A 72,089-nucleotide genomic window follows, 5' to 3' on the forward strand; every position below is an offset into this window, starting at 1 on the left:
ATCCACTTCTGACAGTGCAGCACTCCCTCAGTACTGCACTGGAGTGTCAGCCTAGATTATGTGTTCAAGTCTCTAGAGTGGGGTTTGAGAACACAACCTTCTGACTCAGAGGTGAGAGTGCTAGCAATGAGTCAAGGCTGACACTTCAAGATTTTTAAAAAATTTATTCACAGGATTTGGGTGTTGCTGACTAGGCCGGGACTTGTTGCCCATCCTTAAATCCCCTGAAGAAGGTAGTGGTGAGCTGCCTTCTCGAACCGCTGCAGTCTGTGTGGTGAATGGACTTCCACAGTGCTGTTAGGGATGAAGATCCAGAATTTTGACCGAGCGACAGTGACAAGATGGCGATAGATCTCCAAGTCAGGATGGCGTGTGACTTGGAGGGGGTGGTGTTCCCGTACCCCCGCTGCTGTTTTCCTTCTAAGTGGTAGTGATTGTGGGTTTGGTGAGTCGACAGTTAAAATGTGACCAGGATCTGGGTGATGTTACTTGATCCTGATTTGCCTGTGTCAGTTTGTACCTGTTGGGTGGCTGGTTTAGCTGCCTGTCAGAAACCTGAGTTAAAACTGTGGATGGCAGGACTTGGGCAGTTACCCAAGGTACTTCAACTGCCAAGCAAATTTACACTGGCAGAGTGGATGGGGTTAAAATCCTCCTGAAGCATCTGTCTAGATTATGTGGCCACATCCTGAAATGGGCTTGAATTTACGACCTCAAAGGCAAGAGTGCAATTACTGAGCAAGGCTGACACTTAAAGAGGACATTTATTAGAGGCACTCGAACATCGATAAATGGATCATTGATAAGAAGAGTTACATCGCTTGTTTAGTCTAATTAACTGTAAGAAAGACTTGCATTGATATAGCACCTTTCACAAGCACTGGATGTCTCAAAGCACTTTACAGCCAATTAAGTTTGTTTGAAGGGTAGTCACTGTTGTAATGTAGGAGACGCAGCAGCCAATTTATGCACAGCAAGCTCCCACACACAGCAATGTGATAGTGACCAGATAATCTGTTTTTGTGATTTTGATTGAGCGATAAATATTGGGCCAGGACACCGGGGAGAAACTCTATGGCTCTCCTTTGAAATGGAGCCATGGGATCTTTTATGTCCACCTAAGAGGGCAGATGGGGCCTCGGTTTTACATTTCATTCAAAAGATGGATTAATTGTAATTAATTCCAATGATTATTACATTTTTCACTCTCCTAAAGGAGCTTTGCCTCTGTCTTAAATGTTAATGCATTAAACAAACTCAGTAAATGCAGCACTTCCAAAGCTAGTTTTTTTTTCGGAAAGCTATATCGGTGTGGCATCGCCCCCTGGTGAGTGCCCAAGTGAGGATGACTATCATTCAAAATGCAAGGGATAAAGACTTTGCCTAGGCCATGCTCTAAGATCTTTACGTATTATATCGGTTCATGAGAATTTTCAGCTACAGCGACACACTTGGAATTAAAAATGAAACTGTGGAAGCTGAGACTTCATTCCTCCTTTCTCTTGAGATGGTGAGAATGTGCAATTCTGCCTGGAGGCAGTACGTGTTAATGGCACAGTCATTCTCTCCGGTCTGCGTGACATTTCTTAGCATGCGATGGCTTGCTGATGAAAAATGTAACATTTCACATGGGGAGGTGAGGGGAAACGGCAGATGACAGTATTCTAATTGGCTTTGTATCAGCCATGATTTCAAAAGCGACTCCCCAGATGGGGAGATGAGCTGTTATTCGCACTTTCTAACCACTCGGGTGATCATATTGATTATTGTCCTGCTAACAAAGAGTTTGGGATGTCCTTTAAGATATTTGTTATTTGTGGATGATCTCTTCTTGATCAGAACTTGTATAGAAGCTTGGTTAGACCACACTTGGAGCACTATGAACAGTTCTGGGCTCCATATTACAAAAATGATATAGAGGCATTGGAGAAAGGGCAAAAATGATTAACTAGAAAGATATCAGAACGGAGAGGTTATATGGAACAGGAAAGGCTGAATAAACTGGATCTCTTTTCTCTAGAAAAGAGGGGTGACCTGATAGAGGTCTTTAAGACTATGAAAGGGTTTGATGGGGTAAGCATAGAGAAGATGTTTCCACTGCAGGTGAGGCCAGAGCTCTGGGCCATAAACACTAATGAATGCAATAGGGAATTCAGAAGAAATGTCTTTACCTGTAGAGTGGTTCAATTGTGAAACTTGCTACCACAAGGAGTAGTTGAGGCGAATAGTATTGATGCATCTGTGCAGTAAATACTTCGAAAACTTTGACTAATAATCTCTCCAGGTTCTGGTAGATTTGCTGAAGGGTTTCTCCCTACTTTCAGTTCACTTAGTTCAGCTGTAGGGTTAAGACCTTTATGCCAAGTTAGAGTTCCAGGAACATGAGGCACTTCAGTTAGGTGGATTCAACATCAATAAAGCAGTTTAAGTGAGGTGGTCATTTATCTCATTGTTCTTTATGGGAGCTTGCTGCGCATAAATTGCCTACTACTTTTCCTTCATTACAGCAGTGACTACACTACAAAAGCATTTCATTAGCTGTAAGGTGCTTTGCGATGTCCTAAGATAATGAAAGGTGCTGGTTAAATGTGAGTTCTTTCTATTAGAAATCTACATGCAAATCCTCTAACAACGTTTTGATTATAAATTCCTATATCTACACTTAAAGAAGGAAAGATATTGCATTTCTATAGCACCTTCCACGAGCTCAGGAATTTCAAAGCTTTTTCCAGCCAATTGAGTATTTTTTGAAGTTTAGTCACTATTGTAATGTAAAAAAAGAGACAGAAATTTGCACAAACGTCACAAAAACTGAAAAGTGAGAATAGATAATCTGTTTTAATGATGTTGGTTAAGGGATAAATATTAATAGTTTCTTGAGTTTTGCTGAAAAAAATAGATGCTGTCAAAGCCTTTTGTCTTGCACTCATCAGGATAGATGCAAGAATGCCAAATTTCAAAGGGAGCAACAATTTATACTGCATGAGGAAAGGGTGCTGATTGATTGGCAAGTTGCCTCTGATTGGTTGAGGTGTTGCCATGGAGATAATTAGTTGGGCTCGCAATGTGACTCACTTACATTTGCTAGAAGCTACATATATTCATATGCAGGGACCTGTCCTCTGCAGGCAAAAGGAACATGTCCAGGTGTTGTGCTTTTTTTGAATTAAACAAAGCATGGGTGTCAAGAAAATATGCTGTGCTGAATGAGGATTTTAATTCATTGGTTGGAAACCTACAATAAATTTGTAAAAAGGAAAGCTGGAATCCTACATTTAACTGGCAGCTAAGATAGCCACCACAATTTGCATTGAAATACCTCACATTCCAGGATATCGAAGTGGAGAAGCTTGTCCAAAAAGCTCCCATCCAGAACAATGGCTCGAACAGTTGAGTAAATGATCTTGGATCACCCTTGTTAGCAGGACATTCAAAGCCATCTTGGAGCATTCCCTTGTGGAGATATAGCTCCAGGGGGTAAACATTGAAACAATACAACCTGAGAGAGATTTGGGTTTCTTAGACTTTGGACCTCATTTAAAAAAAGAGTACTGAGAGAACCATGTGACAGTCTCCCCAGTCTGTGTGAACTTGGAGTTTTTTGTTGTACAGAGCAGACAAGCTTTGAGAGCTAACCAGTGCAAGACCCCGTGCAGCTGTGTGTGTGTCTCTCTCTCCCTCTTTCTCTCCAGGTAACATCGCAAGGTTCCAACCTGTCTGCGACTGTTGAACATCCGAGTGTACCATTGCTACAGACAGAGACACCGGGGGAGAAAGCCACCTACATCACTGTCTCCAAGAAAACCCTGAACCAAGTGGACCAGCTGCAAGTGCATTTCTACCAACCAGAGACTGCAGAACCATGAATTCAGCCGTAAGACAACTAAATTACCAGACCCCACAGACTGTATATTATTTTTATTTGTTCTGGACACTAATCGAACCAAACTATTCTTTATCACTCTGTAAACTATTGTGTGTGATTCTCGTGTGTGTGTATGTATGTGAAAGTTGGAGCATAATTTTATTATTTTACTTTGATCGGGTTTAGATTTTAAGTAAAATGAAACTAAGTCCTTTCTTGTTTAAACACAAGAAAACCTGTCCAATTGGTTCTTTTATGATCAAAGCACCTAAAGGGTTAAACAGTCACTGCATTGGTAAGCACATTCACTGTTTAAAAAGGAATAAACCCTGTTGTGGTCAAATAAGGAGAGGGACAAGAGGGGAGCCTTTTGACCCCTTATCACCTGATCGTAACAGTTCCCTTATGCATTCTCCATGGCAATGCCTGGACCAATCAGAGTCAACTTGGCAACCGATCAGCACCAATTTCTCATGCAGTATAAATTGTTGCTCTCTTTGAAATTTGGCATTCTTGTGTCTGTCCTGATGAGTGCAAGACAAAAAACTTCAACAGCATGTCTTTTTTTCAGCACTACTCAGGATAAATATTAACCAGTTCACCAGGCTCTTCTTTGAAATAGTGTTGTGGGATATTTTATGTCAACCTGAGAGAGCAAGTGGGGCCTCGGTTTAACGTCTCATCCAAAAGTTGGATCCCATTGCTGTTTGTGGGACCTTGCTGTGCTCAAATTTCCTTCCAGGTTTTCCTTGGTTACAACTGTGACTACATTTCGAAAGCAATCCATTGGCTTTAAACGTTTGGGATCTCCTGAGATCACAAAAGGCAAGGCTTTCCATTAAAACTAAAATTGTCTATGTAAACTTTTCATCCTGTAGTGGCACCCTCCCACCTGTGATGAGGCTGCAGTGGCTCAGTTTGGCATCTTCCAATCTCTCAGACCAGCCTGCACCTACAGAAAAACTGCTCCACTGAAAGCAATGCTCACTTCTCTGCTTTCCAAATTGTCATAGGTTTTTCTGTTCAACTATAAATGTATACATGTTAAAAATTTTAAAACTGCCCAGATGTTCTGTCAACTTCTTCCATTATGAATTCCTACATCCACATTAATAACGGAAACTGCCTATTCAAATTGTCAGGTTGTAATTACACCCACCAACCTTCCCGCCCGTGGAGGTGCTGCAACGCCACCACTAGCGGGAGTGTATAATTACATCTTTTACGTCATCACTTTTGATTCTGAATGTGGGCAAAGGAATATATAATGGTAAGCATAAATAAGGGGTGAACGTAAAACCTTAATTTGGGAACTAATGTCTGTGTGCCTTTGTTCAGCTACCCTCTGACCACAACTCACTTATGATAACACCATGTTCCCAGTATATACCCCAGTGGTACAACAAGAACTTGCATTTATATAGTGTCTTTAACATAGTAAGACGTCCCAAATTCCTTTGCGGCAGCCTTATCAAACACAATTTGCACAGAGCCACGTTAGGAGATATTAGGACAGGTGACCAAAAGCTTGGTCAAAGAGGTAGGTTTAAAGGAGCATCTTAAAGGAGGAAAGAAAAGCAGAGAAGGAGAGAGGTTTAGGGAGGGAATTCCAGATCTTAGGCCCTCAGCAGCTGAGGCAGGACTGGCAGTGGTGGAGCAATGAAAATTAGGATGAGTGGAGGGGCGCAGAGACTTCAGAGAGTGGCAGGGCTGGAGGATGTTACAGAGATAGGCATAAAGGAACACCATGGGTGGATTTGAAAATAAGGTTAAAAATCCTACAAGGGTATGTTTCGGCCTTTCAGCAGGAGAATGGGAACACCGCCATGTCTAAGTTCCCCTCCAAGTCACACACCAACCTGAATTGCAAATATATCATCGTCACTGGGCCAAAATCCTGGAACTCCCTACCTAACAGCACTGTGGGGATTTCTTTACCACACGGATTGCTGTGATTCAAGAAGGCAGCTCATGACCACCTTCTCAACGGCAATTAGCGATGGGCAATAAATGCTGTCCTTACCAACACCACCCACATCCTGTGAATGAATGACAAAAATCCTAAACTATCTGATGGTCTATGCAGCTAATGAAGCTCTAAGATGTCTGGAATTATGTGCTGAGTCTGCATTTGCTAAATAAATAATTCACTACCTCTCACTGAAACTGCTGCAAAGAAAGTGAAAGCATAACCTGCCTGTGAGCATAGATAGAGGTACATAATGTTACCCATACCTCAGTGATAGCACTCTTGCGCTGACTTACAAGGCTATGGGTTTGAGTCCCACTTCAGAGACATGAATAGAGCAACAAAGCTCGGCCGACACTCCAGAGAGGGAGGTGTTATCTTTTGGATGAGAACTTAAACTGAGGCCCACCTGCCTTCTCAGGTGGATATAAAATATTCCCTGGCACTATTCTGAAGTAGAGCTGCGGAGCTCTCCCCAGTGCACTTGTCAATATTTATTCCTCGCCCAACATGACTAAAACAGATTATCCGGTTATTGTCACATTATTGTTTGTGGTACCTCTGACAGTGCAGCACTCCCTCAGTACTGCACTGGAGTGTCAGCTTAGACCTTGCGCTCAATGAAACGACAGGCTAAAGTTTGGGGTTAATTTTATTCAGTTCTGATGAAGAGCTCAGACCCCAAATGTTAGTAAAAGCAAAATACTGCAGATGCTGGAAATACTCAGCAGGTCTGGCAGCATCTGTGGAGAGAGAAGCAGAGTTAACGTTTCAGGTCAGTGACCCTTCATCAGAAATGTTAACCTGTCTTGTCTCTGTTCAGGTACAGGCTAGCTCCACCACGACTACATTCGGTACAGTTTCCAGCACAGCTACACGGTGGCACTACTGCACGTTTCCACCCGAGGGCCACAACATTTCATGAATGAAAACTCACGCCGCCCAAATGATGAATGGCTCCCTTGTAGGCCAATCAGAGTGGAGACTGGGCGGACTGCCGAGGCCTGATTGGAGGAGGGTGCACTGACGTCAACGCGCCACAAGCCGGCACCTCCGGCGGAAGGAGACTGGCGCGGCCGCCATTTTTCTTTCTCTCATCGTGTGTGTGAGAGAGACGCCGGCGGGTGGCAGTTTGGCAGCTGGAGTGGGATGGCGGGCAGACACCAGGCGAAACGATTCAGGTTCGACAGGGTGAGTGGCCGCGAGTGTTTAAATGCCCGCCCGGTGTTTCTCCAGTCACGGGCCGGGATGACTGAGCGACTAACGGTCGCTCCCCCTCCCCCCATGCCCGAGGTAGCAGGGGGCTGAACAAAGGGGCTTTCAGGCCGAGGCCGCGGTGGGTGGTCACTTCATAGTGCGGAATGCAGCTGGGGGTGGGCTGGGCATCTGTGTACATAGCAGTGGAGAGCACAGGGGCCCAGTCCCGCTGCTCCTGGCAATTCATCCCCTTAAACCCCATCTGCTCAGCAATCCCTTTGATATTGAGTTAGAGAATCACAGAATTACTACAACACAGAAGATGGTCATTCGGCCCGTCGTGTCTGCGTTGGCTCTTCTGTGAGCAATTTACCTAGTGTCACTCCCACCCCACCCCCCCTTTCTCACCATGACCCTGCCCATTCTTCCTTTTCAGCTAACAATCCAATTCCCCCTTGAATGTCTGAATTGAGTCTACCTCCACCACACACTCAGGCAGTGTATTCCAGATCCTACCCACTCGCTGTGTGAAAAAGTTTTTCTTCATGTTGCCAATTTAAATCTGTGCCCTCTTGTTCTCGATCCTTCCACCAATGGGAATTTTTTTTCCCTATCCACTCTGTCTAGATCCTTCATGATTTAGAACACCTATCAAATCTCCCCTCAGCCTTCTCAAACAAGGAAAACAGTCCCAACTTCTCCAATCTACTTCTCATCCCTGGAACCATTCTCATAAATCTTTTCTGCACTCATTCCAGTGATTTCACGTCTTTCCTAAAGCGTGGTCCCCAGCATTGGGTGCAATACTCCAGTTGAGGCTGAACCAGTGTTTTATGCAAGTTTAACATAAATTCCTTGCTTTTGTCCTCTATGTTCCTATTAATAAAGCCTAGGATGCTGTATGCTCCATTAACTGCTTTCTTAACCTGGCCTGTGGCCATCTTCAATGATTTATGCACACATACCCCAGGCCCCTCTGCTCCTGCACCCCCTTTAGAGTTGTGCCCATTGTTTTACATTGCCTCTTTGTGTTCTTCATACCAAAATGAATCACTTTGCACTTCTCTGCATTAAATTTCATCTGTCACTTGTCTGTCCATTCCGCCAAACTGTCTGTCCTTTTGATGTTCTATGCTATCTTCCTCACCGTTCACAGTGCTTCCAAGTTTCATATCATCTGCAAGTTTTGAAATTGTGCCTTGCACACCCAAATTCTATGTGATTGATATTTATCAGGAAGAGTGGCACAGTGGCGTAGCAGTTAGCACCGCAGCCTCACAGCTCCGGCGACCCGGGTTCAGTTCTGGGTACTGCCTGTGTAGAGTTTGCAAGTTCTCCCTGTGACCGCGTGGGTTTCCGCCGGGTGCTCCGGTTTCCTCCAACAGCCAAAGACTTGCAGGTTGATAGGTAAATTGACCATTGCAAATTGCCCCTAGTGTAGGTAGGTGGTAGGAGAATGGTGGGGATGTGGTAGGGAATATGGGGTTAATGTAGGATTAGTATAAATGGGTGGTTGTTGGTCAGCACAGATTCGGTGGGCCGAAGGGCCTATTTCAGTGCTGTATCTCTAAATAAAAAATAAATTTAAAAAAAAAAGAGCAAGGGCCCTAGCACCGACCCTTGGGGAACTCCACTACAAACCTTCCAGTCTGAAAGACTTACATTAACCACAACTCTTTGTTACCTGTCACTCAGCCAATTTCGTAGCCATGTTGCCACTGTCCCTTTTATTCCATGGGCTCTAATTTTATTCACAAGTCTGTTGTGTAGCACTGTATCAAATGCCTTTTGGAAGTCCATGTACTGGAGGCCTGCTACCCGACAACGTGTTGGGTTTGGGTCGGGTCAGGCCCATCTTCAGAGTACGACGTTCGGGCTCGAGTCGGGTTGGGCCGGACAAGCACAGTTGTCTGCCGGTAAGTATTAAAAAATAAAAAAACTTACCTGAGCTGGGAGTCCAGAACGAAACTGAGTCTGCGCAGTGCGCGATGACGTCACTGTGACGTCATCACGCATGTGCTGTGGCTTTGTGGAGCTTCCCATTCGGAAGGTAAGCAAAGGGATGGTGGGGTCGGGCTCGGCAAAATCGGAGGGACTCGGCCGGGTCGGGCTCGGATCTATTGTGGATCGGTTGGGTTCTGTTTTCCCGACCTGAGCAGATGTTTACCATGTACACCACATCAACAGCATTACCTTCACTGACCCTCTCTGTTGTCTCACGAAAAAACTCCACGTTAGTTAAACATGATTTGCCCTTAACAAATCCGTGCTGGCTTTCCTTAATTAACCCGCATTTGTCCAAGTGAGTGTTAATTTTGTCCCGAGTTATCGTTTCTAGAAGCTTCCCCACCACCGAGGTTAAACTGATTTGCGTTGCTGGGCTTATCTTTACACCCATTTTTGAACAAGGGTGTATTAACATTTGCAATTCTGCAGTCCTCTGGCACCACCCCTGAGTCAAAGGAAGACTGAAAAATTATGGCTAGTACCTCTGCAATTTTCACTCTCTCTTCCCTCAGTGTCCTTGGATGCATCGCATCCGGTCCTGGTGCCTTATCAGCTTTTACAGACAGTCTATCCAATGCCTCCTTCTCAATTTTAAATCCTTCAAGTGTCAGAATTACCTCCTCTTTCACCTTGACCTGCGCAGCATCTTAGTAAAGAATGATGCAAATTATTCAGTTAATACCTCAGCTATTCCCCCTGCCTCCATGTGTAAATCCCCTTTTTGGTCCCTAACTGGGCCCTCTCTTCCTTTTACCACCTTTTTACTGCTTATATGTTTGAGACTTTTGGATTCCCTTTTATGTTAACTGCCAGTCTCTTTTCATACTGTCTCTTTGCTTCTATTTGTTTTATCACTTCCCCTCTGAGTCTTCTGTATTCAACCTGGTTCTTAGTTGTATTATCCACCTGACATCTGTCATAAGCATACCTTTTCTCCTTCATCTTAATCTCTATCTCTTTTGTCTTCCAGAGAGCTCCAGATTTGTTTGCCCTACCTTTCCCCTTTGTGGGGAATATACCTTGACTGTGCCTGAACGATCTCTTTAAAGGCAGCCTATTGTTCAGTTACAGTTTTGCCTGCCAACCTTTGATTCCATTTTATCTGGGTCAGATCCATGCTTGGCCCATTGAAGTTGGCTTCCTCCTCCATTGCTGGATCCCTGCAGTTCTATTAACTAAAATTAAAGTACCCTCAGTGACTTATTTTTTTGGATCCTAAATTTCAATGTCTGGTTTATACTTTGAATGTTAATTGGGGTATGGATGCATGCTTAAAAATCTTGCTACTATAGTTGGCTTCAGTGTCTCTGGATTATGGGGGTGCAAAAATCAGATCTGGTTCATCTTATCCCCATTGCTGGAAGCTGTGGTGCCGTCTGTAGAGAATAACCTACAGGGACTTGATTTGAACCTGACTGGTTACTTGGGTGAGGCATTGTTGAGGTCTAATGTTAACCTTGCCTCTGAGACGCATGCTTGATATCTTTCTGCAGTGTGGGATAGTCATCTGAAGTGGAAACTTTTTAACTGATTTTTCCTCTGACAAGGAATGCGGAGGCTAATTTTGACGTGTCTGCACACTTGTGATTATAAATAGCAACCCTGAATTAGCTCAAGGATACTTTTCCCTCTTGTGTGCAGTTTTGGTCTCTGTACCTAAGGAAGGATATACTTAACCCAGAGGGGTGCAATGCCTATTCAGTGGATTGATTCCTGGGATGACGGGGCTGTTCTAAAAGGAGAGGTTGAGTAGACTGGGCCTATACTCTCGAGTTTAAAAGAATGATAAATTATAGAATTGGAGTATCAGTCTGTGAGGACTCGACAGGCTAGTTAGGTAGACTGTTTCCCCTGGATCAAGAGTCTAGAAATGGGAGGTATCGTCGCAGGATAAGGGGGTGGCCATTTTAGATTGATCAGAAATTGCTGCACTCAGAAGTTTGTGAATCTTGGAAATTCTCTACCTCAGAGGGCCGTGGATGCTCAGTCATTGAATACACTCAAGGTTGAGATTGATCGATTTTTGGGGTCTAAGGAAATCAAGGAATGTGGGGATTGGGTGGGCAGGTGGAGTTGATTTCATTCAACGGCACAGCAGGCTGGAGGGTCAAATGGCCTGCACCTGCTCCTATGTCTTATGCTCTTATCCTTATAGAATCATAGAAAGTTTAAGGCACAGCAAGAGGCCACTTGGCCCATCCTTGAGGGAAAATATTTCGCTTCAGATTGAGGCCTGAAATGCTAGTTCTGCCACAGGTAACTACATAATATGGATGATTTCCTGTATTCGCCCCTTCCCCCACAAAAATGATTTCCCTACTCTAAATGTTGGGATGTAGTTTGGGTGCAGATTAGCCCTGCAGTATTTGTTCTAACTGGCCACTCACAATGTGAGCTTAGGCAGTGAGTGCTGGCTGATTATTTGACTAAGGAGTTTTCTGGTGCTGTGCTCACCTTGTTTGCACATACTTTGATCAGGGAATAAGGATGGAGAGTGGGAGTGCAGGTTATGTTTTTTTTCCCTCGTGTTAAAGCACTGCTGACTGTAACGCCTCTTTTAAGATAAGCCAATTTATTCAGCCGGTCCGTCGATTGGACTTGCGGCTGTGGTTACCACACTACGCAGTTCATTTAGCAGATAAGCCTTTGAAGGGAGCAGCACGACTGCAGTCTGTGCATTGTCTCCCATAAATACTGTACTGATTGGCAAAACTGCAAAAGACTGAATGACCCCTGTTTGTAACATGTGATTAGATAAAGAACCATTTAATTGCAGAGAAAATCTTCCATTAAGTAACTGGATTACTGTGCAATACTAGTATGATCAACAGTTGACCCGTTTTCATTTCAGGATGGTGGCATTGAAGACCACAATAAGATTTTGCCATCTGCCGTGATACATGTCAGAGGGCTATTGGATGGGGTAATGGAAGTTGACCTTATGGAGGCTCTGCAGGATTTCGGCAATATCAGGTATGTTAAAGGACAGAATGTGAAATGGAATGCTAATCTGGTGTCAGATGTATTTTGCTAAAACTTTGGAATTGATATGTTCTGTTACCTGTGATCTGGCAAGTGCTGATTGTAAAATTTTCTGAGCTAGAAGGGAACACAAAACATAGTGGCAGCTTTTTCCTTTTGAGTGACTTTTCTGCTTGGCTAAGATCAGACATTAGAATCCTGAGCATTGCACTTTTTTTAAACCAGAAGTTTTATTGAATTAATCAGAATAGAATAGTACAGCACAGAGGAGGCCATTTGGCTCATCGAGTCTGCGTCTGCTCTTTCAAAGAGCAATCCAGTTGGTCCCACTCCCCTTCTCTTTGCCCATATCCCTGCAATTTTTTTCTCCTTCAGATATTTATAGTGAACATTACGCTCTCTCTGGTTTAGGTGTTGAGCTTTGCCCATTGCTGTACTCTTGTCTCTGAGCAAGGTGGTCGTTGGTTCGGGCCCAATCCAGAGACTTGAGTGCATAATCTAGGCTGACAGTTGAGTGAAGTGCTGAGGGAGTGCTGCAGTGTCGGAGTTGCTGTCTCACAGGTGAGGCATTAAATCAAGGCCCTGCCTGCCACCTTGGTTGGATGTAAAAATTCCATGACAATGTTTGAAGAGCAGGGAGTTCTCCACAGTAGAGTTCTCGACTGTTCTAGTCAGTATTTTTCCCTCAAACAGCACCACTAAATAAAACAGATTAATTTGTTTATCACAACACTGTTTATGGGACCTTGCTGTGTGCAAATTGGCTCAGGTTTCCCACAACAGTGACTGCACTTCAAAAATATTTAATTGATTGTGAGGTGCTTTGGGATGTCCTGAGGTCATGAAAGATGCTATATAAAAGCAAATTTTCTTTCTTTACCGCAGGTTGTCACACTATGCTTTATACTGAATACTAAATTAAAATTCTATGATGGGATTGTCAGGATCGAGAGCATCCGATTAAACACAGAATTGTAAATACATACAGAACTTGAATGTCAAATACTGCTGAAGCGTTTTAGTGTAACTCACCTATTTTGGTGGCTTCATCACTGTCGTGTATGTAATGGTACTGTACTCTTGTGCGAAAAAGCATGTTGGTTATATGTGTAAATATGGCGCTTGCACACTGCTGTACTTAGTACAGATGTTTAGCATCAGGACTTTATGCAGTAAGTTATGCAGTAAGTCCATTCACCTTTTGAGGTTCAATTCTGATTGGGTGAACATTACTCTAAATATTGGAAGATAAGTAAGTTGGGATTTCTCAACCTAGTTCCTGGTGAGTGTGAGCTAACACTAAAAACTATATATTTCCGTGCCAATGGAGCTAAACAAGAATATTAAGAGGATGAATCCTTGCTACAAGAAATAGAAATATTTTATATAGAGGGCGAGTGCTGATCTAAGTTAGTGGGTGAGGGTGTCATTCTCTCTAGTAGTGGTCAGTGTGGAATGAAATCCAGTGTTGAAATGATTAGCAATTTTTATTCCCTAAACCGGAGTTCAAGATTGCTTCCTCTAGTTGTAGAATGCTGAGCTTATCATTGTGTTCCACAAAGACAATATGAATGCTTTTAAAAGCTCCAGAGCCCCACTGTTAACAGTCCTTGTGCTTGGTTTACAGTTGTGTGATGCTGATGCCGAGGCGAAAGCAAGCACTGGTGGAGTTTGAGAACATCGATGGTGCGTGTAGCTGTGTGAACTACGCGGCAGATAATCCAATCTACGTTGCTGGACAGCTGGCCTATGTTTGCTTTTCCACAAGCCAGAAAATTGCCAGACCAGATGACGACGACTCTAAAAGCAATAATGTCCTGTTGATCAATGTTGCTAATTCTATTTATCCCATCAATACAGTAAGTTTAGCAGAAGCTGAAAGCTAAGCAAGTGCTGTCCTATTGCCCTTTTTTCCGAGTTGCTGCTGATGATACCCAGCTTTACTTCTCTGCCAGTCCAATTTCCTGCCTTGTAGAGTTGTGAATGAGCCAGAATATTTCATGACTAAACATCAGCAAAAACCCCGCCATTCTGTTCGGCTACTACCAGAAACTCTGCTCCCCAGCTCCTGGTTCCATCCCTTCTTCCTGGAGGACAACTCAACCTGAACCTTATGGTGCACAGCCTCGTTGTCCTACTTTATCCCGTGCCTAACTTTAAACCCCAAATTAATTACCAGGAAGAACTCCCTTCTCTTCAGGTAGTACTGTGGCATCTTTTGTGTCCACTTGGAAGGATTTAGCTTTTAATTTTCAGTATGAGTGTCTGTGTGGCTTTCATGTTGCACTTGATTTTTCCAAGACCTTCTGGACTTTAAGTTAAAGTTTTTGAGGTCCAAATATTGACTCTCCTGAGTGTCTCAGGCATTTTAAAAACAATTTTTAAAATAAATGATCATGGTGCAATCGCTGATATGCAATCATGTTGCCAGCAACCTTTTGATTATAATTGCACAGCAACATTTTACTTTTCGGTCCATGCTGCATGTAGAGGGCTGAGACTGATCTGCAGTTCCTCATATTATTGCTACCTGCAATATAGCAAAGTATTTGAGAGGATCAGTTGGATGAGATGCATACTTTCCAATGGATGAGCTTTTAGTGCAGGATTGTCCAAGGTGCAGCTTCCAAGTCTGGATAATCCAGACCAGCAGCCCAGCCAATTTCATTACATTTTTGCTTCTGTTTCGTATTGCTGTTTCTCATGCTTGCTATTTGTTGTTCCTGGATCAGAACATTAATATCTCTTCATATGAGTAAATTGATATATTATAAATGGCAATGTTGGATGAAACTTTACATTTGGTCCCCGAATCTCTAAGCTGTGCAGCTGATAAATACACAAAGCTAGGCCATCCTGTTTGCTTTTATTTTGAATCTCCATCACATTAAGCTCGCTAATTGTGTGTAGTGTTTTGTTTATTTGACCGCTTCCTGGGAAACGAGAACTGCTTTAATTGTAGTCTTGTGGGAATTTAAATTTGTGCAGTGAGAGTTTAAGTATTTACTCTCTGCAACTTTGTATTTCAGGATGTTCTGTACACTATTTGCAACCCATGTGGACCTGTTCAAAGGATCGTGATTTTCAGAAAGAATGGAATTCAGGCAATGGTGGAATATCCTTTTATATTCAGTCTTGAACCAGTGCATTAAGGAAGCAAAACGTTAATTAGGGAAAAACAGAATGCGTACTCTGGGCAGGAATATAAAAACAGTTTAGAGTTTTTACAGGTATATTAAAAGGAGAGTAGCTAAAGTAAACGTTGGTCCCTTGGAGGCAGATACTGAAGAAATTTTCATGGGAAATGAAATGGCAGACGTGTTGAACAAATATTTTATCTGTCTTCACAGTAGAAGACACAACTTACCTACCAGAAATAGAGTATCCAAGGGGTTAATAAAAGCAAGGAACTTGAAGTAATTATCAGCAGATTAAAGAAGTTTAAGGGATTAAAAGCTGACAAATCCCCAGGACCTGCTGGCCTACATTCTAGGGTTCCAAAAGAGGTAGCTGCAGAGTTAGTGGATGCACTGGTTATTATTTTCCATAGTTCTCTAAATTCTAAAACAGTCCAAGCAAGTGTAACACCTTTATTCAAGAAAGGAGGGAAGAGATAAAACATAAAGTTAGCCTGCAGATGCAGCAAGCAATTAAGAAGGCAAATGGCATTGTTGGCCTTTATTACAAGGGAATTGTAGTACAAGAATAAGAAAGTTTCTACTTTGGTGAGACCACACTTGGAGTACTGTGCAGTTTTGGTTTCCATATCTAAGAAAGGATATACTTGCCTTGGAGGTTCACCTAGATTAGTTCCTGGAATGGTAAGCGGCTGCGTAAATTGGGCCTATACTCTCGAGTTCAGAAGAGTGTGAGGTGATCTCATTAAAACATGCAAGATTCTGAAATGACTTGACAGGGTAGACATGGAGGTTGTTTCCCCTGGCTGGGGAGTCTAGAACACGGGGGCACAGTCTCAGGACAAGGGGTCAGTCATTTAGGACAAATCTTCACTTGAGGGTTGTGAATCTTTGGAACACCCTACTGCAGAGGGTTGTGGAGTATATTCAAGGCTGAGATAGATTTTTGGTGTCTTGGAGTCTAGGGCCATGGGGAGTGGATGGCAAAGTGGAGTTGAGGCAGATCAGCCATGATTGTGTTGAATGGTGAACCAGGCTTGAATGTTCATATGGCCTTTTCCTTCTATTTCTTAATGTTCTTATGTATTTCTGAGTTGTCTGCTCCTGTGATTGGCTGTTTCCAAGGCTACAGTTAAATGTTGTCTGTTTGCAAAGCCACAAGAGCAATCCTGTGTGTTGGTTGCTATTAACTGTTGTCTGCACTCACCTTCATCGTGGCAGTAACTTGAGTGCTAACCAGGGATAAGATACTTGCAAATGCTGCCCTTCCAGATGGCATTTTCAAATTATAAAGTAAGTTTTATTTAGGTCTGTGTTGTTTGTCAGTGCCTTCTAGAGCTTTTGTTTACTGTTTCACAAGTCTGATCTCCATTTTAGGAGGCTTGTTAATGAAGTCAAGACGCGCTGTGTTAAAGGAAATGGAAGTTGATTAAACTATAAAAACAGCATTGCTGAATGGATGTTTTTTGGGCTGGTCATATATAAATGGTGGTGCCCAGACTTGGGTATAAAATAAAGTATCAGTTTGCGCATGACACAATAGTTAATTGTGAAAGGACAAAGTGACTTCTGGAGGATAGAGACAGGCTAGTAGATTTGGCAGATAAATGTTGAGGTTTAATGTGGAGAAATATGATGCACGTTGGAGGAACGAATGTGGAGATAACTAATTGAACGAAGCGGAGAAATTCTAAGGGAGTAAAGAAACTTGGGCTAAATAACCACCTTGTGTTCTGTGAACTTCAGTCATTGGGAGGCAGTGGCTTTTTGAAATACAATTGGGAGTAGCTGAGCAGTTTTCATTGTTGGTAACCAAGAAAAATTCCATGGGAAGGACCCACCATCCATGGTTAACTAAAAAAAGTTAAAGATAGTATCAAATTTAAAGAAAAAGCATATAATTATGCAAAGATGGATGGCAGGTCAGAAGATTGGATAGAATATAAAAACAGCAAAGAATGACTAAAAGATTGATAATGAAGGAAAAATTAGAGTACAAGAGAGCTAGCTAGAAATTTAAAAACAGATAGTAAGAGTTTCTATAGATATTTTAAAAAGAGTTAACAAAGTGAACGTTGGTCTTTTAGAAAGTGAGTCTGAAGAATTCATAAGGGGGAATGAGATGGCAGATGAATTGAACAGGTATTTTGCATCAGTCTTTTATAGAGGATACAAGTAACATCCCAGAAAAAGCTGTAAATCAGGAAATGGAAGGGAGGGAGGAACTCAAGAAAATTACAATCATCAGGGGAGTAGTACTGAGCAATTTGTTGGAGCTATAGGCTGACAAGTCCCTGAGTCCTGATGGATGTCATCCTAGGATCTTAAAAGAAGTGGCTAGTGAGATAGGTAATACGTTAGTTTTAATTTTCCTAAATTCGGGGAAGGTTCCACTAGACTGGAAAATAGCGAATGTAATTCCTTTATTCAAAAAGGGAGGGAGACAGAAAGCAAGCAACTGCAGGCTAATTAGCTTAACATCTGTCTCGGGGAAAATGTTAGAAACTATTATTAAAGGTGTTATCGTAGGGCACTTAGATTAGATTAGAGATACAGCACTGAAACAGGCCCTTCGGCCCACCGAGTCTGTGCCGAACATCAACCACCCATTTATACTAATCCTACACTAATCCCATGTTCCTACCAAACATCCCCACCTGTCCCTATATTTCCCTACCACCTACCTATACGAGTGACAATTTATAATGGCCAATTTACCTATCAACCTGCAAGTCTTTTGGCTTGTGGGAGGAAACCGGAGCACCCGGAGAAAACCCACGCAGACACAGGGAGAACTTGCAAACTCCACACAGGCAGTACCCGGAATCGAACCCGGGTCCCTGGAGCTGTGAGGCTGCGGTGCTAACCACTGCGCCACTGTGTCGCCTTAGAAAAATTCAAGGTAATCAGGCAGAGTCAACATGGTCTTGTGAAAGGGAAATCATGTTTAACCAATTTATTGGAGTTCTTTGAAGAAGTGGACAAAGGGGAACTGGTGGATGTACTTAGATTTCCAGAAGACATTTGATAAGGTGCCACATCAAAGGGTATTGCGGCAAATAAAAGCTCATGGTGTAGGGGGTAACATATTGGCATGGAGAGAAGATTGGCAAGCTAATGGGGAACAAAATGTAGGCATAAATGGGCTATTTTCTGGTTGGCAAAATGTAATGTGTTGTATGCCGCAGGGATCAGTGCTGGGGCCTCAACTTTTGCAACTTATATAAATGACTTGGATCAAGGGGCCGAAGTATGGTTGCTAACTTTGCTGATGGCACAAAGATAGGTATGAAAGTAAGTTGTGAAGAGGACATATGGAGGCTACAAGGGATTTCGACAGGTTAAGTGAGTGGGCAAAGACCTGGCAAATGGAGTATAATGTGGGAAAATGTGAAATTGTCCATTTTGGCAGGAAGATTAAGAAAGAAGCATGTTATCTAAATGGTGAGAGATTGCAGAGCTTGGAGATGCAGAGGGATCTGAGTGCATGAATTGCAAAAGGTTAGTATGCAGTTTCAGCAAGTAATTAGGACAGCTAATAGAATGTTATCATTTATTGCGAGGTTAATTGAATACAAAAGTAGGGAGGTTATGCTTCAGCTGTACAGGGCATTGGTGAGACCACACCTGGAGTACGGTGTACAGTATTGGTCTCCTTATTTAAGGAAGGATGCAAATGCTTTGGAAGCAGTTCAGAGAAGGTTTACTAGACAAATAGCTGGAATGGGCGGGTTATCTTGTGTAGAAAGGTTGGACAGGCTAAGCTTGTACCTGCTGGAGTTTGGAAGAGTGAGGTGACTTGATTGAAACATGTAAGATCCTGAGGGGTCTTGATGTGGAAAGGATGTTCCCCCTTGTGGGAGAATCTAGAACCAGGGGTCACTATTTAAAAATAAGGGGTCACCCAGATGAGAAATTTTTCTGAGGGTCGTGAGTCTTTGGAACTCTCTTCCTCAAAAGGTGGTGGAGGCAGAGTCTTTAAATACTTTTAAGGCAGGGGTAGATGAATTCTTGATAAGCAAGGGGGTGAAAGGGTATTGGGGGTAGGAGGGAATGTGGAGTCAAGGTTACAATCAAATCAGCCATGATCTTATTGAATGTCAGAGCAGGCTTTTGGGGCCATGGCCTACCCCTCCTAATTTGTATGCAAGCACTTGTATGAAAAAATAAAAATTTGTACATGAATGTATTTCAGATAGCTGGTTTACTATAATAATTGGTATATTTTTGTAACTTAGCTATTTCTTAACAGTCAAATTTCTTTCCCTCTCTGCTCAGTGCTTCTGATGTACAGTTCCGTGGGTACCAGCAGCACTCCCAAGCTTTTGTCCAGTTGGCCATTTTTCATGTTTTGTGCAGTGCCACCGACCTGAAAAGTGATTGAACTGTTCCTCTTCCCAGAACTGTTGCCTGACCTGTGTATTTTCAGCATTTTCTGTTTTTATTTCAGATTTCCAGCATTTGTAGTACTTTGTTCTTGGCCGGTTTTCAGGCATGTACCTCAGTGATGAGTGCTGGCAGGCAATTTAACTGTGGGCCACTTCTGAGTCACGACTCATTCAGTTCACGGTTGGTGTCATGAGCTTACTTTCTAGCAGAGTTTGTTGAATAATAGCAAAAGGAATCGTGTATCCTTTCTCAGCCCCCTCCCCCCATGTATGCTTTTAAAAAAGAACACACTCAGGCACTGAGATCAGTTATCTTCTGGACTGCCACCATAGTTATGATCATTGACATGGGACACAGCAGGAGTTTCATCATCTGCTTGGTACACTGTGTAGTGGTGCATTTGCTCACTTAAACCATTGAGGGGTGCTATTAAGCTTATGAGTTCTTGCTGAACATTGTCACTTTTCTTGTGGAATATATTTTTATATATACATGCTTATTTTCCTTCACTCGCTATACATTTGACTCTGTGCAAAGTGCACAGAAGGCCAAAGCATCTCTCAATGGTGCTGATATTTATTCTGGATGTTGTACTTTGAAAATAGAATATGCAAAGGTAAGTGTATGTATGTGAAAAGATTTTGTTGGATAAACTGCAGTATAGCCTTCCAGTGATGGGTTTGTTCTCATTGTTCTGGATTACTGAAAACTATTGACATCTGTTCTAATACCTTTTGTGCCTTCCCCCTTGCCCTTCTTACTCCTCTCCTGAAGCTGTTGCCTCCTTGGATGTTGTTCCAAATGCAGCTGTCCAGCTGCCTTGCCCAAATGGATATTCTACATGTGTAAGCCTAGACAGTAAATGTTGACGGGCTGTTTGACTGTAGAGGACGTCACAGCTATCAGAACTTTATCCTGTCCTTTGGCACCCAGACATGTGCTTTCCGACAGGTTGCTGGATGATGGCAGTGAGCAGAAATCTTGCCTTTTTTAAAAACCCCATTCCTAGCTCAAGATACTGAGGCCAATTGCTGTACTAATTTTTATTCTGACTCGTGTCAACTAATTTGGCACGTACAAGATATTAGGACCTTATGGTTCTGTGACTTGGTACTGTGCTTTTACCATAGGCCATTAGCGCAAATGGCAGTTTCGATTATCCTCCATTCTTGGGCTAAAACTGCTTCAGTGGCTAATTCTTTTGGTAATGTGTCTGTGGAAGCAGAGCAATCTAATCCAAATTGTGGGTGGCAAATGGCAGCAGTCTTTACATCATTTAACTGCATGGTTAACTGAGTGTGGGCTTAATTCATGGACAATAGAGACCAACCCATTGACTAATTTTCTTCTGTGTCCCTGAATATGCAATCATCTTAGCCCCAGGAGTTCCTCAGGGTGGTGTCTTGGGCCCGACCATCATCTGCTTCATCAATGACCTTCCCTCCAGTATAAGGTCAGAAGTGGGGATGTTCACTGATGATTGCACAGTGTTGAGTACCATTTGCAGCTCCTTCGATACAGAAGCAGTTCATGCCCACATGCAACAAGACCTGGACAACATTCAAGCTTGGGCTGATAGTTAGAAAGTAACATTCATGCCAAACAAGTGTGAGACAATGACCCCATGACATTCAATGTTCATTCACCAAAATCAGGAAGCAGGAGGCAGTCTCTGATCCACAACTGTTTTATTCTCAATCCACAGTTCAGTACAAATACCAGTTTCCACTCTTCCCTTCTGGACTAACTCCCTGTCCAGGAGTAACTCCCTGACAGGGGAAAAACCCAGCCCTTAAATACAAACAGCGATGAGCATCACCTGCTCTCTATTAACTCCTGAGGTAAGTCCTGGTAAATTAAAGGGACCAGCATTTTCAACATTGTCATCCCCCACTATCAACATCCTGTGGGTTATCATTGATCAGAAGCTTAACTGGACCAGCTATATAAATGCTGTGGCTACAAGAGGAGGTCAAAGGCCGAAAATTTTGTGGCGAGTAACTCACTTTCTGACTCCCCAAAGCCTGTCCACCATCTACGAGGCACAAGTCAGGACTGATGGAATGCTCTCTACTTGCCTAGATGAGTGCAGCTCCAACTCGAGCTCGACACCATCCAAGACAAAGCAGCCCACTTGATTGGCACTCTCCAGCACTGGTGCACTGTGGCAGCAGCATGTACCATGTACAAGATGCACTGCAGCAACTTGACAGCACATTCCAAACCCACTACCTTCTCCACCTAGAAGGGCAAGGGCAGTAAGAGTATGAGACCACCACCACCACCTGCAAGTTCTCCAAGTCCCACACCATCCTGATTGTAACTATATCGCCGTTCCTTTGCTGTCACTGAGTAAAAATCCTGGAACTCCCTCCTTAACAGAACTGTGGGTGTACCTACACATGGACTGCAGAGGCCTGTACCACTGCCTGCTCAAGGGAAATGAGAGATACGCAATAAATGCTGGCCTTGCCAGCGATGCTCACATCCCCAGAACAAATAATTTTAAAATCCTGTTTACTGGTGTAAAGTTCATCCAGTTTGTTCCTATTGAATTCACTAAAAACTGGAAAAAGGCAGTGAATGATTTGCTCCATTTAAATCTGATAAGCTGATATTTTGCTGGAGTCTGAGTCATGGCATGTTGTACCTGTCTACAGGATTCAGTCCTGAGTGACATTGATTTCATTACCATTCTACAAGTTGAAACATTGTACTGAGTTGGCTCAAAGTAGATTTTTGAACCATCATCCTGTGCCCTCTTCTAGACTTGGTAGTGCATATTATTTTCTGTTGCAGCCAACCCGTTTGAATGTCTTTAAGAATGATTCTGATACCTGGGATTACGTAAACCCTAACCCTGGTAGACCAGGTAAGATCATAATTAGAGTATTGCTACTGTTCTCTCTTGCACAACTTGTCTTTGCTTTCTGCTTTTATTCAGTTCTTTCTGTTTGCAAACCTATACCAGAACCTCTGACCTTCACCCATACTTAATTGGAGTGCTGTGGCAAAAATGTGTATGTGGAATACAGGAATATGAGCAGCTGAAGTAAGCTTAGTGCAAGAAAATTGCAAGTCTGAGATTTTTGAACAAGGTTAATGGTTGGCTTTTTATAACTATGTCCTCTTAGTTCCTCATTTTACAGCAGCCTTCCATCTTGCTAAAATTGAGTTGTGGTTCTCTGCCTTCTGCCATTGCTGGCTTTCAAATAAACAGAGGTGTCTCCTTGATTTTAAAATTCTCATCTTGTGTTCAAATCCCTTCATTGCCTTGCTCCCTCCCTCTCTTTATAACCATCGACAACCCTCTGTGAACCCCACGTACCACCAATTCCTGACCATTGTGCATCTCCCATTTCCTTCATCCCACTTTTGGTAGCGTGCCTTCAGCCTTATAGGCTCCAAGTTCTGAAATTCCCTCCCTAAACGCCTCTTGCATAGGAACACAAAATATCTCCTCCATTAAGCCCCTTCCTAAAAACATACCATTCTGACTGAGCCTTTTGCCACTCCCTCCTAACGTCTCTTCCCTCGGTACACTGTGAATTTCTATCTGATTATTTGTGAAATGCCTTGGGACTATGTTATCTGACGTTAAAGGCACTATATAAATGCAAATTGTTGGGTCCATGGTTAAATTTGGCTGAGTAAATGCAGTGAGGAAATAAGTTCTCTTCCTCCCCTTTCTGTTCTGAAGGCACTGATTTGTGTTTCCATGGGCATTTTGGTAGCTTGAAGAGGCAGAAAAGAGAAGCAAAGAGGGAGAGTGAAACAAGACTGGCGGCTAACATAAAAGGGAATCCCAAAGTCGTCTTTAAGCATATAAATAGTAAAAAGGTGGTAAAAGGAGGAGTCGGGCTGATTAGGGACCAAAAAGGGGATTTATAAATGGAGGCAGGGAGAATCGCTGAGGTGCTAAATGAATACTTTGCATCTGTCTTTACTAAGCAAGATGCTGTACCCATATCACAGTGAAAAAGGAGATAATGAATACAGTAGAAAGAATTAAAGTTGATGAGGTAGTAGGCTGTCTGTACTTTTTTGATAAAGCACCAGGACCAGATGAGATTTATCAAGGATGCTGAGATGGAAATTGCAGAAGCACAGGCCATAATTTTCCAGTCCTCCTTCGACTCGGGGATGGTGCCAGAATGCCAGGAGAATTGCAAATGTCATACCCTTGTTTAAAAAGGGTGTAAAGATAAGCCCAGCAACTACAAGCAAGTCAGTTTAACTTTGGTGGGGAAACTTGTAGAAACAATAATTTGGGACAAAATTAATAGGCATGTGAACAAATATGGGTTAATTAAAGAAAGCCAGCACGGATTTGTCAGGGGAAAATCGTGTTTAACTAACTTGCTGGAGTTTTTTGAAGAGAGGTGATGAGGGAAATGCTGTTGATGTGGTGTACATGAACTTCCAAAAGGCATTTAATGCAATGCTGCACAACAGACTTGAGTAAGGTTGTAGCTCATGGAATAAAAGGGGCAGTAGCAACATGGATACAAAATTAGCTGTTTGACGTGAAACAGTAGTGATTAATGGATGCTTTTCGGGCTGGAGGAAAGTTTGTAGTGGAGTTCCCCAGGGGTCAGTGTTGGTACCCTTGCTCTTCCTCATTTATATTAATGACCTAAATCTTGGTGTACAGGGCACAATTTCAAAGTTTGTGGATATGAAACTTGGAAGCATTGTGAACTGAGGAGGATCGTGTCGAACTTCGAAAGGACATAGACAAGTTGGTGGAATGGGCGGACAGGTGGCAAATGAATGCAAAGAAATGTGAAGTGATTCATTTTAGTAGGAATAACATGGAGAGACAATACAAGATAAAGGGTACAACTCTAAAGTGGGTACAGGAGCAGAGGGACCTGGGTGTATATGCGTATAAGTCATTGAAGGTGGCAGGACAGGTTGAGAGAGCAGTTGATAAAGCATACAGTATCCTGGGCTTTATTAAGAGGGACATAGAGTACAAGAGCAAGGCGGTTATGTTGAACTTGTATAAAACAATAGTTCAGCCTCGGCTGGAGTGTTGCATCCAGTTCTGGGCACTACACTTTAGGAAAGATATGAAAGCATTAAAGAGAGTGCAGAAAAGTTTCATGAGAATGGTTCCAGGGATGAGGAACTTCAGTTATGAAGATAGATTGGAGAAGTTGGGGGTGGCGCAGTGGTTAGCACCGCAGTCTCACAGCTCCAGCGACCCAGGTTCAATGTACTGCCTGTGTGGAGTTTGCAAGTTCTCCCTGTGTCTGCGTGGGTTTCTTCCGGGTGCTCCGGTTTCCTCCCACATGCCAAAGACTTGCAGGTTGATAGGTAAATTGGCCATTATAAATTGCCCCTAGTATAGGTAGGTGGTAGGGAAATATAGGGACAGGTGGGGATGTGGTAGGAATATGGAATTAGTGTAGGATTAGTATAAATGGGTGGTTGATGGTCGGCACAGACTCGGTGGGCCGAAGGGCCTGTTTCAGTGCTGTATCTCTCTGAACTTAAACTAAACTAAGTTGGGTCAGTTTTCCTTGGAGAAGAGAAGGCTGAGAGGTAACTTGATAGAGGTATTCAAAAACATAAGGGGCCAGTGCAGAGCAGATGGGGAGAAACTGTTCCCACTTGTGTGGGGATCGAAAATGAGAGGGCACAGATTTCAAGTAATTGGCAAAAGAAGCAAAAGCCGCATGAGGAAAATCTTTTTCACCTAGCAAGTGGTTAAGGTCTGGAATGCACTGCCTGCGGGTGTGGAGGCAGGTTCAATCGAGGCATTCAATGGGGAATTGGATGATTATCTAAAAAGGAAGAATATGCAGGGTTACAGGGAGAAGGTGGGAGAATGGCACTAGATGAATTACTCATTTGGAGAGCTAGTGCAGACACGATGGGCTGAATGGCTGCCTTCTATGTTGTAACAATTCTTTGATTCTGTGACCATTTCTTGGTGTGTGCTAGTAGATTATTCAGCTGAGAGGGGCTGGCTGAGCTTGTTCCATTCCCTCTCATGTCTGCTTTTTAGCAGAAAAGTGATCAGGAGCAGGAATAGGTTTGTATGGGTGAGCCACAGTGCTTTCAGGGACTTGAGTTTTTAAGGACAAAGGCATTGACACTGACAAAGATAATGCATTTTTGAAGCAAGATGTGGAGTTCTTTTATTCAGTCAAAGTAGTTAAGGGTTAAAAACCAGCTTCACTCAAGGAAAAGCATGACTTATTTATTCACTTGCTCTTTTATAGTTTGTAAGGTAATGGTCAAGTTTAAAAATTAGTTTAATTCTATTACCTACTGAAAATGAGGATCCTTTGGTGTGTAATAAAATCAGCAGCCAAATTAAACTGGGTTAGTTTATCTGAGCCCTGGGTACACATCAATTTCCCTGGATATCTGAACAATTGAAAGCACTTGAGCACATAGGGAGCTAGGGCTCAGACATAGAATACTTTATTTTTCTAAAAAGAAACTTTTTTTTTGAAGAAGCCTCAGAAAATGCTGGAAATACCCAGCAGGTCTGGCAGCATCTGTGGAGAGAGAAACAAAGTTGATGTTTCAGATCGATGACATTTTGTCAGAACTCCGATAACTATAGTCTGTTGGAGCTTTATTGGGGTTGGTGATTGTTCTCCTGAAATTGGGTGTTGTCCTTTTTGCCTCTCCCTGGAATTAGTAGTTGGGGCGGGATCAGCACTAGGATGCACAACTGGATAGTTGAGTTTCAATGAATCTGACTCTTTTGTCACCTGGTATGTACTGGTAAGCAATTGGGAATGAGACTGCTGGTACTTCAGCACTTTTCTAACTAGGGGTTTCCAGCTCTAATTTACATGTCCTAGCTCAGGACCAACTCAGCGTAAATCAGCTATCAAATCTTTAAGCCTGTTCTCTGGCACAGATTTAACTAGGCAATGCATCTTAGGAACATAGCATAGGAAAAGGAGTAGGCAATTTAGCCCCTCAAGCCTGTTCTGCCATTCAGTGAGATCATGGCTGATCTACCACCTAACTCCATATACCCAACTTTGCCCTAAATCCCTTAATACCTTTGGTTAATAAAGATTGATCAATCTCAGATTTAAAATTAACAATTGATCTAGAATTAATGGTCATTTGTGGAAGAGTTCCAAACTGCTACCACTTGGTATTAATATAGTGCCTTTCATGACCACAGACGTCCCAAAGCACTTTACAGCCAATGAAGTGTAGTCACTGTTGTGGTGTAGGAAACACGGCAGCCAATTTGTGTCCAGCAAGCTCCCACAAACTGCAATGTGATAGTGACCAGGTAATCTGTTTTTGCGATGTTGATTGAGGGGTTAGTATGAGCCCGGACCCATAAAACATAAGAAATAGGAGTAAGCCATTTTTCCCCTCGAGCTTGCTCTGCCATTCAATAAGATCATGGCTGATCTGATTGTGGCCTCAACTCCACTTTCCTGCCTGCCAACCCGACCTCCCCCACAATTCTTGTTTCTGTATAGATCAAAAATCTGTTGGAACTCAGCCTTGAATATATTCAAGGACCCAGCCTCCATTGCTGTCTGTGGTAGAGAATTCCAAAGAATAACAACTGAGAAGAATTTCCTCCTTATTTCTGTCTTTAAGTGGGAGACCCCTTATTCTGAAACTGTGCCCCCTGGTTCTAGATTTCCTCATGATGGGAAACATCTTCTCAGAATCTTGTATGTTTCAATAAGATCACCTCTCATTCCTCTAACTTCCAATGAGGATAGGCCCAACCTGCTCAACTTTTCCTCCTAAGACAAACCCTTTACCCAGGGATAGCTCTCCTCTTTGAAAGTGCCATGGGATCTTTTATGACCCAGAGCAAGTGGGGCCTTGGTTTAACATCTTATCTGAAAGATGGCACCACTGACAGTGCAGCACTGGAGTGTCAGCCTACTTTTTGTGCTGAAGTCCTGGAGTGGAACTCGAGCCCACAACCTTCTAATTCTGAGGCGAAAATACTGCCAACTGAGCCACAGCTGATATCTGTGTGTACAAATGTTTCCTAATTTCACTCCTGAGAGGTCTGGCTCTAATTTTTTAGACTAAGCCCCTCGGTCCTAGACCCTTCAACCAGTGGAAATACGTTTTCTTTATCTTTTTACTCGTTCATGGTATGTGGGCCTTACTGGCCAGGCCCGCATTTATTGCCCATCCTGAAGTGCCCTTGAGAAGGTGGTGGTGAGCTGTCTTCTTGAACCACTGCAGTCCTTGGGGTGTAGATAAACCCACAATGCTGTTAGGAAGGGAGTTCCAGAATTTTGACCCAGTGATCGTAAAGGAACGGCGATATGATTCCAAGTCAGAATGCTGTGTGGCTCGGAGGGGAACTTGCAGGTGGTGGTGTTCCCATGCGTCTGCAGCCCTTGTCCTTCTAGGTAGTGGTTTGGAAGATGCTGGCGAAGGAGCAGTGGTGAGTTGCTGCAGTGCATCCTGTAGATGATGCACACTGCTGCGTCGGTGATGGAGGGAGTGAATGTTGAAGGTGGTAGATGGGGTGCCAATCAAGTGGGCTGCTTTGTCCTGGATGGTGTCGAGCTTCTTGAGTAGTGTTGGAGCTGCACCTATCCAGGCAAGTATTCCATCACACTCCTGATTTGTGCCTTGTACATGGTGGACAAGCATTGGGAAAGTCAGGAGTTGTTACTCACCGCAGGATTCCTAGCCTCTGACCTGCTCTTGTAGCCACAGTATTTGTGGCTGGTCCAGTTCAGTTTCTGATCAATGGTAAAGCCCAGGATCTTGTTAGTGGGAGATTCAGAGATGGTAATGCCATTGAACATTAAGGGGAGATGGTTAGATTCTCTCTTAAAATCATAGAAAGTTGAAGGCACAGAAAGAGGCCACTTGGCCCATTGTGTCTGTGCCGGCCGAAAAACAATCCCATCTATTCTAATCCCACCTCCCAGCATTTGGTCCATAGTCCTGCAGATTATGGCACTTGAGGTGCATATCCAGACTTTTTTTTGAATGAGTTGAAGGTTTCTGCCTCAACTACCCTTTCAGGCAGTGAGTTCCAGACCCCCACCACCCTCTGGGTGAGAGTTTTTCCTCATCTCACCTCTAATTTTTCTGGCAATCACTTTAAATCTATGCCCTCTAGTCGCTGACCTCTCTGCTAAGGTGCATAGACCTTCACCTCCACTCTATCCAGACCCCTCAAAATTTTGTACATTTCAATCAGATCTCCCCTCAGCCTTTGTTCCAAGGAGAACAACCCCAGCCTATCCAATCTTTCCTCACAGCTGCTTTTTTTCAGTCCTGGTGACATCCTTGTAAATCTCTCTGTATCCTCTCTTGTTGGAGATGGTCATTGCCTGGCACTTGTGTGGCATGAATATTACTTGCCACTTATCAGCCCAAGCCTGAATTTTGTCCAGGTCTTGCTGCGTCTGGACACGGGCTGCTTCATTATCTGAGGAGTCGCAAATGTTGTTGAACGTTGTGCAGTCATCAGTGAACATCCCCACTTCTGAAATTATGATGGAGGGAAGGTCATTGTTGAAACAGCTCAAGATGATCGGGCCTAGGACACTACCCTGAGGAACTCCTGCAGTGGTGTCCTGGGACTGAAATTATTGACCTCCAGCAACCACAACCATCTTCCTTTGTGCTAGGTATGACTCCAACCAGCAGAGAGTTTTCCCCTGATTCCCATTGACTCCAGTTTTGCTAGGGGTAGTAATGCTGTATCTACCCTATCTATTCCCCATGTATCTTGAAAACTGCGATCTAACCACCCCTTAACTGTCTATATTCCAGGGAGTACAGTCTTAATTTGTTTTGCCTTTCCTCGTAATTCTTACTGCTAAGACATCAGAAGTAACCCGTTAACTTATTTCTTTTAGTCCTGGAATAGAATACAATAATTTAGATTCATACTGTTTAGTTATGCTTGTTTGGTATTAGAAGTAAGTAAGGCTGTATCTTTGTTCCACATGCACATTTATCATAACTTTTCGTGCCCCTAATCTGAAGTTTAATATTTAATTAGCACTGCCTAGGGCAAAGATTTTTCAACCTGTGCCCTAAAGTCATTGATAGTGGTGGAGGTCAAAGGTCTCTCAGCTAAGCTTCCAGCACCCTGGTTTAAAGAGTAATAGTGGTCTGTTCTTTATTGGGAATGGGGTTACCCAATCCTGCCACATTTGGGTTTCATAGTTTAGGATTGGTGTGAGCAAGGTGATAAATATAGCAGTCATTCAAGCACTAGGACGCCTACACAAATACAGTTTGTCTCTTTTCAAATTTTTAACCACGTATAAGCATACTTGAATCTCCATATGTTCACAGCAATCTCCAGCTACACATAACTATAAATAATTTTGCAAGTGAAATTAATGAAGTTGCACTGATATGCATTTTAAACGACTTGTATAGCATTTGAAGTGGCCTACCCAGCAATGAACCATATGTAACTACACAGCATTGTTTGCTTCCTTGGGTGTTGTCACTGGGGATCATTCATGGGTGCTGATGTACCAGTTGTAGTCAAACCAATATACTTTAATATCATACCAATAGGTTTGTTGCATGACACTTAATTCATAGCCTCATGTCCCGCTAGTCAATACTGTCACAAGTGACAGGCTTGTAACCACCAATACGTCACACTAATGTGTAGCTCAAAATGTTCAGTAGATGCAACCCAAGTTTGACAGGGCAGAATTGTAGTGGGTGTTTTTCCACAGTTAAAGTGGGATTATACAAACATTTCACACTTGCTATTGTGTTCAACTGAAACCCTAGTGACAGGATTGCAGTCAGACTGCTGCGATTGGAGGGTAGGATGGTGGTAAAATGGGTTCAGGCTAACCACCGAACCTGTTTGTTTGGTTTAAGTTCTGCAACAATTTGTCTCCTGTAGTGCTAGTACTTGTTTACTAATGCACCTCACTGGGCTCATCCTTGTGATCATTGTGAATTTTTGAACAAATCAATGTGATGAAGCTGTGAACTGTTGAAAACCGAAACATTTTCATTATTGGAATGCATTACAAAGTATCTCTAATACATTTTCCCTTTTGTTCTTATCTACTGGTTAACTGATGCAGTTACAAATTTAGGCATCAACACATTGCACTGGCTATTAACCTTGCTGTTTGCTGTTTTTAAAAAAAAAAGCTCACAGCCATGAAATGAAGTTTGACATTAAATGCTGATTTCAAGACTTATAAATTCAATGATCTGTGGTTTGTTCTGGTTATGTCAATCAGATACCTGCCTTGTAATCACTCCCTACATATTTTCTATTGGAAAGATATTGGATAGCTAATTACAATCCTAAAATATTAGCCAGCACTTCCTGGTATGTTAAATACTGCAGATGCTGGAAATCTGAAATAAAACCAAAAAGTGCTGGAAATACTCAGCAGGTCTGGCAGCATCTGTGGAGAGAAGCAAAGTTAACGTTTCAGGTCAGTGACCTTTCATCAGAACGGATATGAACCTCTTGGTATGATATTTCTTTTGCATTTGTGATTTCCACAGGACCAGTCAGACTTGCTGCTTTAAAGGATCACTGACAAATATGCTATTCTGAGACTAATTAATAAGCTTCTGAGTCATCTGCGTTTGATTGTTACAAAATAAAACAATCCTAAAATATCTAACTCACCTCAATGAAGTTGTTGTATGTAGAGGTATTTAGTGACTAGCAACCTGGCTACTTTCTGTTCCTAACAATTCACTTGTACTGTGAAGAGTGGGAGTTCATTTTGTGGGTCTGTGAATGATGTCACCTCAGTTCTTCAAATGCTTCTTTTTGCCAGATCTGAGCAGCGATTTCCTCATGAGTTCCAGTTTCTTGTTCAAAATTTGTCCAAACAGTAACTTTCACCTCATTGCTGTTCAGAGTGCAAATACTCTGCACACGTTTGCAATATTGTTACTGTATTCACACAACCCATAGACTGCCATTTTCAAGAATCTTACACTAAAAATATAATCTACAAATTTATGTATGATGCTATTTTCATGTCTGTTTTTTACTATGCACAAGTTGAGGAGGTATCAGAAGCATCTTTTAATTTTGAGATTTTGTCTGAGGAAGTCAATGAGGAAGTTCAGTTTCTCACTTTTTCCCCTCACTTCTTGCTCTCCTTCCCTCCATGTGCCTGCAATAGTACTGATTATACAGGGGTGTTTAATTCAATTTTTTAAAAAGCTGCTTGTCTAGACTGACTCAGTGAACAAAATCATTGCATTAATGCTGTAGGAACGTTGAACATGTCTGCACAGAAAGGGTTGTGCCACGTGCTCTAGGGTTGGATCACCTTGTTTACACTGCTCTTTAATTTGAATCTGCCAGCAATTCCGGCAATCTAGAGATTGGGAAGACTGATAAATGGGAATTAAACAGCTATTGTGTTCTGTTTGATATTAGTTTCAATTGGTTGCTACAAACTAAGGTGGTAGATGTTTGTGGCATGGCAGTAGTATCCCTTTTAGCATTGTAAATCCTGTATTCCTTTCCTGAAAACTTAATGGCAATTGGAATTGAGATTCTAGTATGGTTTCTGGTTTGTTTACATTGATTTTTATGCAGAATCTTGAATTTTTTTTAACGAGCCAGCCATTCCCAGTGTGCTAACAAAAAATCGAAGGTTGCTGGAAGCTTATCCTTTTCGTACAGCGAGCCTTCAGCTTTTTCTCAACAGCCTCTATTCACTGACTACAACACAAGATGCTCACTTGTATATACACTTATAATGATGAAGGTTACCATCGCTGGACGTGGACTGCACGCACAAGTTGTCATGTAGCTAGTACTGTGCAAAAGGAAAGGGTGAGAGGGATAATCCATGTGATCAACACTGTACTCACAAGAAAACACAATGAGGATGCTCGTCAAGCTGTTGAGACCATGAAATACCTGAATAATTCACCTCAAATATGCCCTGTTTTACATTACAACCTTGCTTATCAACCTCTAACAAGGTGAAGACACTGAAATTATTCATCTACAAAGCCTTTTCTCCCCATTAGCTTCAAAAAAAAAAGTGACACTTTCTTGCTCTTCCTGGCGTGCACTGAAACTCGGCATTCTATCTTCCACTCAATACTCCAATCATACAGAATCTATGAAGGATACCAGTTCCTTCCACTGGGCAGACCATTCTACAGCCAGAGAGCCAGTCATTTCTGCAGGAGAAGTCATTCTGATATCATCCGTGAGCAGGTACAGTCAGTGCTAAGGGTACGTGAGGAGAGCTCAAGGGGAATTAAACATTTAAAAAAATTGAACAGTGGAGCTTTTTCTAAACCCTGGCTTCCCTTTTTCCTTTCTGGATTTAAATTTTCTGTACACTTTGTATGGTGCATGGGGTAGCATGTCACACTTTATGCAATGTAGTTTGGGAACTGCAGTTTGGAAGCCCTATTTAAATGCCCATGGGAAAGCAGGGTGCATTAAACAACGATTCAGCCATTACTACAACAGCTGGCTATTTTGCTGGAAATCATTAAACTGATTTGTAGACACTTGCATGTGCTATCTGAAATGTGTGTAAAATAGTGCTGCAACACCCATTTAATTAGCACAAAAAAATCTTAACAGCAAGCATCTGCAGAGAGTCCAAGCAACTTTAATTTTTCAACTTTTCACTTCGAGAATTAGATTTAAAGAGGAGACAATGAGGCTGCACGCGTAGGAAAAGAAATTGCACAAAGTGGCAAATGGTAGTTAAATGTCAAGTGGTATAAGCATGAGACAATGGGAGGCAGAATGAGAAATCAAATCAAAAATGGGATAGTGAGAACAGCTAAAAGGGATGGGGAGGTAGGTGCATGGAATGGTGGCAAAGCAGAGCAGACTGGCTGTTCAGGGTCCTGGTCGGTGTGTGGGGATATGGGAGAAAAAGGTTGACACCAAGGATGCAGACCCTGCCAACACTGTTCCAATGGTTCCTGGCCCAAGCATTGACCTGTTTAGAGACTCCCCTACCCCCGTATCAATCCTGATGCACCATCCCACATTGCCAGCATCTGTTGCAGCTTTTATGGGCTCAAGTTGGTCATCAGTATTAAGCCAGCAGAAGGTGCCTATATAAAGATAGTGCTGTTCCTTGAGCTTGTACTGACTTTCATTGAAACAGTTTTAGAAGAATGTTGCCAGGTCTTGAAAATTGCAGCTATGAGGAAAGATTGGATAGGCTAGGTTTGTTGCTTTAGAACAGAGGAGGCTGAGGGGTGACTTAATTGAGGTGTACAAATTATGAGGGTCCTAGATAGAGTAGATAGGAAGGTCCTGTTTCTTCTAGTGGAGAGGTCAATTACTGGGGGCACAGATTTAAGGTGATGGTAGAAGGATTAGAGGGAATTTGAGGAAATACTTCACCCAGAGGTGGTGGGTGTCTGGAATTCACTGCCCAGATTGGTGGTGGAGGCAGAAACCCTCAACTTATTTAAAAGGTACCTGAACGTGCACCTGAAGTGCTGTAACCTGCAAAGCTACAGACCAGGTGCTGGAAGGTAGGATTAGATTGGGCAGTTAATTTTTTCAGCCGGCACAGACACGATGGGCTGAATGCTGTGGCGTAACCTTTCTATGGAATAGAGATGGTCATGAACAAGTGGGGTGGTAAATTGAAATAGCAAAAGACAGGAAGTTTGGTTGCACTTGCGGACAGAGCAGGGTTGTTCAAGTGCTCACCTAATCCAAACCTAGTTTCCCCCGATGTAGAGTAGTATACTGAGTTGGAGGAAGTACATGTAAATTGCTGTTACACCAGCAGGAGTGTTTGGGGTCCTGATCAGTGGGCAGGTTTTGCATCTTCTGGGCTCACATGGCATGGTGCCAGGGGAAAGAGAATAGTGTTGGGGATGATGGAAGAGTGAATTGCCTCCATAGTAATGTTTGCATAGCCCAGATTCTCCCATTGTCTCAGCAGCAACTCTCCACTGACCGAGAAGATCCAGGATTTGGTCCTTGCTCTTTGCTGAGTTGAATTAATGTAGTCAGAGCAATAGTGGGAGTTGCTACTGTTTAGTATCTCTGTGCTAAGGAATAGGGAAAGCTTCTGAGCGCCCATTTTGGATGTTTTCTGAAATATATGGTGAGGAATGATCTGGAAGTTTTCTTGTAATCTTTTCTTCTGTCACTTTGTTGACTCATAGAAAGGTCTCCAAGGTAGGGCACTGGGAAGATCGTTGATGCTAGTGGAGCCAAGTTGCTTTGCGAGTGATAATTTGCAAGAAGTTTTTTTGTTTTGCAGGGAGGAATGGGAGAGTAATGCATGGATCTTGTAATGTTTCGAGGCCACCAGTATTTTGTTGAGAAGCCTCATCTATATAAAGAATAATAGTGACTTTTTGACGTGGCTGACATAAAGGCAATCTCAAAGTTAACCTTTCCAAATCTAAGCTCTTGAGAAATGCAGTACATTTATAAGGACTTTGACTTTCCTATTTAGACCTAATTTCAGCAAACCTATATGTAGCTCAGATTCAGGAAATGGTAACCCTTCAGTCTGCATGTGTATTGTGCATCCCAAGGTAACAGTGCAGAAGAGAAACAAGGGGACGTGGTGTTCCCATAGAAGTAGATGCACTTCATTTCACAGTGTCACTAGTGGGTTTTACGTTGCAGCTCTCTCCAATTCTACATGCCTTGAACGGTGACTGCCACCTCAATGCTTTACCAGATTTTCACTAAACTGTACTGTTCCATGAGTACCGTGGCTCATAATTCAATCACCGTGATTTTAAATCGTGCATGTTCATTTATACCATGGTCACATATGGGCTGGGGTGAACTTTTTCTCACAAACCTGGATTTTTCTCTTTTTCTGGTGGCATTTGCACGTAGTGAGTTGTTCTGATACATAAGCAACACCGCGGTTAATCTCCAAGATCATTTATCTCTGCATTTCTTTGAGGGATTTCTTTTTCAAGCATTTAGCTGCTACTGTTTTAAACGGGCTATATAATTTTCAAAAGTGTCCTGCAAGACCAAACTGAGAGGCAGAACCTCAAGAAATGGCACTTGGAATCTGTATATGTCATGTGTCAACTACTCTAGATTCCATTTCCGAAATAGCAACCGGTTAGCGATTTTTAAGTGTGCATTGGTAATCCCCAATTTGGCTCCGAACAGTTTCTGCCTTGAGATGCTTTAAGATTATATAACCTCTTTTAAACTGTCCAGACAAATTTGCACAGTGACCATGAGCTGAGCTGAATTCCATAGTTCAACCAAACAGTTTTGGTGTATGTCCAATATAGAACTGTCTTGACAGGAATATGCTTGAACCTTGATGGTGCTGAGTACTACTGTGGAATGGCTCCACTGAACAAATGTGTTGTCCCCCTGTAAGTCACCTAAAGTGGTAGTGGAGGTTGGGGAGCAGCAGAGTATAGACCGATGTGAAGAAATGCTAAACCCATTTTAATAACTTGCCCTTATGGGAATGTTGGTTTCGAGGTTTGTTATTTTAATATTTTACCTCATTTATCTTTACATGTGATATTTGGACAATGGGGGTAGTGACTCATCTGTAATAACTTCAGAAAATTCTTAGTTTCCCCCTTGTAGGCCAGGTTCCCTTGTTTGCAACATAAAACTTTGGTAAGTCTTGTTCAGTGAGGCATATGTTCTTCCAGTCTTGTTTCCCACTTCTGTATTAGCCTGAGGTACACTTTGGAGTGTACTTGGGTATCTTGCCCAACTAGCTATTCATGAGTGAGCCTTGAAGGCTACTCTGAATGTCATCAGGCTATGCAACTGCATGGACATCACAGCCAAGCCTCAAATTGTCCTCTCCCAACATTCGCGCATTTCAAGCAGATGTTTCGGGAAAGCAGTGGAGAGTAAGACATCTGGCCAATATTCTTCTTGCTCCCCAACGGGGAAAGTTGGGGGGTGGTAGAAGCTTAAATGTCATGCCATTTGCAACTGTCCCAACTAAAATAAACTAAGTACAGACATGACATTGACCCTGTGGAATCAGCTCACTCATTTGAAACCTTCCCAAAACACTGATCTTGTTGTTTTGGTTTGGCTGAACTTGAATTCAATGATTTATTTAAGTCACTGGCCAAGTTTAATCATTATAAAAGTGGAAAATATTGGACTTGTTCATGATACACTATCTTTTTAAAAAAAAAAGTCAACTAGCAACACAGATACATTATCATGTATGGATCAAATTCAAATTCTATTAAACTCTCTGGAACCTGTTCTAAAACATGGCCCACAGTGTCAGCTGTCTAGTGCATGAGAGTATTTACATTAGCATAAACCATTGTCATTAGTTAATTTAAAAGAAAATATGTAGACACTGCTCACTTTTTATACAATGGACACCATTGCAGAAAATGTATACACAAACTTGCAAATGAACCCACAGCGTGTTGGGAATGCTGCTGCTTGAGGGCTCAAACACAGAAGAGCAGCTTTTCTTAAGTCACTTCTCACACACTCTGACCTGCAGTCTTTCACTGTTAAAAATGTGTTTCTTCTGTAATTTCATCTGTGTGCTGTAAGCTTTAAAGTGCAAATAAAGAACTATGATGTGTAGAGATTCTAATTGCAATCTTTGTTTCTATGGTGTTCATTTACTGTAAAATGTATGATGCAGGGTTGAAGTTTCAAGCCTGTGTCGAATCTGCTTGCAACCGTATGTTTGATGGAGAACCATCTTTCAAACTGCCATTTGTTGCTGTTGAGGCATAAAAGTGGTAAGATAATGTTCGCTTGGACCTTGTGCCCTAGCACTGCTGTAAGTAGACTCATTTATGTATTAGTTCTGTCTTCCTTTGTGCAAACTATGGTCTTGTATATCCTTTTTAAATTGACTTCTAATGACTGTTCAGTATTACGTACTTGGGGAAAGTTACTTAATCTGGTTCTGAAAGTGGAACTTCATGCGTAACAATTTTTAATACTTTATTCATGCCAGATGTGATTTGTTTGTTAGATTTCTTCTATTTCTATTCCAGAGCCTTCAAACAAGCGTTCGAGATTGCCTGCTTTACTTGGCGATGCTCCATCTAGCTTTGGTGAGTATTAGTGCATGAGAAAAATTCCACTTTCAGAATGGAGTGTTCTATCCCTTTGCTCCAATTCGAGTGTAATGCACTCATTCAATCTCTTTTTTCCATTTTGAATTTTAAAAAAAAGTGCATACCCAGCACTCATGATGGAGCTTCAGATTCTAGTCCAGAGACTTCACAGACTTGAGTCTCAGACATACATTCTAATTTTTCCTGACCTCGCTGGGAAAGGAATAAATTTCTTTTCAGAATAAAGTCACAATTAAAATGACATCCTTGGATCATTTCTTGCCTGTCTCTTGTGTTATAGCAAATGGGGGAGTGGGTGAGGAATGATGTGCTAGTTTGTTTCATTGCCAAGTGTGGGTAGGCTTGCTAACCTCACTGGATGAGATCTCACACACCGCCCTACCACTGCATGGAATAATATATCAATAGCTCAGTTCCAAATAAAACATTTTTAAACTTGTGCAATCATTATAAAACTCTCCACCTCTCTTTTCAATCTGAAGCCCACAATGCTCTGAAATTGTTCATTGTCTGAATGATTTGTATATCCTAATAAAGTTAACATTGAGTGGAATTTCCCATTTTTAGTGCTCTGGGTGTTAGCTGTTCAGATGACTTGGCAGAATATTTGCAGGAGAAAAATTTGTGGCATAGCCTCATTAGTGACCTGCTCATGTCGTACTGGACCATGTAATGTAAGGCCAGTTTCCATGGTTGGGTTGGGGGGGTGGGGGGGCAGGGCGGGGTGTCAGGGAGTGGCTATCTCATCACAGCAGGGATCAAGTGTGTGGTGTATATCACTTATCTGATTGTTGGAGAAAATCCTTGAGCCATTGTAGAAAGGAAGAGCTATTTCAAAGGAAGATAAAAAAAACTGACTGGTCCTTTCTTGCCTTATTGCTTCCCTTTATCTCTCCCCCTGAAAAAGCAAAAAAAAAATCCAATTTGACTTCATTGGCACAATAAATGCACTGCTAACTACTGGCAATTGATGTATCCTATTGAGATTTTTTTCTTTCCTGTAGTCACAAGGTACTTTTCTTTAAAGTGATATAATAAACCTTGAAGTGTAGTGGGTTATCTCTTACAGTATATTTTCTGCTTGCTGTGTGATTTTTTTGATTTGTTTGTGGGATGTGGCGTTGCTGGCTAGGCCAGCATTTATTGCCCATCCCTAATTGTCCTTGAGAAACTGAGTGGCTTGTTAGGCCATTTCAGAGGGCATTTAAGAGTCAACCATATTACTGTGGGTCTGGAGTCACGTGTAGGCCAAACTAGGCAATGATGGCAGATTTCCCTCCCTAAAGGACATTAGTGAAGCAGATGGGTTTTTACAACAATCAAGCGTGATTTTATGGCCACCATTAGACTAACCTTTTAATTCCAGATTTATTAATTGAATTCAAATTTCACCATCTGCAGCGGTGGGATTCGAACCCATGTCCTCAGCACTAGCCTGGGTCTCTGGGTTACTAGTCCAGTGACATTACCACCACGTCACCATCTCCCCTTATGTGCATGAGTGGCTGTGTCTCAGCTGAAGTGCTTGGTCTCTACTTGATGCCTCACAAAAATTGTATGTTAAAAGATTACTAACTCCCTTGTGCTAAATTTTCTTAATTTTCCATTATATTGCATTGAAATCTTTTTAAACAATTGGATATCAGTGTTGATTTGTGGAAGATTGACTCTTATCTCTCAACTGTGCAATCCCTCAGAAAATTTTGTCGCCGGGGTTGTACAGAGCCTAGAGCTTAATCAGGTCGGGCCTTCAACTTGGTTAAAACTTCAGTTAGAATTCCATTTTAAAACATTTGAAGTTGGTTCAAGTCTTCACTTACAACTTTTAAATGGTTAGTTATTTCAACCTCAATGTTCATTTTTTGGTGTGGGATCATAATGGTTATCTTCTGTTTTGGATTGTGATCTCCGATCAGATTGGTGTAGCTAAGCAAATGTTTTAGGGATCAGCCTAGGGTACAGATGGTCAGTTGGAGCTCAGATGCAGAAGAAAGTGTGTGCATTTTTATAGCATGTCTTTCAATCACCGAAAACACTTTGCAGCCAATGAATTGCCTTTAAAGTACAGGCATTGTTATGTAGACAAACTAGGCAGCCAGTGTACGCTCGGTAAGGTCCCACAGATAGCAGGATCAATGATCATTTAATTGGATGAGAGCGCCCTGCTCTTGTTTAAAAGTGCCATGGGATCTTTTACTTCTACCTGCATGTGTTTGATGTAAGCATCTCCTGACACTGTAGCACTTCCTCAGTACTAAATGGTATAGCTTACGTACTCGAGACCTGGAGTGGGGCATGAACCCATGACTGCCTGACTGAGGCGCAATTACTGCCACTGACCCAAGCTTGAAGCACAGCAGTAACCATGTGGTCCCAAAGAACCGGCCAAAGGGAACATGACCTCAGTTTTTATCCTAAGTTGGCCTTTTGTTTTTTGCTTTCTTCAGTAGTGTTTCTGACCATGCTTTTGTTTTGCTTTGGTCAGGTCATGGCTACCCTCCTTCAGCATACCATGGCTTTTATGAAGATGATGACGACTATGAACCACAACATCATTATGAAGGCAGGGGAATGGGTCCTCCACCACAGCCACCTTCAGTGGGAGGTCCTCGTAGGGGTCCACCTTCACGGCGCTACACACCTCCGTATGGTGCTTCACTACCGCCACCTCCGCCACCACTGCCACATGCCGATTATGGTCCTTTGGCTGATAGTCCAGTACTGATTGTTTATGGGCTAGATGCTAAGAGGATGAACCCAGACAAAGTGTTCAATGTCTTCTGTCTTTATGGTAATGTGCACAAGGTACGTTGCACTGAACTTGATGTATGGTTTTTAAAAATTCTGAAATTGTTGTTGGTTCTGGAGTTTACAGTCCTTCTCCCTCACCTTCTCTCTTCCCCCCCCCCCCCCCCCCACTATTTTTAGTTTATTTTGAGGCTTTAAAATGAGTCTTAAATTTTTGTTGAACTGCTGTGACATCTCAAGCCACAAATGCAGAAAATTACCATAAATTATATAAGCTAAATTTGGTAGTACAGAACTTGAGTATTGCTGAAAACACACATTTTGTCGAAGCTTCTCGTCTTGCACTCATCAGGACACTTCGCAAGAATACCAATGTAAGGGACAGCAACAAATTTATACTGTAAGAATTGTAGGTTTTTTTTTCCCCTCCCAAGGTGTGTAGCAAATGGCATCACTGTACCACCAACAATGTTCCCTCTAAGCTGCATGGCTGTGTAGCAACCCGCAAGTTACTAAGCACAAGTCATCCCTTTAAGGTACTGGGCATGCGTGGCCGCACAAAAAAATTTAAAGGTATTGTGCATTTAAATGAATAAGCTGTGCACAACAGAAAAAAAAATTAAGAGGGGACGTTGACCAGAGTTCCAGTTCTAGGCCTCTTTTTTTTTTCCCAAAAAAAATTTCTACTGTGCATTAAGGATTATAAATCTGTATCTGTAGGTTAAATTCTTAAAAAGCAAACCTGGAGCTGCAATGGTGGAGATGGGGGATGGATTTGCAGTTGACCGAGCCCTCACATGCCTAAACACCGAAAACTTTCTGTTTGACCAGCATATAAATGTGTGGTAAGAGAACTGTGCTGTCATTGGTTCTTGGATCCAGTAATTTTGCCTGGTGTTTGTGAATGTATTGCTGAGGTTTGTTTCCCCGCTCCCTGCAGTGTATCGAAACAGAAGGTTATAGTTCCTGGCCAGTCATTTGAGTTAGAGGATGGCTCTTGTAGTTTCAAGGATTACTCGACTAACCGAAACAACCGGTTCACAAATATGAAACAAGCTGCCAAAAATCGAATCCAGAAGCCCAACAACATGCTGCATTTCTTCAGTGCTCCTCCAGCCACTACAGATGAGATATTCGAACAGGTTTGTATTTAATATATTTTTTCTGAGATATCTCTGTTGCCTTGTGGAGGCAGCAGGCAGTTAGCAATATCTTTTTCTCAAATCTACTGACTCCAAGTAGCACACGATTGAAAATTTCCAGCTCCTGCCCTGGTGCACCAATGCACTGAGCCATTGTGCTACCTTCTGTGGCATAAGAACACAAGAAATAGGAGCAGGAGTAGGCCACGGGACCCTTCGAACCTGATCTGCCATTTAATACAATCATGGCTGATCTTGTACGTCAGCTCCACTTTCCAGTCCTATCTCTATTGCTTGATTCCCTTAGTACCCAAAAATCGATCGAACTCAGTCTTTAACATACTCTGACTGAGCTGTCACAGTCCTCTGGGGTAGAGAATTCTAAAGATTCACAAACCTAGATTTTTTCATGGTGTACTTCAAATATCGTTGTGCTTATTGGCTGCTAAAATAGCTATTATTGCAAAACTAATTTTGGAGAAAGAATTTTCAGTCTCATTGCACTTTGATTCATTGTTTGAACTAGGAGGGAGGATTATTTTTACATCGTAATGAACATCCAATAGTATTCAGATCCAAGACTTTTTAGTGTGTGCCCTTTAATGTCGGAAAATAGGCCCAGAGTACATTCTGTGCCTTTGCTTCCCTCAGAACATCCTCTTAGTGATCAACATGGAGACTGGTGATAGTTATCAGCCGGAGATTTAATAGAATATGGAGTCATATGTTGTAGACTCCCAGGGCCACATCCTTCTGACAGAGTCTTATCTGTTTTTGATCCCCTGGCTTTCCAATTTGGTGGAACTTGCGTTCATACTTCTGCAATGTATGAGCTGTTGGGAGATGGATCTTTCCCTTCCCCTCTTGCACCCTAAAATGGGTCAATTGCTCCAGGAGAGTATTTGGAGTACAAGAGTGACTGTTGTAAAAAAGTGGTACCTCTACTGAGTAGATCAGGAGACTGGAGTGCTGTTTTATTTTGGCTTTGTATTTGGTTTTTGATTGCTCTATACGTCCGATTTTCCCTGTTTATGTTTATATATCACATGAATGTCCAGCAGAGATCAGGCTGGTAAATTTTCTCTTTATTTCCAGATATCTGACAAAGTTAATGTGAAGAGGCCTAAAAGTATTATATTTTTCAGTGGAAAAAGTAAGTCACTTGTTCTAATTATTTTCCATAGCTCGGATTAATTTTAATATCACTGATTTCAAAATAAGAGGAATGATGGGTGTATGACATTTTCACAATGCATTTAGTGTTCTAATAATGGAACAAGTTTAACTTTTGTCATCCCCGACTTGTTTGCTATGTTGGTACATTGATGAGAATTAATTTGTGATGGATTAAAAACATTGGTGCAACACTGGAGCATTTTTACCCCTTTCATAGGAAAAGGTACCAATCTGCTATATAAGATGGTGATAGCATTTTAGTCATGTAAGCAATATTCTATTATCTAGGAGATATCTTGCTGTCTTTCTGTTGGGGCTGACTGGGATACTTCATGCATTAGTGTACTTAGTGGCTTCTAAAAAATAGCTGTCGTCTCAGAACGAATCTTGGAGACTGATGTTTTCCAGTCTTATTACTCTTGTTACTTGAACCTGGAGGGAGAAATACTTTCACATTGTAATTGAGTGGATCTCTAAAGACAGGATTCTTGGTAGTGTGGAGGAACAGAGGGATCTTGGGGTCCATGTCCATAGATCACTCAAAGTTGCCACCCAAGTTGATAGGGTTGTTAAGAAGGCGTATGGTGTGTTGGCTTTCATTAACAGGGGGATTGAGTTTAAGAGCCGCGAGGTTATGCTGCTGCTCTGTAAAGCCCTGGTTAGACCACACTTGGAATATTGTGTTCAGTTCTGGTCGCCTCATTATAGGAAGGATGTGGAAGCTTTAGAGAGGGTGCAGAGGAGATTTACCAGGATGCTGCCTGGACTGGAGGGCACATCTTACGAAGAAAGGTTGAGGGTGCTAGGGCTTTTCTCATGGGAGTGAAGAAGGATGAGAGGTGACTTGATAGAGGGGTACAAGATGATGAGAGGCTTAGATAGAGTGGATAGCCAGAGACTTTTTCCCAGGGTGGAAAGGGCTATCACCAGGGAGCATAATTTTAAGGTGATTGGAGGAAGGTTTCGGGGAGATGTCAGAGGTAGGTTCTTTACACAGAGCGTGGTGGGTACGTGGAATGCACTGCCAGCGGTGGTAGTAGAAGCAGATACATTAGGGACATTTAAGCGACTCTTGGATAGGTACATGGATGATAGTAGAATGAAGGGCAGGTAGTTAGTTTGATATTAGAGTAGGTTAAAGGTTCGGCACAACAACGTGGGCCGAAGGGCCTGTACTGTGCTGTACTGTTCTATGTTCTAAGGACTTTTGAAATTTTCAATTAATAAATGTACTTGTAGAAATACTTTTAAAGGGGGACTAAATTGCACTTGCCTCAATCCCTTATAGATTTTCCTTAAGTGGTTTCCATGTATGCACAGTGCTCCACAAAAGACTCTGCCCATGTACTTTAATGGAGCAGATGCAATGGTGAGATTTGTTGCAGTGCATCCATTGGACAGCACAGGAAACTATCAGCCATTTGACTTCTGGGCAGTTTCCTGCTGTATTTTAGCTTGTGAGCATTGAAGAACTAGGATCTCTAAATAAAGCCAACAATTTTGTTATTTTGGTAAGTTTGTTTCTCAAAGTGCAAAGACCTGATGTCATGTTAGTAGGAATTAATCCTCATACTTATCTGACACTAAAGGTCCCGTTTAATTTAGTTCTGTGCAAGAGCTTATGTGCTGTAGGTTTTATATGAACACTCTTGTTTAGGGGTGGAGTGAAGTAGTGCCTGGGGAAACCTGTTTAATTTTGTGTGCTCTCTTTCATGGTCTTTGGCATTTTCCAACCTGCTTCAGCTGGATCAAAAGGAAATCAAGGTAGGACCCAACTTCAATTTCCTTTTGCTAATTACAGACTGTTTTCCTTTGGTAGAACTTCAGCTTTGAAGTATTTACTTGGGGCAAGTAGGTTGTGATGGATTACAGATGATCAGAGTTTTAATAAAGATTTTACTGTTTGCAAACCACTTGATTCATGCTGCTGGAAAATTGGTGTCAAGGCAGTTTCTCATTGGGATGGGGAGGAGGGTGTGTTTCCCAGCATTTACACAGATCTTGGGGCATGGTATCGTAATACATTCTAAAATGTTTGTTACCTACAAATTAGTTCTACAAATGCAGCTTTCAGTAATTTTCACAATCTCTGGTCAGTAATGTGCAAGAAGGGGTTTAGTTACAAATTTATGTAAATATATCTAATAAAAAAATCATGTGTGCATTTCTTGTAAATCCTTCATGCATTTTTGTCAACATCTTTATTAAGGGTCAAAACCCATAATCGTAATGCAAGTTGTGTGCCCACTGGCAGACAATGGGTGGGCAGTGGGAGCAGGGGGTTACATCCTTAAAAATGGAAAACCAGTCCCCACCAACTGTGAACATGCCTACTTCCAGTTTAACTGGGGTGGGTTTAGGGTTAGGCAAGTAACCTGCTCTCAAGAGGTGAGTTAGTAATTATAATATTTAAATGGGGCTGTTTGCCTTAAATTCTAGCAGCCATGATGATTTAACAGTTGCAGGCCAGGTAACCTGGGGGCTCAAGGGAGGTGTGGATCTGGCAGATGATTGCTTTTCCAGCACTGCTCATGTCCAGCAGTGCTTCCAGCACCACCCTGCCCCAGCCCTGTAAGCTAACCTATAATAGGCTGAAATAAAAACAAGAAATGCTGGAAATACTCAGCAGGTGGAGAGAGGAGCAGAGTTAACATTTCAGGTCAGTGACCCTTCTTCAGAGCTGACAAATATTAGACATGTAGAAGGTTTTAAGCAAGTAAACCGGGGGTGGGGGGGGGGGTGTGGGGCAAGAGATAACAAAAGAGAAGGTGTTGATAGGACAAGGTCACAGAGAATAACTGACCAGAAGGTCATGGAACAAAGGCAAACAGTATGCTAATAGTGTGCTGAAAGACAAAGCGTTAGTACAGAGAGGGTGTGAATTGACTGTAAAGCACAAAGCGCTCCAAGCACAACATTAAAAAGATTTAAAAGAACAGAAACAGTGGGTAGGCACAGTAGAAACAAAGTAACCAAACTTAAAAAAAAACTGAAAAAATAAACAAATAAAGAACATCGCAAGCTAGAGGAACAGCATCTCAGTTACCGATTAGGCATGTTACAGCCTGCCAGATTGAACATTGAATTCTATAATTTCAGAGCATGACGGGGAGCCCCCTATTTTATGTTTAGTTATTTTTTATTTTTTACTTGGTTATTTTATTTTAGCTTTTTTAGTTTGGTTAGTTTGTTTCTACTGTGCCTATCCACTTTAAAAAAAAAAAAAAAATTTTTTAACGTTTGTGCTTGGAGTGCTTTGAGCTTTACAGTCAATTCATAGCCTCTCTGCACTAACGCTTTGACTTTTAGCACACCATTAACATAACGTTTGCCTTTGTTCCATGACCTTCTGAAGAAGGGTCACTGACCTGAAACGTTAACTCTGCTTCTCTCTCCACAGATGCTGCCAGACCTGCTGAGTATTCCAGCATTTCTTGTTTTTATTTCAGATTTCCAGAATCTGCTGTATTTTGCGTTTACTATAATAGGCTGACACAGTGATCCCTTCCTCTCTCCCACCCTCCCATCTGAGGCCTTTTACAGCAGCCTTTTCCCATCAGCCAGCCACACAACCTGACTGGCTGCCATGAGGGGAAAAACTGGTGTTTTTGAAAGAAACTTTGGGGCGGCACAGTGGCGCAGTGGTTAGCACTGCAGCCTCACAGCTCCAGCGACCCGGGTTCAATTCTGGGTACTGCCTGTGTGGAGTTTGCAAGTTCTCCCTGCGTCTGCGTGGGTTTCCTCCCACATGCCAAAGACTTGCAGGTTTATAGGTTAATTGGCCATTATAAATTGCCCCTAGTATAGGTAGATGGGAGGGACAGGTGGGAATGTGGTAGGGATATGGAATTAGTGTAGGATTAGTATAAGTGGGTGATTGATGGTCGGCACAGACTCGGTGGGCCGAAGGGCCTGTTTCAGTGCTGTATCTCTAAACTAAACTAAACTAAAAACTCAAATGTGGTCCTGCTATTAAATTTGGCAGGAAATACTGCACCCCCCCCCCCCCCCCCCCACTGCCCATATTTCCAGGATTCCCGGCTGACAGTTGCTCCTGCACCTGCTCCCTTCCCATAAATATCAGGACCAATGTTTGTTCAGCATGGCCAGTTTCAGTTATCAGTATGGGTTTAGAAATTTACATTGGGAATACAAAAATAAAGTTAGATTCTATGACTTTAAAATGGGACTAACTTCTATGTACACTACCTGGTCTAATTATCACTTGACTCGTGATGTGCAATTGTACAGGAAATTCAGTAGTAGGTTTATAAATATAGTGGAGCACTACAGACTATAAATATTCAAAAGTTTTATGAAAATCAGCTCAGTGCTTCTGGCTATATTTCTGATTCCAAGAACCACTATCTAACTTGGAGGAATTCCTGTTTTTTTTTAATTAAGCAAATTTTCCAACTCCTTCTGCCTGAGAGTTTGAGTTTCTCATTTGCTCAGAGACCTGTGCCATTGCTGCAGTGGGACTGGCAATCCCCTGCCTGTAGGGAAACAGCCAAGATAGTAAGTGAAGGACTGAGAGTGTGGCCCCGGCCCTCGATCACCTCAATGTCTTAATAATATTTCTGGAAATAACTTTAATACTTTTTTGTAGCATTTTTTATTGGATCTAAAATGCATTGTTGCCTTTAAAGTTCTTCACATACTGCATTTTGAAGTACAGTCACATTACGTAGACTTGTATGGCAATAATTTGTGCATAGTAAGGTCCCATAAGCAGCATTACATAATTGGTCTGTTTTTGGTAATGCTGACCAGATACTGTTTTTCCTTAATTAGTATTGATCGATCTTGGGGTCCACCTAATCCACTAGAATGGGCAGACATGGCCTCCATTTAACCTAATATGAATCACAGAATTGTTAACAGTGCAGAAGGGGGCCATTTGGCCCATCATGTCCGCACTGGCTCTCTGAAAGAGCAATTCCCTCAGTTCCATTCCCCTGCCTTCTCCCCGTAACCCTGCACATTCTTCCTTTTCATATAACTGTCTAATTCACGTTTGAATGCTTCAGTCGAACCTGCCTCCACCGTATTCTGAGGCAGCGCGTTCCAGACCTTAACCACTTGCTGCATGAAAAAGTTTTTCCTCATGTCACCTTTGCTTCTCTTATCAAATACTTGAAATCTGTGCCCTCTCATTCTCGATCCTTTCACAAATGGGAACAGTTTCTCTCTATCTACTCTGTCCAGACTGCTCATGATTTTGAATACCTATATCAAATCACCTCTCGCCCTTCTCTTCTCCAAGGAAAACAGTCCTAACTTCTCCAATCTATCTTCATTAATGAAGTTCTTCATCCTTAGAACCATTTTCGTGAATCTTTTCTGTACTCTCTCCAATGCCCTCACGTCTTTCCTAAAGTGCGGTGCCCAGAACTGGACGCAATACTCCAGCTGAGGCCGAACTAGTGTCTTATACAAGTTCAACATAACTTCCTTCTCTTATACTCTACGCCCCTATTAATAAAGCCCAGGATACTGTATACTTTATTAACTGCTCTCTCAACCTGTCCTGCCACCTTCAATGACTTATGCACATATACTCCCAGGTCCCTCTGCTCCTGCATCCCCTTTAGAATTGTACCTTTTATTCTATATTGTCTCTCCATGTTCTTCCTACCAAATTGAATCATTTCACATTTCTCTGCATTGAACTTGATCTGTCACCAGTCTGCCCATTCCACCAACTTGTCTATGTCTTTTTGAAGTTCTTCACTATCCTCCTCACAGTTCACAATGCTTCCAAGTTTCATATCATCTACACACTTTGAAGTTGTGCCCTGTACACCACGGTCTAGGTCATGAATATATATCAGGAAAAGCAAGGGTCCCAACACTGATCCCTGGAGAACTCTACTACAAACCTTCCTCCAGCCTGAAAAACATCCATTGACCACTACTGTTTCTTGTCACTCAGCCAATTTCATATCCATGTTGCGACTGTCCCTTTTATTACATGAGCTGCAATGAATGAATGAGAAGACCTCGCTAGGTACTGCAGAGGAGTGTCTGCCTCAAATATGTGTTTTAGTCTGAGAGTGGGACTTGAACCTACACCTAACTCTGAGGCAAAAGTGCCAGTCGATGGAGAATGAATGCCTAGAAGTGATTTCAAGGCTGAAATCTTGCTGGAGTGGTTCAACAAATATGAAAGAGCAAAGCTCTTAATATTTGTACCTCATCTAAACTAAGATCACTGCAGAATTACTCCTTTGTAGTAAGTAGTTTATGATGTATATTCTGTTATGGGGTGAGGGGCTATTTGCCAACAGTGTTTACTAACTTAAATTACTTCTAAAACCAAAAGCAATCTTCAAATGTTTTATAATGCCAGCAGAATTCGAGGGAATTACAGCTTTGATAGTATTGCTGGGTGTTTATTGTAGTGAGCTGGCCGTTTGACATTTCAAGCTATTTTATCAGATTGTTGGGCCTTGCCTTTTGTGCAGATGTGTTGAAATAGTTAGGTGTGGTTGTTGCACTGTTTGACTTGTATTTATACTGAGAATGCAGCATTGCATCCCTGGCTTACAGCTCCAATACTGTAGAAACCTCATTTATTTTGCTGGGCGTTTTCTACAGCTTTCTGGCTTCAGTACCTTTCCTGATGGTTGGGGAATATCCATACAAGCAGCCATTTTGCTTGTAGTGTGGAGTCAATGTATGTCCTTCATCTACTTAGTCCAGTAGTGACCGCAATAGTGTCTACTTCTGGTGATTGCATCAGGTAAAGTTGCAGTAGGTTTGCTATCAACAGAAGTCTGCGGTGTAAGCTTTTTACTGGGATTTGGGAGGCATTAGCTCGGCTACCCATTCCTAAAAGCATTGGATACTCTGTTTCCTGTCACAATTTTGTGTAATTTCAATATGCCTTTTTATTTTGAATACTTGGCGATATATCATAGTTGAAAACACTCCTAGCACTTGGTTCCCACTGACTGCTCTTGCTGGCGAGAATGTTTGCCAGTGACTTTAACCAAGAGTTCAGTGTGTTTTTATAGCTGCCTTTTTTGATTGGCTTAATGCAGGAGTGAGGGACAGTAATATGTAGGCTTCTGATACGCAGTGCAACTCCGTGCAAGCTTGTGTATTCGTTGAGGTGAGTTTTTAAAAATTGGTGTTGCTGGCGTTAGTGAATTCAGCAAGTTTACTCCAGGTTTGCAACTGAAATCCACGAGCTGGGAGTCTGCACTTGAACCCTCTTCAAAAAAAAAAGTATAAAAGCAGCCGGTGACCACAAAGAAACGCAACATTGTAAACAACCTCTGGATTTCTGTGCTTAATCCAGATGAAAATATAATTGCTTTATTTTGTGCTGATAGTTAATTTTGCCAAAATAAATCATAGCTGCTATTATGTAGATTAAAATTTCATTCCAAAACTACTTGTATTTTGGCAGCTAATGGCTGGGAGGTCAATATGACGTCATGCGTATTTTGGCTTGGAGTTGAGCAGCATCATGTCGGCTTGATGCAATTCAGAATGTAAAAATAGCCTAATATTGGTTTCTCAATCTTGGCCAGAAATGGACACACACCAATCCTTAATTTACTGCCCAATCATTTCAATTATAGTTCATTTAGACTGGGGCCAGTAGAGTACACTTCATGTCATTGGTAGCAATGAATTAATAGGGAGATTCTGCACATCCAAAAATTAGTCCAGTACCAGATCCATCTCTTTATTGAGTATATACACACTATTGACTTTCCCAGTGGAAGGCTGAATGTTTGCACCAAGTAGGTTGCTGTTTGGAATGGATTGGTAGCATTCACTAGTAAAATCTACTTTTCCTGTTTATCAACTCCAGTGAGACTATGATCTTTCGTATTAGATGAGGGACCACATGCCTCCAGTGACTCAATGATCCTGAGTTAATGTCTAGAGAGTAGAGACTGACCATTATTTTTTCACCACTTGCCAGTCTTAACCTTATTTTTCTTGTTTTTGCTTTTGTACAGATCTGTTGATTATTCTGCCATCAGCACCCTCTCTGGATTCATGCTTTGTCTTTTGCTACAACTATTCAGCACTCCATTAGCATTCTGTTCCATAAGATGTGTCATTTAATCTCTTTCCGCCACCCCCCATCATATCACAATCCTTCCTTCCTTCTTGTTCTTGCCCCACCGCCCACTCCCCACTTTCACTTGCTCAAAGACTGTTACATTTCTAACTTTTGCCAGTTCTGATGAAGGATCACAGACCTGAAACGTTAATTCTGTTTCTCTCTACACATGCTGTCAGACCTGCTGAGTATTTCCAGCACTTTCTGTTCTCATTTCAGAGTTCCAGCAACCGCAGTATTTAGCTCTTCTTCTGGCCTTTACCCATATGTGAGCATCTCCCCCAGTCATACTTACTAATCCTGTTGCGATGTCCTTTTAGCTCCTTTTCCTTCATCTAAAGATTTACAAGGATGATCCCAGAATTGAGGTTATAATTATCAGGAAAGACTGAGCAGGCTGGGCGCTTTTCTGTAGAAAAGAAAAGGCTGAGGAATAATCAATAGAGATCTTCAAAATTGAGGGGGTTTAATGGGATAGATGTGAGAAAATGTTTCTACTTGTGGGGCTGTCCAAAACACACTCCATAAATATAAGAGTCATGAATGAATCCAAAAAAGAAACTGGGAGAGATTTCTATACCCAGAGAATGGTTAGAATGTGGAACATGCTACCTCAAGGATTAATTGAAGTGAATAACATAGATGTATTTTAGGGGCAGCTAGGTAAGTACATGTGCGATAAAAGAATAGGATATGCTGATACGGTTAGATGAAGTAGTGAGTGAGAAGGCTTGAGTAGAGCATAAACACTGGCATGGGATATTTGGGCCAAATTGCCTGTTTCTGTGCTATAAATTCGATGTAAAATTTCACTGGACGTTGAGATCATGAAAAAAATTACTTGTCTAATCATGAATGTTTATATATTTACTGACTCCGGCAATGAAATTCACAGTCTCGCAAATGTGTATGAAGAAGTTTCTCTAGCTCTTGTAATATTTTTTAATATATTTAATCTTTTATCATGTCATGTCTTAGTAACTTGATTGAGTTTTTTGAGGAAGTAACAAAGGAGGATTGATGAAGGTAGTAATGTGGATGTAGTCCACATGGATTTTAGTAAGGCATTTGACAAACTTCCACATGGCAGACTGGTCAGTAAAATGAAAGCCCATGGGATGCAGGGGAATGTGGTGGGTTGGATCCAAAATTGGCTCAGTGACCGGAAACAAAGGGTAGTCGTCGACAGTAGTTTTTTGCGAATGGAAAGTGGTTTCCAATGGTGTTCTACAGGGCTCTGTTGGGTCCCTTGCTGTTTGTGGTATATATTAATGATTTGGACTTAAATGTGGGAGGCATGATTGGGAAATTTTCTGATGACACAAAGTGAAGAGGATAGCTGTAGACTCCAGAACGATATCAATGGTTTGAGTGAGTGGGTGCAAAAATGGCAAATGGAATTCAATCCAGAAAAGTGTGAGGTGATGCATTTGGGGAGGGCAAACAAAGCAAGGAATACACAATAAATGGGAGGATATTGAGAGGGGTAGAAGAAGTGAGAGACCTTGCATTGCCTGTCCACAGGTCCCTGAAGATGGCACGACAGGTAGATAGAGTGGTGAAGATGGCATATGGAATGCTTTCCTTTGTTGGACGAGGTATAGAATGCAAAAGCAGGGATGTAATGCTGGAACTGTATACAATGCTGGTTAGGCCACAGCTGGAGTATTGCATACAGTTCTGGTGACCGCATTACAGAAAGGACATAATTGCTCTGGAGAGAGTACAGAGGAGATTTACAAGAATGTTGCCAGGGCTAGAAAGTTGCAGCAGAGGAAGGATTGGATAGGCTCTGGTTAGAACAAAGAACAAAGATAATTACAGCACAGGAACAGGCCCTTCGGCCCTCCAAGCCTGGTTGTTTTCCTTAGAACAGAGGAGGCTGGTGGGTGACTTAATTGAGGTGTACAAAATTATGAGGGGCCTAGATAGAGTATACAGGAAGGACCTGTTTCCCCTAGCGGAGAGATCAATTACCAATGGGCACAGATTTAAGACGATTGGTAGAGGGATTAGAAAGGACATGAGGAAAAACTTTTTCACCCAGAGGATGGTGGGCATCTGGAATTCACCGTCAGGTACGGTGATGAAGGCAGAAACCCTCAATTCTTTTAAAAGATACCTGGACATGCACCTGAAGTGCTGTAACCTGCAAGGCTATAGACCAAGTGCTGGAAGGTTGGAATAGATTGGGCGGCTAGTATTTTTTTCCGGCCGGCACGGACATGATGGGTTGAATGGCCGTCTCCTGTGCCGTAATTTTTCTGTGGTTCTATCTATGGCCTCTTGTTCGAGATCCATCTACTACTGGAAAATGCTAAAATGCTGGAAATACTCAGCAGGTCTGGCAGAATTAATGTTTATCTCTCCAAAGATGCTGTCAGACTGCTGAGTATTTCCAGCATATTCTGTTTTTATTTCAAATTTCCAGTATCTGCAGTATTTTGCATTTGTATTACTGCTATCTACACTGGCCTGTCATTTTAAACACTAGAAAGACTAGAACTCGTGATGAAAGCCCAATTTTTCAAGACTGTCTTTTGTACTTGCATTTTCTCCTACCAGGCAGCATCCTAGTAAATCTGCCACCTATGTGAATTGTCTCATTCACTCATGAAAGGTCTTAGATCAGAAATAATGATCGTGCTTAGAGGAAGAGGGACTCTGCTAACTGATCTCAGAGATCTATCTGGCAGTTTGTTTACTGAGTGCAGTCTGGCTGTGTCAAGCCAATGATTGTGAGGGATGTTAAGATTGCAGGGGTGGGTCAAGAAGGAAACCAACCCTGCTCGCATTGCAGAGCAGATTCTGTAATAGCCAGTGAGTTGAAAATATGTTTCTGCATTTTAAACTCTCTCTGTTCTGTTGAGCACCACCTTTCTTATAAATCTGCTTTTTCTCGCCTTCATTTCGGCAGGCACGGAATGTTTAAGGCGCGAGTTTTTTCTGTCTATCTCCGGCAAGTCACTTGGTGTTCATGCTGTTTGGTGTGGATTGAAACCACCTATGTCGATACACCTGTCTTCAAGTGTGCTGTTGGTTACATTTGAGTTTTATTCCAGTAATGCTGTCGGTGACAAACTATGAATAAAGATGGACTGTTAGCAGCTCCTGCCTTCCTTGCTATAACACTACATGGTTGCCTCCTAATTCCTCCTCTCTCTCGCCCCCCTCTTCCGGCCCAGCGTTGTCCACACCTGTGCACTTTGCATCAGGATTCCCCAGATAGTCTTATGGAATGGAGAACAGTAGCAGGTTTGTTTGGGTACACTGTAACTGTCCTGCTATCATCCCAGCTGAGATTAGCTAACTCAGCAAAAACCAGGAATTGAACTTGGATTTATGTCTCAGCGGCATGCTTTTTAACAAATGAGCCATTGGGCAGTCTCTGTTTTATGTGAGCTTTGATTTTGGTGGTGAACAGCGGTTGTCAAATCAGACTATTCAAAATTTTTAAAATATCAGTAGGCTCCAAACCGGCATCTCGTGCACAGAGCTCTTCAGTGTTTGTAGTAGAAAGTCTGTGTGGCATCCCTCCAACTACTGTTTGAGACTGATCAGAACCAGACCTACATTGCAGGCTGTTTTGCTGACAATTCAGAACGGGTGAATGCTGCTTTTAAAAAGAGGGGATGGGACATGATCTGCTGTTAGGTTTAAAAGCAGCAAACAGCAGATCATGTCCCATCCCCTCTTTTTAAAAGCAGCATTCACCCTTTCTCTCCTAAACGCAATTACACTTGCTTTGATTCAGTCTGTGTATCTGATGCTGGCTGTCTACTCGACTATAGAGGGCATCACTCCAGATCTTCATTTCCCCTCTTGACATCCATGCGAGTGCTGTCCAGAAGAGTTCACTGGCAACAGAATCTTAATTTCTACGCTGCTCAAGCCAGAGGCACTAAGGCTAAAAGCTCTTCTGTCTACACTAGCTGAGACCACTTAACTCACCATAGCCTAGGATTTGATCTGGATACTCCACTCCCAAAAAATGACTCTTGTAAATCTTGGCCAGCTATTAGTTTATCGTAATTTATGTTCCTAAAGGAATAACTACACTTTTAACTCAGCATAAAAGGGAGAGGTTGTTCCTGTGTGGGGGAGAAACTTATTTAACCATGAAGAAAAATTGGCTAATGTGAGGAAGGAAAAGTAATTGGCACAACTGACGTGGCAATTGCTGAAGTATTCTGTTAATGTTTGTTCCTGACACACTCAACCTGGAATAAATTCCCAAATGCTATATTTCTGTGTGGTTATTAGTGTTCACCACAGTACTGCATTGTAAGTGCTACGATAAAGGAAAACCTTCATTTTAAACTAAAATTGCTGCCCATATTAGCTGCTTGTAATAGAACAGAAAATGCTGGAAAAAGCTCCATGTCTGGCATCGCCTGTGTGCGCGTGCATGTGGGAGGGAGGATGAGCATTTCGGGTTGATAACCTTTCATCAGAACTGGAGGAAGTTAATTTTTAAGCAGGGTGGGAGAGAGGAAAGAACAAATGAGGAAGGTCTGTGATAGGGTAGAGAGTAGGAGTGATTAAATAACAAAAGGGATGATGATCCAAGGCAAAAAGGGGTGGTAATGGTTCAGAGGATGTAGAAGGTGGTTGTAGCAGAAGTGGAGGGAAGCATGGAAAATCTGGCAGAGGAAAAGGCTTCCATACCTAAGTGGATGGACCTCGGGTTAGACCATCTCACTGGCTGTTCTGCCCCAAATACCAGCTAGCACCACCTGAATTCCCAGCAGCACTGGTGCAGTCATCCCCCATTACCAGCACCTGCAGTCTGAGAAAATGGGAGTGGTGATTAAATTATTAAACTTTGTGAAGGCCAGAAGGGTGTAAAATGCCTAGCAGAAAGATGGATCCTGTTCTACTAAGTTGCGTTGAGCATCACTGGAACGATACGAGGCAGAGATCAGAGTGGGATGGAGAATTAAAGAATTGGAGTCACGTTTGCAAACTGAACAGAGATGTTCAGCAAAGTGGTCACCCAACCTGCGTTTCATTTTCCCAAGGTAGAGGAGACCACATTTGTGAGCAGTGACTAAGTACGTGAGTAGTATGCCAAGTTGGAAGTACAAGTAAATTGTTTCACCTGGAAGGAGTTTTTGAGGTCCTGAACGGAGGGAAGGGAGAAGGTAAAATTGCAGGTGCATTTCTTGCACTTGCATGAGCAGGGGAATGGGTGATGAAAGAGTGATCCAGGGTGTCTCAGAGCAAACTGTCCCTTTGCATTGCTAAAAGGGGAGGGGAAGATGTTTTTGGTAGTTTTATGATGGAGGCTGCTGGGTGAAAGGTGACCCTGTCCTCCTCCTTGGGGGGGGGGGGGGGGGGCGGCAAGAGAGATGGGGTGCAGTGGGGGGGGGGGGGGGGGGGAGAGAAGAAAGTGGCGGGTGGTGTGATGGGGAAGCCTAGGAAATAGGACAGACACTGTTGAAGACCTTGTGAACCACAGTGTAAGGGAATCCTCAGCTGAGGAAATAACACACATTTTGGAAGTACTGGTATGGAAGGGGGCATTGTCTGAATAGATGTGACTGGGAAACTGGGAGAATAGAATCCTTACAAAAAACGAGGAAGTGTGAGCAAGTTATTTGTGGGAGTCAGTGGCTCATAGTAGACATTGGTGGACTGTCTATCCCCATAAATGGTGGTAGAGAAGTCGAGGAAAGGGTGAATCTGAGATGGAGCGTATGAAGACAAGGGAGGGGTGGAAATTAGAAGCAAAGTTCATGAAATTTTCTAGTTCGGTGCTAAAGTATGAAATGGCACAGACAGTCACCAGCGTACCAGAAAAGAGGTCATGGAGGAATCCGGAGTCAGACTATGTCCTATAAAAAGGCAGGCAAAGTCAGAACCCATACAGTTCCCATAGATAGTTGAGCATTATTTCCTTTTTCTCTCATTTTTCATTTTAATTGAATTCCAAGCACAATTTAACCCTAAAGCTTGGAAATTGCCTAATTTTGAGAGAATTCAGTTGTGATATTTCAAGGCTGCTGACCACTTACATAGAGCCCATAACTGAGTATTAAATAATTAGCTGATTTGCTGCTTTATGCAGAGGTATATTTAGAGTGCTACTATTTGTTTGGATTACAGAAACTTTTTTAAAATCAGAAGGTTCCTGTTTGGGTGCGTTTTTTTTTATGCTATACTTTTTTTTTCTTCCTACAAGCTGCCAAAAATGGAGTTTAGATCTAACCAATTCACGCTGAAATAGTTAATGTTACCTCTCCCAAATTCTCATTTTGTAGGTGAGAAGAGTTCTTCCGGCCTCCTGGAATATGAATCGAAGAGTGATGCTTTTGAGGCATTGGTTATGCTTAATCACTATAGGCTAAAGAATCCAGGTATGTTATTTTTAATGAAATGTAACACTGGTACAGTGGTACTTAACCTAAAGGATTCTGAACTTTGCAAATATTGTTTGAGACATATCGCTGCTTATTAGAAAATCTGTTGAAGTATAGCATCCAAAACATTGGGTTAACAACCTATTTCCTATTTTTTTCCCCTTGACTTAGATAATCTACTGAATGCAGGCAGTGGAGAGCGGGAGGGTTTATTGGTATTTAAGCTCAAACAAAAAGTAGAAGCACTAAAAAGGCACAAAAAAGATTTACAACAATTATACCAGAACTCAGATGTTGCAACTATCAGGAAAGGCTGGGGCTCCTTTCTGCAACAAAGAGAAGGCTGAGGGGTGACATTCCAAGTCTTTACAACTATGAAGAGATTTGATAGGGTAGATGTAGAGAAGATGTTTCCACTTGTTGGGGAGTCCAAAACTAGGTCATAAATATCAGTTATTTAATAGGGAATTCAGGAGAAACTACTTCCTGCCGAAACTCGAATGGTTAGAATGTGGAACTTGCTACTGCTTGAGTAAATAAGTTGAATAATATAGATATTTTTAAAGGGAAGCTAGGGAGGTACAAGGGAAAAAAGAAATGATATGCTGATGGGGTTAGAGTGAGAGAAGCTCGTGTGCAACAGCATGAGTCAGTTGGGTCAAATGGCCTGTTCTATGCTGTAAATTTTATGTAGAATTTCACAAAGTTGATTAGGCCATGAAATTTACCATACATTACAGACTGTCCTTGAAAGCTGTACAATCATGTTTTCTCTTTTATTCTCAACTAATGCTGAATTTGGTTCCTTTCTGTATCTAAGCTTGCATTTGGGAAATGGTCACGAGTAGTATTTTGGGGTGTGGGTGTGTTTGAAGGGCCTGGTGGTACCCATGGAATGTACTCTAGTGTATTAGTCAGTGTCTTCAGGAGAGTAACCTGATAAAGAATCAAAACTCCCTGGCTCGGGCAGAGCACTGAGACTGCACTGATACTTAGCATTAGTGTGCCAGTGAGAGATGGAGTTTGAAGTCTCAGCCAACTTGGTTACTAACCTGAGTCTCAACAAGCTTGATTTATTGCAAAGGGGATGGAGTATAAAAGTAGGGAAGTCTTGCTACAGCTGTACAGGGCATTGGTGAGACCACACCTTGAGTGGTGCATAGAGTTTTGGTCTCCTTATTTAAGGAGGGATGTACTTGCATTTCAGAGAAGGGTCACTAGGTAGATTCATGGGATTCAGGGTTTGAGAAAAGGTTGTGCAGGCTGGGCCTATATTCATTGGAGTTTAGAAGAATGAGAACTGATCTTATTGAAACATACAAGCTTCTGAGGGGGCTTGACAGGGTACATGCTGAGAGAATATTTTTCCATGTCGGGAAATCTACAACTATAGGACATAGTTTCAGAATGAGGTGTTGCCCGTTTAAGATTGAGATATGGAGGAATTTCTTCTGAGGGTCGTAAATCTTTGAAATTCTCCACCCCAGAGATCTATGGAGGCTGAGTCATTGAATATATTCAAGGCTGAGAGAAACAGATTTTGAACTAAAAGGAGTCGAGGGTTAAGGGGAACAGGCAAGAAAGCGGAGTTGAGGCCATGATCTTATTGAATGATAGAGCAGGCTTGAGGGGCTGTATGGCCTATTCCTGCTTCTATTTCTTCTGTTATGATGCAGCACAGAGGCTGTAGCATCTTGATTGTGGTGGAGAGGGAAAAATAGATCAGAGGTCTTGGTGTTAATGCTTTAGAAGCCAGCTGGAGGGGGTGGTTAGCAGTTTAGCAATGAGCCCTGTGCCTGAATACTTGGCTGCAAAGATATCTGTCAAACCAGACAGCTAAGAGTGTAGGGAAAAAGGTAGCCAAAAATCTCATTTGTGTTGGAATTTCAGGCATGAACTTGTTTCCAGCCAATCTGCTGTGTTGGCCCACTATCTTAGATGCTCTAACTAGGTAACTGTTAAAGACTTCAGTAATGTATTCACACTTAGATGCCTTGTTACAGAACAGGGCATCAGTTAGATTTGATGGCCACCTTGTCTACTAATGCTGAATCTGTATCTTTTTTTCCTTTGAATTTTCTGATAAATTTAAACAGATGGGCCTGACCTGTTCACACTGAAGCTGTGTTTCTCCACTGCCTAACAAGATCCTGAGCTGGGAACAGACACAACAAGGCTGATCATTGCTTTTGATGTATCTGGTTTTGTTTCAGGTGTTTTTTTGCTTTTGTTTTCTTTTAAATGCTGTAACGTGTGGTGACCCATGAAATGGAATTTGTATGTTTTCCAGTGCCAGGGCAATATTTTTTAGCTTTCCCAAGAATGAATGTTTAGTGAAATGTGGAATGTGCCAGTGTTAGCGGTTAGTATATACAAGCAACTGTTTGGACTTGTTTAATTATTGGAAGATTCCTGCACTGCATAAAACTGTACACTATTTGTGTAACAGCTACAAAGTATTAATAAAAACAATTCTTTTAGTCTTTGTGAATCCTTGTAATGTTTGTTCAAAGTACCTTAATAGTATTTGTACATAACCTTGGCAACAGCCCACTCAGCACAAGTGTACCCCTTTCTTGGAAAAGCAGGACAGTAGAAATCTGTAAGAGAAAAGACGAATTATGACTTTGGATTCAAGCCTTTTCATTAGAACTGAAGGTTGAAAGATAAAAGGCATTTTGTGAGGTTAGACTAAATGGTGTAAGAAAAGTGTAGGGGAGAGCACCTGATACACCAGTCACAGAGGAGGGTGAATAGGCTATAGATGACAAACGATCAATCAGACGGGGAAGACAGATAATGTAAGTAAAAGAATTGAAAGAGAAAGAAACAAGCTCCAAATAAAACCAGTCTGAAATTAAACTGCATGTGAAACCCAGTATATCTGTCAAGTGCAAGAAGGTTTTCATGAAGGTTCTCCACCTCAGGTGTCCACCTTCTCCCTGGAAGCCAAAAAGGCCCACCCCACATCTCAAGCATCTGCTGCTGAGAAAATGGAGGACATAGCCAATGTTACAACAGTCAGTAGTCAGACCAAAGAGCAGCAGAGTATCAAATGGAAAGGTGAGATGCTTCTCCTGATGTTTGTGTTGAACTTTGTTGGGACAGTGTATGAGACCAAAGATGGTGGGGACAGAGTGGGAATGAAAGGTGATTGAAAGTGGCAAGTGCAGCAAATCAAGATCACATTTGCAGAGACAACAATGGTGTTTGGCCAAGTGGTCACTCAGTCTGTATTTGGCCTCCCCGATGTGGACGTATCCACAGCTTGAACAATAAATTCAGTACCAAATTAGAGGAAATATTAATGACCGCAATTGTTGACAACGCGATCGGTAGGTGGCGCTGTTTTGGCACATGCGCAGATACAGCATGTGCCTGGTAAGCCGGACCGCAGCGCATGCGCAGGGGGCATGAGGCCGTCTGCGCATGTGCGCATCGCGGCGCATCCTGATGACGTGTCCGATGAAGTAGCGTTGTCATGAATTACTTTGAATATTAATTACTGTCTCAAGTAGAGTGTTTGCTAGACTGGATGATGGTCTGGGAAGGGGTGAATAGACACATGTTAAATTTTCTGCTGCTTGGAAGGTGCCAGTGACTGGGAGAGCATAGATAACATGGGGAGAGGAATATGTGCTTGGATTATGTTATAGTTGGTGGAAAAAGCTTGTTTTTTTTTTTTATTCGCTCGTGGGATGTGGGTGCTGCTGGCTAAGCCAGCATTTATTGCCCATCCCTAATTGCTCTTGAACTGTGTCCATTTCAGAGGGCATTTAAGAGTCCACCACATTGCTGTGGGTCACATATAGGCCAGACCAGATAAGGATGGCAGATTTCTTTCCCTAAAGGGCATTCGTGAACCAGATGGGTTTTTACAACAATCTACAGTGGTTCATGGTTACCATTAGATTAGTTTTTTAATTCCAGATTTATTAATTGAATTCAAATTTCACTATCTGCCATGGTGGCATTTGAAACCATGTCCCCAGAGCATTAACCTGGGCCTCTGGTTACTGGCCTAGTGTCATTACCACTATGCCACCGTCTCCCTGGTAAAGTAAAAGTAGAAGCAAGAGGGATCCTGATTGCGGTGATGGTATGAGGTTGGAAGAGAGACACAGGAACTTGGATGGACACTCCCTTGGGTGCTGTTGACCAGTTGAGAGGAAACCGCACTGCGAAGATGGATGACCTTTCAGAAACTCTGGTGTAGGAAATGGTGCCATCAAAGAAAGGGTAATTGGAAGACGGAAATGGAATCCTTATAAGGGCAGAGTGGGGAAGAAGCATAATCAGGTAGTTGTGGGAATTGATACGTCTGTAATAGATATAGAGAAAAGGCCAAGGGACGAGTTGGAGATGGGTTGTGTGAAGGATGGGTGGAATTTCAAAGTATAGTTAATCCCCAGAACCGAGCAGGAAGAATCATGTAATTGAGGAAAAGGTTTGGGGAGGTGTCTGAGTATTCTATTGCTTCCTTTGATTTGTTTTTTTTTCCTGATTTTATTGTTGAGTTCCTGTCATTTCTACCAGTTTCTTCTCTCCTCCCCCCCCCCCCCCCCCGTTAATAGTTTATTTACAGCCCTTGTTATCCTTTCTGTTCTCACCTTGGTCTTGCCTGGCTCAGGTGCAGCCTATCCCAATGGTACAGCTTCTTTCTTTCCCAATAATGTCCTATGAAAAGGAACCCTGCTTTCCCCACCACTCCTTTAGCCACACGGTGACTTTGCTAATCTTTGTTCCAATGCCAGTTTGCATGTGGCTCTGGTAATAATTTAAGTGGTGTATCCCTTTACCCAAGTTCCCTCACCATGTCTCCAAGTTTTGTATTTTTTTTTAAAAAAAGGATCTTTTTTTGGGATTGGTATTTGCTGTGGCTGGGTTGATGACCGTCAGACTCATGTTAATTCATGTGGGTTCAAGCCTCACGCCAGAGACTTGAACACACACATCTAAGTTGATACTCCCAGTGCAGTACTGAGGGAGTGCTGCACTGTCTGAGGTGCTGTCATTCAGATAAAATGCTAAGACCCCATCCGTCCCCTCGAGGTAAAAGATCCCGTGGCACTATTTTGAAGAGCTGGTGTTCTGGCCAATATTTATCCCTCAACCAACAACAAAACAGATTATCTGGCCATTATCGATGATTTTTGTAGGAGCCTATTTGCACAAATTCGCCACTATAAGTCCTACAACAGTGGGAACAGTGTGCTTATTTGTAAAGTGCTTTGGGACATCTTGAGAGCGTGCAAGTCGCTATATAAATGCAGGTTTTGTGTTGACTAGCCAGGACTCAAGTCTCTGCCATGAGAATTGTACAAATCAGCAAGGAATGATATCCAAAGAGAATGCACGCACATTGGTCTACACTTCCTTATTGACCATAATTGCCTTGATATAGCTATGGTTTTAAAGGAAAGTCCAGTTTAGTTGTATTTTGGTACTCCAGGACAAGTTGACCCTCCTGCCTGTTCTGGTCTTTAGGGTATGATGTGCACAGAATAAAAGTATATTTGACCCGACCACGAGGCTCCAAAAAATGGTTATGCTCCATTGAATTCATGATTCAGTAACCCAATCCAAATGCCTAAATGTGGGGAGCTCTGTCCAAGATGGTTATCCGGTCGGGGATAAGGAGTTAACACCTGGAGTATTTGCAGCTACATAAATAATCGCATACCTCAGGAAGCAGTGGAGAGCAACTATACCCAGAGGCCTTCATAATTGGTCATCTGTTTGAAGTGAGTCTCATTGGTTTGTCTCGCCATAAGGACTATTCCCCCTTCACTTGTATGCATTATATGAATGGAAGAGCGTGCTGCAGGACTAAGGACTAACGACAAATCTATTATCACAGTATTACATACCTGAGAACTGCCCACCACACATTCTTCTTCGCTCTGAAAGGTGGTATAGGTAACCCTCTTTTAAATGAGTGATAAAATGTTGGAGAATAAAATCATACCCAAATCCCTTTTTTCTTTTCCAAGGATAGCTGTCCCTGTGAAATAAATAAATTTCCACCCTCTGGCTTTTTTTTTTAGTTTAGAGATACAGCACTGAAACAGGCCCTTTGGCCCACCGAGTCTGTGCCGACCATCAACCACCCATTTATACTAATCCTACACTAATTCCATATTCCTACCCGTCCCTATGTTTCCCTACCACCTACCTATGCTAGGGGCAATTGCTAATGGCCAATTTACCTATCAACCTGCAAGTCTTTGGCTTGTGGGAGGAAACCGGAGCACCCGGAGGAAACTCGCGCAGACACAGGGAGAACTTGCAAACTCCACACAGGCAGTACCCAGAATTGAACCCGGGTCGCTGGAGCTGTGAGGCTGCGGTGCTCGCCACTGTGCCGCCCCTAAGCATTTACTAAGCATTGGATTGCCTCACTTTAGCCGTTGTTAACTGCAGTTTTGCTAATCAATGTGTTAAACTCTTTGTATAAGTGTTTTTGGCCTACGTGTGGAAATCTCCGAGTAACCAATTTGATGCTGTACAGGGTCTTTTTCACCTGAGCATTTGCTAAGGCTCAAGCATTTTTGTTCAGGTGTGAAATCTACCTCATCGGGTGCTGATGCTCAAACTTTGCCATGCTTATAACTTAGCCACCACAAATCCTATGCAATAAACTGGTAGAAGCTCTTGAGTAATGGAAACACCACATCCAATGAAGAAGGTTTTTTCTCTGCTGCTAAGGTGAAGGTAATTGCGAAGCTGAATGGACCTAAAGATTCCCAGAGTGAAATCACTACAGTTTTGTATATCTCAGCCTTTTAAAAAGATGTGTTGTGCTGTACTATAATGTATATATTGTGATGAAGCAAATAACAAATGCATTCAGTTATCCATAAGAACTGTGACTTTCACAGTACTGTTAAATATAATCTAGTTTGTTACCTTAACCTAATTTAGTACAACAATCAAATAATTGCTTGGCAAAATCATTAAGGCTTAAACTAATAGATTTATTTCGGAGTAAGGTAATTACATACAAACCAACAGTACAGCGCTTTAAGTATTACTTCCAAAATATAAAGCTTCGGTATTCTTTCCAGGAACTTTTTATTGATTGCCTTTGATGAGACGTGGATGATCTACCCTTACTTTGCCAAGTCCATGTGAGGTGGCTATGTGAAGTAGGAAACTAAAGATTACAGGAAAACCCCAAGCCTATTTGATTGCTGATGGAAAAGGAAAACATAATTGCGCAGAACAAGATTACTGTAGAATTTCAGCTGGCATCAAAATCCTTTGATTTGTCATGCTGCTTGTCCAATACCCAGTATTGGATGAACAAATATTTTCTCCCAATTAAATATTGGGAAGACTGAAGCCATTGTTCTCTGTCCCTTCCACAAATTATATTCCCTCATCACAGACTCCATCCTTCTCCCTGGTCACTGTCTGAGGCTGAACCAAACAGTTCGCAACCTTGGTGTACTACTTGACCCCGAGATAAGCTTCTGACCACCTACTGGCTCCATCACTACTACTTCTGCAACGTTGCCTGTCTCCGCCCCAGCCTCAGCACTGAATCTCTAATCCTTGCCTTTGTTACCTCTAGACTAGACTATTGCCATTCTGGCCTCTTGCTGATCGCTGATTTTCTTCACTCCACCATTGGCAGCTGTGTGTTCAGCTGCTTTGGTTGTACCCTCTGGAATTCTGTCCGTATACCTCACTGCCTCTCAATCTCTCTCTCCTCTGTTAGGGAACTCCTTCGAACATACCTCGTTGATCAAGCTTTTGGCCACCTGTCCGAATATCTCCTTTTGTGGCTTGGTGTCAAATTTTGTCTGATAATGCTCCCGTGAAGTGCCTTGGGACATTTTACTATGTTAAAGATGCTCTATAAATGCAAGTTGTTGAAATGATCCCTCCACTGTCAGTCAGTGGGAAGAATTACAGATAAAGCTTTTATTTGATTATTTTTTGTAGGCAAGATAAAATCTCAAGCTTTTGAACCCATTCACATGGAGTTTCCATTGTGCTCACCTGTACCTCCTGCATCGATGCACAGCTAGCAAAGCAATATGTGTCATGATGGGTTGATATGAAGTGATTTATGACTTGAACCCCATATAGGGACTAAACCAAATCAGGAGTACATCTCTGTGAATCTCCCTTAATTAAGTTCGAACCAGACAAATTCCTATAGACACTTATTTGGCACCAAAGAATTGAACTAGTTTTCCCTCAAAGAAAGAAAACTAACAGAGAATATTGCCATAAAAACAAGAAATGCTGGAACCACTCAGCAGGTCTGGCAGCATCTGTGAAAAGAGAAGCAGAGTTAACGTTTCGGGTCAGTGACCCTTCTTCGGAACTGACAAATATTAGAAAAGTCACAGGTTATAAGCAAGTGAGGTGGGGGTGGGGCAAGAGATAACAAAGGAGGTCTAGATTGGACCAGGCCACATAGCTGACCAAAAGGTCACGGAGCAAAGGCAAACAATATGTTAATGGTGTGTTGAAAGACAAAGCATTAGTACAGATTAGGTGTTAATACATTGAATATTGAACAGCAGCAAGTGCAAACCTGAAAAAAAAACAGTGGGTAAGTAAACTGAACAAATTAAGATGAAATGAAATAAATGCAAAAAAAAGATTGTGAAGAAAAAATAACTAAAAATGACTATCTCTGACACTTCCCTTCCCTTCCTCGATTTCCCCTCACTGTGGTTGACAGGGCCCTCAACCGTGTCTGGCCCATTCCCCGCACCTCTACCCTCACCCCTTCCCCTCCCTCCCAGAACCGTGACAGGGTTCCCCTTGTCCTCACTTTTCACCCCATCAGCCTCCATATCCAAAGGATCAACCTCCGCCATTTCTGCCACCTCCAGCGTGATGCCACTACCAGTCGCATCTTCCCCTCCCTTCCCCTGTCAGCATTCCGAAGGGATCGTTCCCTCTGCGACACCCTGGTCCACTCCTCCATTACCCCCACCACCTCGTCCCCGTCTCATGGCACCTTCCCCTGCAATCGCAGGAGGTGTAAGACCTCCCCATTTACCTCCTCTCTCCTCACTATCCCAGGCCCCAAACACTCCTTTCAGGTGAAGCAGCGATTTACTTGTACTTATTTCAATGTAGTATACTGTATTCGCTGCTCACAGTGTGGTCTCCTCTACATTGGGGAGACCAAGCACAGACTGGGTGACCGCTTTGCGGAACATCTCCGCTCAGTCCGCAAGTAGGACCCTGAGCTTCCGGTTGCTTGCCATTTCAACACTCTCCCCTGCTCTCATGCTCACATCTCTGTCCTGGGATTGCTGCAGTGTTCCAGTGAACATCAACGCAAGCTCGAGGAACAGCATCTCATCTACAGATTAGGCACACTACAGCCTGCCGGACTGAACATTGAGTTCAATAATTTCAGAGCATAACAGCCCCCCATTTTACTTTCATTTTTAGTTATTTTTTCTTCCTTTTTTTTTTACATTCTTTTTTACATTTTTCACAACCTTTTTTTTGCATTTATTTCATTTCATCTTAATTTGTTCAGTTTGCTTACCCACTTTTTTTTTCAGGTTTGCACTTGCTGCTGTATAATATTCAATGTATTTACACCTAATCTGTACTAATGCTTTGTCTTTCAACACACCATTAACATATTGTTTGCCTTTGCTCCGTGACCTTTTGGTTAGCTATGTGGCCTGGTCCAATCTAGACCTCCTTTGTTATCTCTTGCCCCACCCCCACCTCACTTGCTTATAACCTGTGACTTTTCTAATATTTGTCAGTTCCGATGAAGGGTCACTGACCCGAAACGTTAACTCTGCTCTTTTCACAGATGCTGCCAGACCTGCTGAGTGGTTCCAGCATTTCTTGTTTTTATTTCAGATTTCCAGCATCCGCAGTATTTTGCTTTTATTTTCGAGAATATTGCCATCTTTTGGATAGCCTAATTTTTTTATAATTATGGCTAAGTCATAAATATCCCAGATATTATAACGGTCTGGGAAACTCTCTTCAATATCTATCTCTCCACTTAGAGACAAAGAGGGGGTTCTTGTAGTTGTATAGAGAATGCTATTTAATAAAGATTTGAACATGCAATACACTTAAGTGGATGTATATCACAATATCAAATATTACGAAGACATGTAACATAATCTTATTTCTAAAATAGAATCCAAAAGTTTAACCTTGCTGATGTTGCCGCAAAACATCTTAGAATATCCATCAAATTTTAAAGTAAACTTTTACCTTAAATTTTCTATGTAAGCCATAGGGTAAGAAGTATTGATGAGGAACTCAACACTTCTAATTATTGCTTCAGACAACCTCATGTTTATACTGTTTCTAAGGTATCATCCGACCTTTTAGCATATAGGTGTTATCTTTCTGTGTGTTTTTCCTGCTTATAAAATCCATATTTAGTAGTTTCATTAACTAACATCTTGACTTAATGTTTTGCTGGAATTCCTCTGCTCTTAAAGTTGAGTTTTTATCTGGTCAAAATGTTTAGTATTGGCTTTACTTGACATCTGTTTTTGTAAGCACTTTTCTAATTTATTATTTTATTATCTATAATCGTCTTTTAATGATGTATACGAACATATGAATTAGGAGCAGGAGTAGGCCACTCGGCCCTTCGAGCCTGCTCCACCATTCAATAAGTTCATGGTTGAACTGATTACTCCACATTTCCACCTACCCCTGATAACCTTCCACCCCTTCCTTATCAAGAATCTATCTACCTCTGCCGTAAAATATTCAAAGACTCTGCTTCCACCGTCTTTTAAGGAAGAGAATTCCAAAGACTCACGATCCTCGTGAGAAAAAATTTCTCCTCATCTCTGTCTTAAATGGGCGACCCCTTATTTTTAAACAGTGACCCCCCTCGTTCTAGATTCTCCCACAAGGGGAAACATCCTTTCCACATCCACCCTGTCGAGACCCCTCAGGATCTTATATGTTTCAATCAAGTCGCCTCTTACTCTTCTAAATTCCAGCAGATACAAGTCTAGCCTGTCCAATCTTTCCTCGTAAGACAGTCCGCCCATTCCAGGTATTAAGAACAAAGAACAAAGAAAATTACAGCACAGGAACAGGCCCTTCGGCCCTCCAAGCCTACGCCGATCCAAATCCTCTATCTAAACCTGTCGCCTATTTTCTAAGGGTCTGTATCTCTTTACTTCCTGCCCATTCATGTATCTGTCTAGATGCATCTTAAAAGACGCTATCGTGCCCGCGACTACCACCTCCACTGGCAATGCGTTCCAGGCACCCACCACCCTCTGCGTAAAGAACTTTCCACGCATATCCCCCCTAAACTTTTCCCCTTTCACTTTGAACTCGTGTCCCCTTGTAATTGAATCCCCCACTCTGGGAAAAAGCTTCTTGCTATCCACCCTGTCTATACCTCTCATGATTTTGTACACCTCAGTCAGGTCCCCCCTCAACCTCCGTCTTTCTAATGAAAATAATCCTAATCTACTCAACCTCTCTTCATAGCTAGCGCCCTCCATACCAGGCAACATCCTGGTGAACCTCCTCTGCACCCTCTCCAAAGCATCCACATCCTTTTGGTAATGTGGCGACCAGAACTGCACGCAGTATTCCAAATGTGGCCGAACCAAAGTCCTATACAACTGTAACATGACCTGCCAACTCTTGTACTCAATACCCCGTCCGATGAAGGAAAGCATGCCGTATGCCTTCTTGACCACTCTATTGACCTGCGTTGCCACCTTCAGGGAACAATGGACCTGAACACCCAAATCTCTCTGTACATCAATTTTCCCCAGGACTTTTCCATTTACTGTATAGTTCACTCTTGAATTGGATCTTCCAAAATGCATCACCTCGCATTTACCCTGATTGAACTCCATCTGCCATTTCTCTGCCCAACTCTCCAGTCTATCTATATTCTGCTGTATTCTCTGACAGTCCCCTTCACTATCTGCTACTCCACCAATCTTAGTGTCGTCTGCAAACTTGCTAATCAGACCACCTATACTTTCCTCCAAATCATTTATGTATATTAGTCTAGGAAACCTTCTCTGTACTGCCTCCAACACATTTACATCCTTAAGGAGACCAGTACTATATACAGTACTCCAGATGTGGTCTCACCAATGCCCTGTATAGCTGAAGCATTACCTCCCTACTTGTGTATTCAATTCCCCTCGCGATAAATGATAACATTCTATTAGATTTCCTTATTACTTGCATGCTAACCTTTTGCGATTCATGCACTGGGATACCCGGATCCTTCTGCATCTTAGAGCTCTGCAATCTCTCACCACTTAGATAATATGCTTTTTTATTCTTCCTGCCAAAGTGGACAATTTCACACTTTCCCACATTATACTCCATTTGCCAGGTCTTTGCCCACTCACTTAACCTATCTAAATCCCTTGTAGCCTCCACATGTCCTCTTCACAACTTACTTTCCTACCCATCTTTGTGTCATCAGCAAATTTAGCAACCATATCTTCGGTCCCTTCATCTAAGTTATTTATATAAATTGTAAGAAGTTGAGGCCCCAGCACAGATCCCTGTGGCACACCACTCATTACATCTTGCCAACCAGAAAATGACCCATTTATGCCTACTCTCTATTTCCTGTTAGCTAGCCAATCTTCTATCCATGCCAATGTTACCCCCTACACTATAAGCTTTTATTTTCTGCAATAACCTTTGATGTGGCACCTTATCAAATGCTTTCTGCAAATCTAAGTACAATACATCCACCAGTTCCCCTTTATCCACAGCACATGTAACTCCCTCAAAGAACTCCAATAAATTGGTTAAACATGATTTACCTTTCACAAAACCATGTTGACTCTGCCTGATTACCTTGAATTTTTCTAAATGCCCTTCTATAACGTCTTTAATAATAGCTTCTAACATTTTCCCTAAGACAGATGTCAAGCTAATTGGCCTGTAGTTTCCTGCATTCTGTCTCCCTCTCTTTTTGAATAAAGGAGTTACATTTGCTATTTTCCAATCTAACAGAACCTTCCCCGAATCTAGGGAATTTTGGAAAATTAAAACTAACGCATCACCTATCTCACTAGCCACTTCTTTTAAGACCCTAGGATGACATCCATCAGGACCCGGGGACCTGTCAGCCCACAGCTCCAATAGTTTGTTCAGTACTACTTCCCTGGTGATTGTTATTTTCTTGAGTTCCTCCCTCCCTTCCATTAGACTTACAGCTATTTCTGGGATGTTACTTATATCTCGATAGTGAAGACCAAATATCTATAGAAACTCTTACTATCTGCCTTTATATTTCTAGCTAGCTTTCTTTCGTACTCTAATTTTACCTTCCTTATCAATACTTTAATCATTCTTTGCTGTTTTTTATATTCTGTTCAATCTTCTGACCTGCCTTCCATCTTTGTGCAATTATACGCTTTTTCTTTAATTTTGATACTATCTTTAATTGTTTTAGTTAACCACGGATGGCGGGTCCCACCCTTGGAATATTTCTTTCTTGTTGAAATGTATCTATTCTGTGTATTCTGAAATATCCCCTTAAATGTCTGCCACTGCATCTCTATTGACCTATCCCTTAACTTGATTTGCCAGTTCACTTTAGCTAGCTCTGCTTTCATGTCCTCATAATTGCCCTTATTTAAGTTTAAAATACTAGTCTTGGACCCACTCTTCTCTCCCTCAAACTAAATGTAAAATTGAATCATATTATGACCGCTGCTACCTAGGGGTGCCTTAACCATGAGGTCATTAATTAATCCTATCTCGTTGCACAATACCAGGTCTAGTGTAGCCTGCTCTCCGGTTGGCTCCAGAACGTATTGTTCCAAGAAATTATCCCGAAAACATTCTATGTACTCCTCATCTAGGCTATCTCTGCCCATCTGATTTTTCCAGTCTATACGTAGGTTAAAATCCCCCATAATTATCGCTGTACCTTTCTGACAAGCTGCCATTATTTCTTCCTTTATACCCCATCCGACAATGTGGTTAATGTTAGGTGGCCCGTACACCACTCCCACAAGTGACTTCTTGCCTTTATGATTTCTCATCTCAACCCAAACTGCTTCTACATCCTAGTCTCCTGAACTTAGGTCAAGCCTCTCTATTGCACTAATACCATCATTAATTAACAGAGCTACCCCTCAACCTTTTCCTAGCTTCCTGTCCTTCCTAAATGCCATGTACCCTTCAATATTCAGGTCCCAATCTATGTTGTCCTGCAGCCATGTATCTGTAACGGCTATCAGATCATATTTATTTCTATTTGTGCTCTCATTTCATCTGTTTTGTTTCGAATGCTACGTGCATTCAGATACAGAGCCTTTAGTTTTGTCCTTTTTATTATTTTTGTAAACTCTAGCCTTATCTGCTGATTTACTCTTAGATTTGTACACTCTGTCCCTTCCTGTCAGTCTTTATCATTTCCCATATTAATACCTTTCTCTCTTGCCTTGTCTCGACTCTTTGATTCACCATATCTCCCAAATTTGATCCTTGCCCCCACTATTCAGCTTAAAACCCTTGTTATGCAGCATGCTAGAAACCTGCCCCAGCACGGTTCAGGTGTAGACCGTAGCAATGGTACAGCCACCACTTCCACCACTGGTGCCAGTGCCCCATGAACTGGAACCCACTTCTACCACATCAGTCTTTGAGCCACGCATTAATTTCTCTAAGTTCCGAAGAAGGGTCACTGACCCGAAACGTTAACTCTGCTTCTCTCTCCACAGATGCTGCCAGACCTGCTGAGTATTTCCAGCATTTCTTGTTTTTATTTCAGATTTCCAGCATCCGCAGTATTTTGCTTTTATATTAATTTCTCTAATCTTATCTGCCCTATGCCAATTTGCACGTGGTTCAGGTAATAATCCAGAGATTATTACCTTTCAGGTTCTGCTTCTTAGTTTGGCACCTCGTTCCTCATACTGACTATGCAGAACCTCTTTCCTTGTCCTGCCTATGTCATTGGTACCTACATGGACCATGACGACTGGATCCTCCCCCTCCCACTGTAAGTTCCTCTCCAGCCCTGAGCAAATGTC

The 72,089-nt window shown here is 42.1% G+C and overlaps 1 protein-coding gene across 2 annotated transcripts; it reads left to right on the plus strand.

Annotated features, from left to right (window-relative positions):
- Positions 1-6,881: 6,881 nt before the first annotated feature.
- Positions 6,882-59,564, plus strand: LOC137353106 (heterogeneous nuclear ribonucleoprotein L-like). 2 transcript variants are annotated; one of them, XM_068019100.1, is made up of 14 exons: positions 6,882-7,025; positions 11,890-12,011; positions 13,648-13,879; positions 15,050-15,135; positions 20,066-20,162; positions 22,346-22,418; positions 37,484-37,543; positions 40,053-40,372; positions 41,036-41,160; positions 41,256-41,457; positions 42,553-42,610; positions 44,377-44,397; positions 56,983-57,078; positions 59,178-59,564. In XM_068019100.1, the coding sequence occupies exons 1-14, from the start codon at positions 6,984-6,986 to the stop codon at positions 59,222-59,224; spliced, it is 1,581 nt and encodes a 526-aa protein (XP_067875201.1). In that variant the 5' UTR covers positions 6,882-6,983; the 3' UTR covers positions 59,225-59,564. The 2 variants fall into 2 exon arrangements, with proteins under 2 accessions (XP_067875201.1, XP_067875200.1); XM_068019099.1 differs by having other exon boundaries at positions 6,908-7,015.
- Positions 59,565-72,089: the final 12,525 nt, after the last annotated feature.

The sequence above is a fragment of the Heterodontus francisci genome, chromosome 40 (genome assembly GCF_036365525.1).
Source record: "Heterodontus francisci isolate sHetFra1 chromosome 40, sHetFra1.hap1, whole genome shotgun sequence".
Taxonomy (NCBI): domain Eukaryota; kingdom Metazoa; phylum Chordata; class Chondrichthyes; order Heterodontiformes; family Heterodontidae; genus Heterodontus; species Heterodontus francisci.

Bases quoted from the DNA above. Each gene is read 5' to 3' on its own strand.
- LOC137353106 (XM_068019100.1), top strand. From the start codon at position 6,984: ATGGCGGGCAGACACCAGGCGAAACGATTCAGGTTCGACAGG. The intron at 12,012-13,647 runs GTATGTTAAAGG...CTTGGTTTACAG, and splicing joins CAGGATTTCGGCAATATCAG to TTGTGTGATGCTGATGCCGA. The intron at 40,373-41,035 runs GTACGTTGCACT...CTGTATCTGTAG, and splicing joins TTTATGGTAATGTGCACAAG to GTTAAATTCTTAAAAAGCAA.